At 48.3% G+C, this 70,852-nt stretch overlaps 3 protein-coding genes, 1 long non-coding RNA gene and 1 other non-coding gene across 7 annotated transcripts; 2 read left to right on the plus strand and 3 right to left on the minus strand.

Moving 5' to 3' along the window:
* Positions 1–22,899: 22,899 nt before the first annotated feature.
* On the minus strand, positions 22,900–23,059 carry LOC125511927 (U1 spliceosomal RNA). The gene has a single exon (XR_007285195.2). It is a non-coding gene; the product is annotated as a U1 spliceosomal RNA (small nuclear RNA).
* A 1,438-nt stretch (positions 23,060–24,497) lies between these two features.
* On the minus strand, positions 24,498–31,036 carry LOC147972445 (uncharacterized). Of its 3 annotated transcripts, XR_015602552.1 has the most exons (6): positions 30,647–31,036; positions 29,377–30,562; positions 25,720–25,857; positions 25,335–25,630; positions 25,023–25,247; positions 24,498–24,912 (listed from the first exon to the last, which is right to left on the minus strand). It is a non-coding gene; the product is annotated as an uncharacterized LOC147972445 (long non-coding RNA). The 3 variants fall into 3 exon arrangements; XR_015602551.1 differs by having other exon boundaries at positions 25,335–25,857; XR_015602553.1 differs by lacking the exons at positions 24,498–24,912; positions 25,023–25,247; positions 25,335–25,630; positions 25,720–25,857 and adding an exon at positions 27,872–28,121 and having other exon boundaries at positions 30,647–31,035.
* A 3,253-nt stretch (positions 31,037–34,289) lies between these two features.
* LOC125510179 (UDP-glycosyltransferase TURAN) lies at positions 34,290–39,202 on the minus strand. The gene is made up of 16 exons (XM_087524333.1): positions 39,149–39,202; positions 38,344–38,494; positions 37,825–37,880; positions 37,617–37,751; positions 36,730–36,878; positions 36,548–36,637; positions 36,392–36,458; positions 36,249–36,312; positions 36,051–36,156; positions 35,763–35,929; positions 35,572–35,682; positions 35,442–35,503; positions 35,312–35,364; positions 35,138–35,213; positions 34,843–34,971; positions 34,290–34,761 (listed from the first exon to the last, which is right to left on the minus strand). The coding sequence occupies exons 1-16, from the start codon at positions 39,200–39,202 to the stop codon at positions 34,750–34,752; spliced, it is 1,482 nt and encodes a 493-aa protein (XP_087380459.1). The 3' UTR covers positions 34,290–34,749.
* A 733-nt stretch (positions 39,203–39,935) lies between these two features.
* LOC125507248 (beta-galactosidase 12) lies at positions 39,936–45,579 on the plus strand. The gene is made up of 18 exons (XM_048671891.2): positions 39,936–40,385; positions 40,478–40,590; positions 40,735–40,801; positions 40,905–40,997; positions 41,094–41,237; positions 41,488–41,579; positions 42,059–42,164; positions 42,268–42,352; positions 42,479–42,597; positions 42,717–42,884; positions 42,987–43,168; positions 43,296–43,405; positions 43,512–43,621; positions 43,733–43,840; positions 43,949–44,050; positions 44,145–44,290; positions 44,382–44,727; positions 44,845–45,579. Exons 1-18 carry the CDS (start codon positions 40,089–40,091, stop codon positions 44,974–44,976), a joined length of 2,520 nt encoding a protein of 839 aa, XP_048527848.2. The 5' UTR covers positions 39,936–40,088; the 3' UTR covers positions 44,977–45,579.
* Positions 45,580–48,114: 2,535 nt separating this feature from the next.
* On the plus strand, positions 48,115–51,614 carry MCM10 (minichromosome maintenance 10). Its single transcript, XM_048719204.2, has 9 exons — positions 48,115–48,531; positions 48,621–48,858; positions 48,964–49,088; positions 50,035–50,068; positions 50,155–50,204; positions 50,307–50,441; positions 50,726–50,790; positions 51,021–51,123; positions 51,211–51,614. Exons 1-9 carry the CDS (start codon positions 48,149–48,151, stop codon positions 51,371–51,373), a joined length of 1,296 nt encoding a protein of 431 aa, XP_048575161.2. The 5' UTR covers positions 48,115–48,148; the 3' UTR covers positions 51,374–51,614.
* The last annotated feature ends 19,238 nt before the right edge of the window (positions 51,615–70,852 follow it).

A 70,852-nucleotide genomic window follows, 5' to 3' on the forward strand; every position in this document is an offset into this window, starting at 1 on the left:
TAAAATGCATCAACCGCGTGTGTAACCGTGATGGTCTCTTCTCGGCGGGGTCCGGAAAGTGAACACGGTGTTGGAGTTATGCTTGACGTAGGTTGTTCTAGGATCACTTCTTGATCATAGTTTCTCGACCGTGCTTTGCCTTCTCTTCTCGCTCTCTTTTGCGTATGTTAGCCACCATATATGCTAGTCGCTTGCTGCAGCTCCACCTCATACCTTTACCTTACCCATAAGCTCAAATAGTCTTGACAGCGAGGGTGCGAGATTGCTGAGTCCCCGTGGCTCACAGATACTTCCAAAACCAGTTCGCAGGTGCCGATGTTCCCGAGCAGGTGGCACAACCAAGCTCAAGGAGGAGCTCGATGAAGATCTTGTCCTTTGTGTTGTTTCGTTCTAGTTGATCAGTAGTGGAGCCCAGTCGGGTCGATCGGGGACCTTGTCGCTTTTGGGGTTCTTCTTTTATTTTGGTTCCGTAGTCGGACCTTGATTGTATTTGGATGTTGTAATGCTTTATTCATGTAATTGTGTGAAGTGGCGATTGTAAGCCAACTATGTATCTCTTTCCCTTATGTATTACATGGGTTGTGTGAAGATTACCTCACTTGCGACATTGCTTTCAATGCGGTTATGCCTCTAAGTCGTGCTTCGACACATGGGAGATATAGCCGCATCGAGGGCGTAACAGTACGGGTGCAACATGTCGTTAAGGAACATATATTTGTAAAAAAAGAGTAATGCAAAAATAGACAAAAGCTATGTATTGTTTATTAAAAAGGGCTGCGATCAAAGCAGAACGATACAAATAATGTGATAAGCAAAAGGTTGGACTATTTAACATGTCCGTTCCAGGGGCGGGCTGTGGAATGGTATGCGAAACAGGTATACTGCTCGTGATAGAGACCACCTGGGAGTTCCGTAATGCGGCATGGCTTGTCTGCTTCCCTGGTTCTTGCATCGTTTGTGCGGCAATTGAACTGCCGAACAGGCCTTCCGAAGAATGGAGTCCTGAAAGTAAGAGAAAATTAAAAAATCGGCAGCCCCTGGTGCGGTTTAAGCCGTGTTTCGGGCATGCCGTGATGGTGCCCCTCCCCCTGTACCCATGGTATTTCTAGAGCGTAGTTATGTACGCGAAGCACTGGCGTCGCATTTTTGCGAGGGCTGGGGTTGGGGCCGCATTGCTACGCCTTCTCGGAACGTGCCAGGCGGTCTTGTTGTAGGTTACTCCGGGCGCGCTTGACGGTGTCCAGACGTTTAATGGCCGGACTGGAGAACTGCCTGGAGAGGCTGCTTTGTACTTCCGCTGCAAGGGCCGCCGTGTGCTCCTCTGTTCGGAGGGAGCGTTCGGTGTTTCCATTGACCATAATTACTCCTCGAGGGCCTGGCATCTTGAGCTTAAGGTATGCGTACTGAGGTACCGCGTTGAACCTGGCGAATGCGGTTCGCACGAGCAATGCGTGATAGCCACTGCGGAACGGGACTATGTCGAAGATTAACTCCTCGCTTCGAAAATTATCCGGAGATCCGAAGACCACTTCAGGTGTGACTGAGCCTGTACAGTTGGCCTCTACACCTGGTATTACACCTTTAAAGGTCGTTTTGGTGGGCTTAATCCTCGAGGGATCTCTGCCCATTTTCCGCACTGTATCCTGGTAAAGCAGGTTCAGGCTGCTGCCACCGTCCATAAGGACTCTAGTGAGATGAAATCCGTCAATAATTGGGTCTAGAACCAATGCGGCGAATCCGCCATGACGGGTGCTAGTGGGATGGTCCCTTCGATCAAAGGTGATCGGGCAGGAGGACCATGGGTTGAACTTTGGGGCGACTGGCTCTACCGCGTATACGTCCCTTAACGCGCGCTTCCGCTCCCTCTTGGGGATGTGGGTTGTGTATATCATGTTCACCGTCTACACTTGTGGGGGAAAACCCTTCTGTCCACTGTTGTTCAGCGGCCAGGGCTCTTCGTCGTCATCGCTATGCAGCCCCTTGTCGGTATTTTCGGCATTTAACTTGCCTGCCTGCTTGAACACCCAACAATCCCTGTTGGTGTGATTGGCCAGCTTTTCGGGGGTGCCATGTATCTGGCACAAGCGGTCGAGTATTCGGTCCAAACTGGACGGGCCCCTAGGATTTCTTTTGAATGGCTTTTCCCGCTGACCGGATTTATAGCCTCTGAATCCGGCATTAACTGTCGTATCCTCAGCATTGTCGCCGTTAATGCGGTGCTTCTGCTTGTTGCGACGCGACCTGCCACTATTGTCCCTGGTATCCGAATTACCAGGGTTCTTGGTCATATTGTTGCTACGAGCAAGCCAGCTGTCTTCTCCCACGCAAAAGCGGGTCATGAGTGTCGTGAGTGCTGCCATAGATTTTTGCTTTTCCTGCCCAAGGTGCCGGGCAAGCCACTCGTCACGGATATTGTGCTTGAAGGCTGCTAGGGCCTCTGCGTCCGGACAGTCGACTATTTGATTTTTCTTTGTTAGGAACTGTGTCCAGAATTGCCTGGCCGATTCCTCTGGCTGCTGAATTACGTGGCTTAGGTCATCGGCATCTGGTGGTCGCACATAAGTGCCCTGGAAATTGTCAAGGAATGCGACTTCCAGGTCCTCCCAACAACTGATTGATCCTGCTGGCAAGCTGTTAAGCCAATGCCGAGCTGGTCCTTTAAGCTTGAGTGGGAGGTATTTGATGGCGTGGAGATCATCGCCGCGGGCCATGTGGATATGAAGGAGATAATCCTCGATCCATACCGCAGGATCTGTTGTGCCATCATATGATTCGATGTTTACGGGTTTGAAACCCTCGGGGATTTGACGATCCATTACTTCGTCTGTGAAGCATAGTGGGTGTGCGGCGCCTCTGTACTGGGCTATATCATGACGTAGCTCCAATGAGCTTTGTCTACTATGTTCGGCCCTACCGGATTTGTGTCCGGCGTGACGGTTACCGTCTCGAGTCGTGGGGCGCCCACGCGATCCGTAGATCGATCTTGTTTGCCTTGCCTTGTCCTCCAACATATCTCGCAGGTCAGGCGCATTTTCCCGTGCCTTGGTACGGGGTGCGGCTTGAGTGGAGGGCCGAGAGGCCTCTCTGTCGCGGCCACGAGGTGGCCGGTCGGCCGTATCAAGTGCTGGTGATGTAGGTTTAAGTGCTTCCTCCTCTAATCGGGGTAGCAACCTGCGCTTTGGGTAGCTCTTGGGGGGCGTTCGAGTTTATGCTCTTCAGCTGCAAGGACTTCAGTCCATCTGTCGACTAGCAAATCTTGATCAGCTCTAAGCTGTTGCTGTTTTTTCTTGAGGCTTCTTGCCGTGGCCATAAGCCTGCGTTGAAAACGCTCTTGCTCGACGGGATCCTCTGGCACGACGAATTCGTCATCGTCGAGGCTTGCCTCGTCTTCGGAGGGAGGCATATAATTATCGTCCTCGACCTCTCTGTCTGCCACTCTCTCATGAGGGCTGGCCTCTCCATCCTCCTATGCTGAATCTTGCTGGAGGGGGTTTTCTTCAGCACTCTCCGGAGTATTATTATCTCCCATGCTGGAATCACCGTATTTGCTTTGGCGGGATTTTGAGCGGCGCCACTGACGCCGGCGCTTAGGCTGTTTCTTGGAGGGGTCATCCTCCGCTGTTCCATCGCCATCTCCTTATTTTGGGGTGTCCACCATGTATATGCCATATGACGAGGTGGCTTTCCAGGGCCCAATAGGCGCTGGTTCTTCATCATCTCCTGCATCGGCGTCCATACCGTCGATGTCTTCAGAGTCGAAGTCGAGCATGTCGGTTAAATCATCGACAGTGGCTACAAAGTGGGTGGTGGGTGGGCTTTGAATTTCTTCGTCGTCCGTATCCCAACCTTGCTGACCATAGTCCGGCCAGGGCTCTCCTGATAAAGAGAGAGACTTTAGTGTCTTCAAAATATCGCCGAAAGGTGAGTGCTGAAAGATGTCCGCGGCAGTAAACTCCATGATCGGCGCCCAATCGGATTCGATCGGCAGGGGCGCGGAGGGTTCGGAGTCCGGAGAGGAGTCCGGCTCCTTGGAGTCACGAGTCTCGCGGGGTGCGGGGCTGGTGTTCGGCTCGATCACCGTTGGGATCGCAGCCCCCGAGGCGGCGTCCAACCACCCATCCTCGATCGGCGTAGTTGGCTCCGAATTAAGGGTCGAAGCCGATGCGGGTGCGGCCTCCAGGGCACTGTTCGGCGGCAGAGCTAGATCATGCTCATCGTGACAGTGCGGCGCGCTCGGCAGTGGCTCGAATCCGTCGAAGATCAAGTCCCCGCGGATGTCAGCCATGTAGTTTAAACTTCCAAATCTGACCTGACGGCCAGGGGCATAGCTTTCGATCTACTCCAGATGGCCAAGTGAATTGGCCCGCAGTGCGAAGCCGCCGAAGACGAAGACCTGTCCGGGGAGGAAGGTCTCACCCTGGACTGCATCGCTATTGATGATCGTAGGGGCCATCAAGTCTAACGGTGACGACACAGAGGAACTCTCAATGAAAGCACCAATGTCGGTGTCAAAACCGGCGGATCTCTGGTAGGGGGTCCCGAACTGTGCGTCTAGGCCGGATGGTAACAGGAGGCAAGGGACAAGAAGTTTTACCCAGGTTCGGGCCCTCTTGATGGAGGTAAAACCCTACGTCCTGCTTGATTAATATTGATGATATGGGTAGTACAAGAATAGATCTACCACGATATCGGAGAGGCTAAACCCTAGAAGCTAGCCTATGGTATGATTGTTGTTCTGTATGTTGTCCTACGGACTAAAACCCTCCGGTTTATATAGACACCGGAGAGGGTTAGGGTTACGCAAAGTCAGTTACAATGGTAGGAGATCTATATATCCGTATCGCCAAGCTTGCCTTCCACGCCAAGGAAAGTCCCTTCCGGCCACGGGACGAAGTCTTCAATCTTGTATCTTCATAGTCCAGGAGTCCGGCTGAAGGTATAGTCTGGCCATCCGGACACCCCCTAATCCAGGACTCCCTCACCCACCATTCACTAGATGTTGGACGGCTACCTCTTTGTACGACGTGTACATGGTTGATACACCTAAAGGATCTGGCGACGACAAAGAAGAGCCAGATGCGAATAAAACCTCAGAGACACAGTCCAAGTGTCGGCGGCCCAAACGCCGCCCCAAGCCCCGCCGCTCAAAGGACGGCAACACTGGCACCGGAGAAAATAGTACTCCGGGCGACGCCGAAAACAATGAAGACCCTGTCGGGGCTACATCCGAACAGGAACACGACAACAGGCAAGACAACCCTGACGAACAGGCCATAGAAGATGACTCAGAGGATGATAGTTATCGTCCACCCTCCGAGGAGGATACAAGCCTTGGCAACGAAGACTTTATCGTGCCTGAGGATCCTCTCGAGCAGGAGCGCTTTAAGCTTATGCGCATAGCCACGGCAAGGAGCCTGAAAAAGAAACAACAACAGCTTCAAGCTGAACAAGACCTGCTCATCAACAGATGAACTGATGTACTGACAGCTGAGGAATACGACCTCAACCGCCCAGCCAAGAGCTACCCGAAACGCAGACTGCTACCTCAATTCGACGAGGAGGCGCCGGAGCACATATCTCCCTCGCGTAGTGCGGACCGACCACCACGTGGTCGGGACAAGGCGGCTGAACGGCCACCCCATGGTCGGGATAAAGCGGCAACTCAGGACGAACAGCAGACCGCCCCACCACCCCGCCAAAATAGGGACGGAAGAGTCTGGAGTCATATGTACGACCTCCGACAGACTTTGGACAGTAGAGCAGGACACACAAGATCGATCTACGGATCGCGAGGACGTGCCTCGAACCACGACGATGGCTACCTATTCGGATGTGACAAACCTAACCACACTCGGGCCGAATGCCGCAGACGGACTCCATCAGAGCTCCGCCACGATGCGGCCGGATATAGAGGCACCGCACACCCGCTCTGCTTCACAGATGAAGTACTGGATCATGAATTCCCCGAGGGGTTCAAGCCCATCAATATCAAATCATACGATGGCACAACCGATCCTGCAGTATGGATCGAGGATTTCATTCTCCACATCCACATGGCCCGAGGAGACGACCTCCACGCCATCAAATACCTCCCATTAAAGCTCAAAGGACCAGCTCGGCACTGGTTAAATAGCCTGCCTAAGAACTCCATCGGCAGCTAGGAGGACTTGGAAGAGGCTTTCCTCGACAACTTCCAAGGAACTTATGTCCGGCCACCAGATGCCGATGACCTAAGCCACATAGTTCAACAACCCGGAGAATCAGCCAAAAGATTCTGGACTAGGTTCCTAACCAAAAAGAACCAGATCGTTGACTGTCCGGATGCCGAGGCCCTAGCAGCCTTCAAACACAGCATCCGTGATGAATGGCTAACACGCCACCTCGAACAAGAAAAGCCGAAGTCAATGGCAGCCCTTACGTCACTCATGACCCCTTTTGCGCAGGCGAGGACAGCTGGCTGGCTCATAGCAAAAACACAGCCAGCGAGGCAGGCCCCACCGAGGCCAAGAACAGCACCGGCAAGCTCCGGCGCAATAGACACAAACGCAGAAGCAATGGCGACAACACCGATGACACCATAGTCAACGCCGGATTCAGTGGCTCCAAGTCCGGCCAATGGAAGAAACCCTACAAAAGAAACAACGAAGGACCTTCCAGCCTGGACGGCATACTCGACCATCCGTTCCAAATTCACGGCACCCCGGATAAGCAAGCCAATCATACCAACAGGGATTGTTGGGTTTTAAGCAGGCTGGCAAGTTAAATGCCGAAAACAAAGAAAAGGTGTCTGTGTCAAAACCGGCGGATCTCGGGTAGGGGGTCCCGAACTGTGCGTCTAGGCGGATGGTAACAGGAGGCAGGGGACACGAAGTTTTACCCAGGTTCGGGCCCTCTTGATGGAGGTAAAACCCTACGTCCGACTTGACTAATATTGATGATATGGGTAGTACAAGAGTAGATCTACCACGAGATCAGGGAGGCTAACCCCTAGAAGCTAGCCTATGGTATGATTGTATGTTATTGTTGTGGTGTCCTACGGACTAAAACCCTCCAGTTTATATAGACACTGGAGAGGGTTAGAGTTACACAAGGTCGGTTACAAAGGAGGAGATATACATATCCATATTGCCTAGCTTGCCTTCCACGCCAAGTAGAGTCCCATCCGAACACGAGATGAAGTCTTCAATCTTGTATCTTCATAGTCTAACAATCCGGCCAAAGGTTATAGTCTGGCTGTCCGGAGACCCCCTAATCCAGGACTCCCTCGGTAGCCCCTGAACTAGGCTTTCAATGACGATGAGTCCGTCGCGCAGTATTGTCTTCGGCATTGCAAGGCGGGTTCCTCCTCCGAATACCTCACGGAAGAATTTGAATACAAGGATAGTGTCTGACCCTGCAAAATAAGTTCCACATACCACCGTAGAGAGAATAATACTTCCACAAATCTAATCTACTAACACGTCTTGGCAACACGACATTATGTCATGGCCCGGTGATTATTCGAACTGTCTCCTTTAACTAACCCCACACATAACGCGAGGCAGTTTTTTGACACGTCTTGTCAAAGCAGAGATTGTGTTCCCCTAATTACGGGATTCTCATCAATACGGTCATGGTAACCCAACCGTATCTAGGACTCCTAGATCATAGGCAAGTCCCAAACGGCTACGGAGAGGACGCTTGATATTCACCCTCTTTATAAAGGGACAAGGCTTTTACTCTTTCCCTCCCGTGCTCAATCAAATCCTTCCCCCGCCTCGAGTTCTAACACCCAAAGCCTAGGTCAGGTGCTCCGGACCTTCAACCATGTCCGGATCTAGCCTTCAAGGCCGGTGGATGCCATCCTCCGTTACAGAAGAAGATATCAAGAAGTTGAGGGAGGCCAGATACCTAACCGCCAAGGTTTTGCATCGGCTGCCTGCCCGAGGGCAGGTCGTCCCTACTCCTGAACCCAACGAAGACGTCGTGTTCATCTCCCACTTCCTCCGAGGTCTAGGCCTCACTCTGGATCCCTTCGTTAGGGGGGCTGATGTTTTATTACGGGCTAGATTTCCATGATCTAGCCCCGGACTCCTTTCTCCACATCTCGGCATTTATTGTCGTATGTGAGGCCTTCCTCCGCATTACCCCTCACTTCGGCCTGTGGCTCAAGACCTTTGACGTGAAGCCGAAGACGATCGAGGGGCGGCATGTAGCGTGTGGAGGTGCATTAATAAGCAAGATTTCTGGAGCTCCATGGCCAAAAGGTTCTATTCCAGAGGTGTCCGGATTATGGCAACGGGAGTGGTTTTACATCACAGCTCCCAGAAGTGCCAAGTGGGCGGCTGCCCCTGCTTTTCGCTCAGGCCCTCCACCACAACTGATGTCATGGATTAGCAGAGGGCTGAGTTGGGGCCCAGCCAAGGATGTGCCTGTACTGCAAAGCTGCATTCAAAATCTCTTCGAAGGAAATTTTAGTTTGATTATGGTAATGCAAGTCATGTTGGTTCGACGAATCTAGCCATGCAAACGCTGGCCTCTTCGCATGTGGGAGTTCAACCCAGAAGGACCGCACGCTATTCAGAATTTCCTCGGCCTGACGCACGAGGAGATGTATAGATCATTCTTCAGACCCCAAATAGAGTGTCCGGATACTACTGAGGACGTGGGCCTGAGCAGCAACCGCACCACCGACCAAGTAAGTTATCCTCTAGATAAACACACCGTCTTTCATTTATCATGACATTATTCTGAGAAATCGCTCTTTGACCAGGACTGGATAACAAAGGCGAAGATGATTCAGTGTTCGGCCCCCTTCCTGAGGGTTTGGAAAATCCGGTACTAGAAAAGATGCTCGAACTAGCACCTTGCCCGGAGCCCTCAAAGGAAGACAAAGGGGGGAATAACGAGTGCGAGAGCGGGCCTCCACTGCTACCTATTCCGGCCGAGGGAATGAGCGCCTCCATGAGGGAGGATAACTGAGGGGAGGAATCTGACATTCTCTCACCCCGGGGAAGGAAGAGGACTTCCTCTGAAGATCCGAAAACCAAGGTTTCTAAGCGGGAGAAGAAATCTCCACCAGAGGGTCCTGCCCTGGAGGGTGCTCTTGCCGCACAAAGTTCGCGCGGGGATCAGCCCTCTAACGAGTTGTAAGCAAGTACTTTAATAGTGAAGATATATTACCTTACCTCTGAGGAAAATAACCGAAGTATTTATCTTGCAGTTCGGATCTTAGCCCTTCTCAGCAGAGCTCGTCTTCGGGGGATCTTCTTCCGGAGATGATGGAGAGCGAAACGCCTCCCCCGGACTCCTCCGCTCAAGAGGCGGGCGACCTTGAAGTGTCCTCACGGAGGGCCTCTCCGGATCCGGTGAGGCCAGAAGATAATCCTATAGTCACCCGAAGTCCCCAGCGTCCGGCTCTCGAAGAGAGCAAACAGAAGAGTCCGGCACCGTTTGGTATGCGGTCGGACATACTGAGAGAGCTGTTGGAGCGAGCGGCCATCTCAGAAAAACACCGTACATTAATGGGTACGGTGATGGAAAGGATTTCATCCGCCGAAAGCGGGTTGCATGATGCCTTTATGAGTCTACTGACGGGCTTTGAGGTACGTAAAATGATGTACATTTGTGATGGTACCGCACATTTTTAGGTGTGCCCTGTGTAGATAGTAGCCCCTGAGACTCTGGTTGTCACTGAGAACGGCGGCAAACAGAGGATCGTAGTCCCAGGTAATAACCATACCGCTTTAATGTGTAGGTAGTGGGAGCTCCGGTGGCTAGCCGGACTCATGAGTTTGCCGAACTGAAGTGGCAACTGGATGCGGCGGATGCCGACATCGAGCTTGTTAACAAGAGGCTTGACGAGGCACTGGGTAAGTGGTATTTTCTGGTGAATGCCACATAGTAAGAGCAGCATGATGCCAGTATCTTTAATATGTTGTGACTACAGATGGAGCTGCCATCGTGGAAACCCTGCGGGCGGAACTTGCCCGAGCCAAAGAGCAAGCAAGGATTAGTAATGCGGCTGCTGTGAAGGCGGCCGAAGAGTTGAGAACCGAGAAGGCTGCGCATTGCGAGAGCAAAGAGAAGATGGCCAAGATGGTCGTAAAGTTAAAAGACACTGCCGACCGTTGCCAGTTCCTTGAAAAAGAAAACCGAGCGAAGGCAACGGACCTTGAAAAGGCCACAATGGCGAAAAAAGACACCCGCTCTGCTATGAGAGCGAAGAAGGAGGAGCTGCGTGAAGCCGGGGATATTGCGGCTAGGAAGCCCTTTATGCTGCGGAGGAAGTTCGGAGATCCACGGTATGCCCCTTTGGATCGGCTATGGAGTTCGGCAGACGCATGCATGGACTTGGCGGCGAGCGCTGTCGATGCGGCCAAATACTTCCAAGATCAAATAGATCGTGAAGTGGACAAGCTGTTCTGGTCGCAATTTAACGTTCCAGAGTGTCTGCTTCCATTGACTGATCAGCTAGCCGAATGGGCCGAACTCAATAGATTGTCCAGACTCGCCATGAGGTCTGTCGTGGATCAGCTGTGGCCGGAAAAGCCGAAGCCGAACAGCTATTTTAGCTTAGTGCAGCAGTTCCTTGGTGCGGTGCCGCGCATCAATGCGATGAAGAGGTCGGCGTGCATAGAAGGCTCGCGAATGGCCCTTGCCCGTGTTAAAGCATACTGGGCGGAGATGGATGCTACCATTGTTGCGGCGCAGGGTTCAGCCATAGGCCGAGTGGCTGTCGAGCACTATTTCGAAGAGGTTCTCGAGGGTGCTCGTTTGATAGAGGCCCAGTGCTCGAAGAATATTATGTTTGAGTGACATGTATTCCCATTGTAAACACAATGTTTTTATGAAATTTATTAAGGTTGTGTTTATACTTTTGCCTGAAAGTAATATGATGCCTCCTGTGCGGCCGTTTATATATACATGTGTATAACCTGAAAGATTACAGTCGTCGGCTTTAGCCCCCACGCATATAATGCGGAGGTGTTCGCAGAAGACGTGTGTTCACACTTAACCCAACGTCTTGGTCCTATTAAGGAGGTGATAGCGCAGCGAACGAGGCAACCGGACTATAATGCTTTAACACTTTCACTTAGCCATAGGAGTTTGACGGTGGGGCTACTCTATAGCCCCTGGTGGCTCCGCACTCTCCCGAATTCGGGGTGCGTACATGCCTGGCCGGGAAACGGCCCTTCATTAAGGCGGAGGAATTCTAACATTCCGAGAGGTCATCGAGTGGTTGACCAGTCTCACGCTATATCATGACAGTCAGTTTTCGGCTTTCTCTACTGGGGTGCTCGTCCGGATGACCCAGGGCACAATCGCAGTAGTTCTCCTAGTGCTACCGTAGCCGATAGAGCGGAACGTAAGGTACCAAAACATAGGAGCCGGGCAAACCCAACATTTGACCAAAGACATGATTCGGAGCTGATGCATATAAGGCCAAACTCGCGACGCCGAACACTCCCTAAGGTATTCGGTCTTTATGGTATAAACCGGGCCTAAATAGTGCCCTTTGTAAGAAGCCCCTGGTGTCCAGGTACGTGCATTATTCTGACGTGGCCACATGCCAAGACGCCAGCATCCTTCTCAATCGTACTGAGAATCCGAGGGATGTGTATCAACAAGAGACAGTAAAAAAGGTTGACGCAGGGTCTTAATCTAAAAAGAATCCTTGGGACGAGTCCCTGCTGCACGTCTGCGCCTGTGTCTCCGTTGTGCCGTATCCTGGACGTGTGTAGCACAGTGATCATCTATAAAAGAGAGCAACTTAGGCGAAAAGTTGTCGTGCAAAAAGGTAGGTTTTAAAGAAACCATGTAAATTTCAAAATGAGTAAAAATTGCCACTTGTCTGCGCGCGTTGAGACCCTTGTGTTTATGATAGGGGTGTGGCCATCAAACCTGTACGAATTTCATATAGCTGCGCCGGACTCGTCTAACCATGTCCATGGTCTTGACGACCTATCAAATACTTTAGTTGGTGAGGCCGTTTTAGTGTGCGGCTGCCGCACCCTCCTCGGCACGCAGGGATCGCTCAATATTTCCATTTACTGTAATGATGCCACGTGGACTGGGCATCTTCAGCGTGAGGGAAGTGTAATGCGGTATTGCATTGAAGCGAGCGAAAGCTTCGCGTCCAAGCAGTGCTTGATAGCCACTTTGGAACGGAGCAATGTGGAAGGTTAAATTTTCGCAACGGAAGTTATCGGGGAAGCCGAATATAACTTCTAGTAGCAGGGAGCCCGTGCAATGAGCCCCTGGGCCTGGCGTTACTCCTTTGACGGTAGTATTGCTGAGGAAAATTTTCGTTGGGTCTATCCCCATTTTGCGGATTGTGTCCTGATATATAAGGTTTAGACCGCGGCCATCGTCCATCAGGACTCTTGTGAAGCTGAGTAATCCCGATGGTCAAAAGTGATCGGTTGAAACGACCAGTGGCAGGACTCCGCAGTGATAGGCCCTTGGGCATATTTATCTGGGAGTGCCGCTTTGTTTCTCCCCTTGATCACGTGTAACACGTTTACTATTTTGACTTCTGGTGGAAATTTCTTTTGTTCCCCAGTGTCTTGCTTGAGAGGCTCATCCTCGTCTTCACTTGGTGTATCCTCCCCCTTGTGTACGGCATTGAGCTTGCCGGACTGCTTGAAGACCCAACATTCTCTGTGGGTATGATTAGCGGGTTTACCAGGGGTGTTATGGATCTGACATATTTGGTCCAGAATTTTGTTGAGGTTGTACAGTTCATCTCTGGCGCCTTTAGAGGGCGGCTTTTGCTGACCTGGCTGAGAGCTTCTGAATCCGGTGTTTACCGCCGTGCTCTTCGGGCTTCCTTCTTTATTCTGGCGCTTATTATTTTTGCTGCATCGTGATTTCCCGTTTTCATCTCTAACTTTGGATGTACTTGGGTCGCTGGTGCTGCATCTGGCTAGCCAGCTGTCCTCACCCGCGCAAAAGCGGGTCATGAGGCTTGTTAATGCTTCCATTGTTCTCGGCTTTTCTTGTCCGAGGTGTCTGGCAAGCCATTCGTCGCGGACGCTATGCTTAAAAGCTGCCAAGGCTTTGGCGTCTGGACAGTCGACTATTTGGTTCTTTTTAGTAAGAAACCTGTTCCAAAGCTTTCGGGCTGACTCTCTGGCCTGTTGAGTTATATGACTCAAATCGTCCGCATCCGGAGGTTGGACATAAGTCCCTTGAAAATTTGCCCGAAAAGCATCTTCGAGCTCTTCCCAGCTTCCGATGGAGTTTTTGGGGAGGCTTTTAAGCCAGTGCCGAGCTGGCCCTTTGAGCTTGAGGGGTAAGTACTTGATGGCGTGGAGATCATCTCCTCGAGCCATATGGATATGGAGGATATAGTCCTCGATCCAGACCCTAGGGTCTGTTGTTCCGTCGTATGCCTCTATGTTTACGGGTTTGAATCCCTCTGGAAATTCATGGTCCAGCACCTCATCGGTGAAACATAGGGGGTCTGCGGCACCACTGTATCTGGGTGTACCGCGTTGTTCGGATGTTTGTTGTATTGCATCGTATGCTGGAGCGCGCTTGCGTGGTCCATAGATGGATCTGATTGTGTCATCCTTTTGATGCGAGCCCTCGCGTGGATCGCATGTTGGCTTATGTGCAGCGTTGTTTGCCGTTCTATGTTGGCCGTGAGGTCGTCTATCCGGCCAGGTGGCCGTTTTAATTTTTGGTTGCGGGGGATCTAAGGCCTCCTCATTGAATTCAGGTAGCAACTTCCGCTTCGGGTAGCTCTTGGTGGGGCAATTACCACCGTACTTCGCTGCTATATTGAGTACTTTACTCCATCTGATTTTAAGTGTGTCTTGTGCAGCCTTGAGCCTTTGCTTCTGCTTTTTTAGACTCCTCACGGTGGCAACGAGCCTTTGTCAGGCATTCTGTTGCTCCGGGTGTCTATCCGGTGTGACATCCGGACTGTTATCTTTGACAGAATCGGGTTGTTCGGTTTGATTCTCCGTGTTGCCGTGGTCCGGCGATGGTTCACCCTGCTCTAACGCTGGGTCTGTATGATCGTTGTTTCTTCCGAGGCGGGATTTGGAGCGGCGCTTACGCCGCCGCTTTGACTGCTTCTCGAGGGGACAACCCTTCATTGCGTCCTTCTGTTCCTCGTGGTCGTTTTCTTTTGGTGTGTCCACCATGTATACGGCATGTGATGAAGTGGGTGTCCAGTGCCCTGTGGGCAGTGGTTCCTGTTCGTCTCCTGCATCGTCGTCCATGCCGTCGATGTCTTCGGAGTCGAAGTTGAGCATGTCGGTTAAGTCATTGACAGTGGCTACTAAGTGGGTGGTGGGTGGGCCGCGAATTTCTTCGTCGTCCACATCCCAGTCCTGTCGGACATAGTTCGGCCAGGATCCTCCTGACAAGGAGAGAGACCTTAATGAGTTCAGTATGTCGCCGAAGGGCGAGTGCTGAAAGATATCCGCGGAGGTAAACTCCATGATCGGCGCCCAATCGGATTCGATAGGAACGGGCGCAGGCGGTTCGGAGTCCGTGGCCGGAGAGAGATCCGGCAGTTTGTCAACACGGCTCTCGTGCAGAGTAAGGTCGATGTTCGGCTCGATCGCCGATGAGGGTAAGGCCTCCGTGGCGGGGTCCATCCGCCCGTCCATGGACGGCGCAATTGGCTCCGAATTGAGGGTCGGAGCGGCTGCCGGTGCGATCTCCTGAACACTTTCGGATGGTAGAGCTAAACCGTACTCATCATGAACGTGTGATGCACAAGGCAGAGGCTCGAATCCGTCGAAGATCAAGTCTCCGCGGATATCGGCCGTGTAGTTCAAGCTTCCAAATCTAACCTGATGGCCAGGGGCATAGCTTTCAATCTGCTCCAGATGGCCAAGCGAATTGGCCCGCAGTGCAAAGCCGCCGAGTACAAAAATCTGTCCGGGGAGAAAAGTCTCACCCTGGACTGCATCTCTAACGATGATAGAAGGAGCCATCGAGCCTAACGGCGACAATGCAGAGGAACTCTCAATGAAAGCACCAATGTCAGTGTCAAAACCGGCGGATCTCGGGTAGGGGGTCCCGAACTGTGCGTCTAGGCGGATGGTAATAGGAGGCAGGGGACACGAAGTTTTACCCAGGTTCGGGCCCTCTTGATGGAGGTAAAACCCTATGTCCTGCTTGATTAATATTGATGGTATGGGTAGTACAAGAGTAGATCTACCACGAGATCAGAGAGGCTAAACCCTAGAAGCTAGCCTATGGTATGATTGTATGTTATTGTTGTGGTGTCCTATGGACTAAAACCCTCCGGTTTATATAGACACCAGAGAGGGTTAGGGTTACACAAGGTCGGTTACAAAGGAGGAGATATACATATCTGTATTTCCTAGCTTGCCTTCCACGCCAAGTAGAGTCCCATCCGGACACGACACGAAGTCTTCAATCTTGTATCTTCATAGTCCAACAATCAGGCCAAAGGTTATAGTCCGGCTGTCCGGAGACCCCCTAATCCAGGACTCCCTCAAAAGGGATCACAAAGTGAGGACGAGAATGAAGAGCCCCGGCAGCCGAACACCGCGGGACAGAAGAAATCCCCCCCCCCAAGTCAAAATGGTGAACATGATATACGCCACGCACATCCCAGAAAGGAGCGCAAACGAGCACTCAGGGACGTCTACGCGGTAGAGCCAGTCGCCCCAAAGTTCAATCCATGGTCGTCATTTCCGATCACTTTCGATCGATGAGATCATCCGACTAGTATCCGCCACGGCAGTTCGGCCGCACTGGTCCTTGACCCAATCATCGACGGATTCCACCTAACATGGGTCCTGATGGATGGTGGAAGCAGCCTCAACCTGCTGTACCAGGATACAGTACGGAGGATGGGCATTAATCCCTCACGAATCAAACCAATAAAGACTACATTTAAAGGAGTCATACCAGGTGTAGAGGCCCGTTGTACGGGCTCAATCACGCTGGAGGTGGTCTTCGGTTCTCCGGACAACTTCCAAAGTGAAGAGTTAATCTTCGATATCGTCCCCTTCCGCAGCGGCTACCACGCACTGCTCGGACGAACCGCGTTCGCTAGATTTAACGTAGTGCCATACTATGCTTATCTCAAGCTCAAGATGCCCGGTCCACGCGGCGTCATAACAGTCAATGGCAATACGGATGCTCCCTCCGAACAGAGGAGCAAACCGCCGCCCTAGCAGCAGAAGTACAGAGCGGCCTTCTCAAGAAGCATTATAATCCAGCTGCCGAGCCCCTGGACACCATCAAGAGGGTCCGGACTACACTGCAACAGGACAGCGTGGCTCGTCAAGAGCCAGGGGCGGATCCAGATTGGAGATTACCTGGTGTCCACATAGAAGAATGCATGCCTACATAACAAATAATTCAATGATCTACACACTAAATCAATGGGTTAAATTAAGCGAGTTCAAATTGGACCCGGTGCCGGTGACACCGGCTAGCTCTACATAGCTACGCCCCTGTCAAGAGCTCGACTAGCAATTCGGCCTCCATCCCAGCCCCAATGAGGTAGTGGCATTCGTACCACGCGTACACAATTATGCACTCAAAATTCCATGGACATCGACAGAGGCACGAGATAACCCGGGGTCTACAATTCGGCCAGACCGATCCCGGACACACATACTTTTACTTCTTTTTCTTGTTTCAGGCACCTTTTTCCGCGGGCCTGATGTCAAGTCCTTTAGAAGGACTGAAATACAACGGAGGCAAGCAACACAGGTGTGTAGGGTAAACTTTATACGTTCTTCTTAACGGTATTCATACTTATTTCTCAGGACCCGCACGCTGCGCCCTATTGATTCCGGCATGTTAAATGGTCGGATACTTCTCGCACCATATGTACAAGATAGCCTTGATGTATCCATCCAGTTATAATAAAAATGGTTCATGGCCCAGTTTCTGTGGTTTTCGCTTCTTACTTCATTTTATTTCGAGCTGCCTATTTGTTGCATCGACACTCTTTTACGTTTCATATTCGCCAGGGGCTACTTGCCGCCCCACAATACGGCAGCACAGTCCGAACACTTCTTACATATAAGTTCGGCACCCCGAATTTAGCATTATATGCATTGGCTCCGAATCATGTCTTTGGTCAATAGTTGGGTTGCCCGGATCCTGTGCTTGCTACCCTACGTTCCGCTCCATCGGCTAGGGTAGTAAAGGGAGAACTACTGCGATTGTGCCCTAGCTTTGACCAGACGAGCACCTCATAGAAAGCCAAAAATTGACTGTCATGATGTGGCGAGAGCCGATCAGCTACTCGAGGGTTACAAATCGTTGGAGATTTTTTCCGCGTTACACGGGAGATCAGCACTTCCCGATCAGATGCTGACAGTACTCTGGCTTAAACCAGGGGCTGCGCCCATGCTTTATTATGAAACTCCTATGGCTAAGTGAGGGCATTAAAGCCATAAAGTCTGATTGCCTTGTTTGTTGTGCTAAACAACTCCTTCAAGGACCATGTGATTGGATCAAGATTGTTTAGATTCCATCCCGAACACCTCTGTACTATCTACGTGAGGGCAGAAGCCGACGACTGGCCAACCCTCAGATTACACACAACACGGCCGTACAGGAGGAAACAATTCAAAGCATAATAAAGTTACTTTACAAAAACTGGTTTTGTTCCCATAATACAAGAAAAATGCAACATGAATACATTTATCCAAATACAATGTCATGCGAACATTGCGCCGCTACAAGTCGAGACCCTTCTACGACATCCTCGAAATATCGCTCGGGTGTGCGGTGCTCCTTGCCCTCTGCGGCCCGCTGGCGACTTCAACAGCGTTCATCTTCGCCCTCCACATCTTGCAGCGAACGAAAGCCAACGGGCACCTTCAATATAGACGGAGCGCTTGATAACGTCCAGCCGAGGACAGGTGTTCACCATCCGCCTCACGAGTCCGAAGTAGTTGATAGGCATAGCTTCGGCTGGCCATAGCCGGATTATCAAATCCTTAATGGCTAGTTTGGCCACCCTATGCAGCTCCACTAGCTGTTTCAGCTGATTGGTGAAGGACACGGGATGCTTTGGTGCCGCATACTGCGACCAGAAGAGCCTCTCCAAAGAACCCCCTCCTTCGGCTCGATAGAACTCCACGGCGTCTGATACACTATGTGGCAAATCCGCAAAAGCCCCTGGGGAACTCCGAACCCGGGTTAGTAAAAGGTACTGCTTCTCTGCATACTTGCTTTGCATCTTAAATGCCTTACCTGTCGTGATCTTCTTGGCCTCCTGGATCTCCTGGAGGGTGGCCTGGGCCTCATTCCGTGCGGTCTCCATGCTCTGACAAGTCTTGGCGAGTTCGGTCCCTTGAACCGACGCATCATGCTCCAAGGCCTCGCATTTTTTCGCCCCATCCTGGAGCTCCTAGTGGACTTCTTTAACCCGGGCCTTTAGCTTCTTACGGGCGGCTTGCTGCTGGACAGCCTGCTCCTCGGCCTCGTCCAGGGCCTTCCTCAGGGCCTCGACCTCGGTCGCGGCTTCTGCACATATCACAATACCGCTGTCAATATACAACGCTTATCCTTTCCCGAACATATAGCAAGTCGTTCCTCACATTGCTTCTCCTGGAGCCAAACCTTAACCTCGCTGAGCTCGTTCTCGGTCCGCTCCAGCCTCCACTTCAGCTCGGAGACCTCGGCAGTATGTGAGGTCACGACCAACAGGGACGCCTGCTTATCGATACATATTCAGTCAGCCTCTTATAATTAAGGATTGATCTCCTATCCGGTTCTCCTTGCCGAACACCAGACATCGTCTCAGGGGCTACGGACTATATGGGGTTTTTCTCTTTCTTACCCTGAAACCTGTTAACAGGCTGCTGCAGGCTTCATTCAGTCCGCTCTTGGTGGACTGAACCTTCTCGATCACCGCACCCATAAGGATACGGTGCTCGTCCACGACGGAGGCGCTTCATAGCACCCCCATCAGCTCATCTGGCGCTCCTGGATGGACAGGAGCCACCGGTGGAGGCGACGCACCCCCCTCCTTCAAAGGGGGCTGCTCGCCTGACTCCGGAGCCATATGGGTCTCCGGAATCGTATTTGGTTGAGGGTCGAACTGGATAGGGCCCTCTTTGCCAGTCTCCATGGGGATTGGCTCCCCCATGTGTCCGGCAATAGAGGTCCCGCCTTGTGGCGCCTCCCGAACAACGTCCTGGGCTCCTCCCTTCGGAGCGGTCCTCCGGGATAACACTTCGGTGTCGTCCCTGGCCCCGGGAGAGTAAGCAGGCGGTGGCGACATGCTCGCCATCTCCGACGGAGCCAACGAACCTCCAGATGAGGATCGCTGGATAAGATCACGGGCCGTACTGCAATAGTGTGGATTAACCATGTTAGAATAATAAAAAGAAAGGGCTGGATGTGCGCATAAATAAGCCATGTCACTTACGATGCGGCCTGGGGCCAGTACGGGGGCGACGTTCCGGACTACTGTCAACGTCCCACGCGGTGTTGACCGCTGGGGCGCCCTTCCCCTCTTGGGGCGCTTTCGCCTCCAGATGTGCCGAGGCCACCCTCTTCTTCTTCTCCTCGGGAGGGTTTTCCTCCTCCTCCTCTTCCTCGTCATTGTCCTCAGGGACAGAGGAATGGGCCTCGTCGTCTTCGGACGTCGCGTCCGAAGTGCCCCTGTGACGGGGGCCACTCTTAGCCCCCTTGGCCTTGTTCTTGGCCTTCTTCTTCGGCGCCGTATATGGCGCCGGCACCAGCATCTTCGCCAGGCGCGGGATGACTGGTTCTTCGGGCAACGGAGCCGGACACTGGATCCGCTTCGCCCTCTCCACCCAGTCCTGAGGGAGCAATACTAAGATCTCAGACATCATCCTCGAAACATTTAAGTTGGGAATACGTCAAAAGTAACATACCTCGCTGGCGGGGTGTTTACAATTGTGACCATGGTCTGAGTCTGTGGTCGGTGGCTTCTCATTGCCCTTAAAGAGCAACTTCCAGGCCCCTTCGTGAGAAGTCTCGAAGAGCCTTTTCAGGGTCTGGTGCTTCTTCGAATTGAACTCCCATAAAGGGCGGCTTTGGCGCTGGCACGGAAGAATCCGGCGGACTAGCATCACCTGGATAACGTCAACGAGCTTGACGTCCTTGGTCACCATGCTTTGAACGTGCGTCTGCAGCACTATCAGCTCGTCAGGTGAGCACCAGTCCGGACTCTTCTCGACCCAGGAGGTGAGTCGCATGGGAGCACTGGAGCGGAATACGGCAGCTGCGGCCCAGGTGGTGCCGCGAGGTTCTGTGATGTAGAACCACTGCTTCTGCCATTCCTTTACTGTCTCCACAAAGGTGCCTTTGGGCCAGGAGACGTTGGATAGCTTGCTCACCATGGCCCCTCCGCACTCCGCGTGCTGGCCATCCACCACCTTCGGCTTCACGTTGAAGACTTTGAGCCACAGCTCGAAGTGGGGATGGATGCGGAGGAAGGCATCGCACACGACGATAAACACCGAGATGTTGAGGAAGGAATTCAGGGACAGATCATGGAAATCTATCCCGTAATAGTACATCAGCCCGCAGACGAAAGGGTGGAGTGGAAACCCGAGCCCGCGGAAGAAATGGGGGATGAATACTACCCTCTTTGTGGGCTCCGGCATGGGGACGACTTGTCCCTCGGCTGGCAGACGATGGGCGATCTCCTTCGCCAAATATTCGGCCGCCCGGAGCTTAGTAATGCCCTTCTCCTTGACAGAGGAGAGCATCCACTTGCCCTGACCACCAGATCTGGACATGGTTGCTTGAGTGGAAAGGAGATGAGAACTTGGGCGCTGGAGCTTGAGATCGGAAAGGCGGAAACAGAGAGAGAGCGTGAGGAGAGGAAGAGGGAATCCTTATCCCCTTATAAAGGCAGCAAATATTAAACGCCTCCTCACTCGCCTTAGGATTCGCCTGTTCCCTAGGGCTGTATAAACGGCACGGTTGAGTTACCCGTGCCCGCATTGATGAGAATCCCGCAATAAGGGGACACGATCTCTGTTTCGACAAGACGTGCAAATAGCAACCGCGTCTCGAAGCGTGGAATGGCAGAAGAAAAACGGTTCAAAATTATAACCGGACAGACGCGATGTCGTGTTGGAAAAAAGCTATCAACAGATTAGATTCGTGCAAATATTATATTCTCTCTGCGGTTTTGTATGGTGTGTGTAACAGGCCAGGATATGATCATTGCATCCGAAGACTATCTTGGAGTTCGGAGAAAGGGGAACCCGCCTTACAATGCCGAAGACAATCAGCGCGCCGGACTCCTCGTCATTGAAAGTCAGGTTCAGCGGCTACTGAGGGAGTCCTGGACTAAGGGGTCCTCGGGCGTCCGGCCTGTTATCCATGGGCCGAACTGATGGGCTGTGAAGACATGAAGGCCGAAGACTGCACTGTGTCTGGATTGGACTCTACTTGGCGGGGAAGGCAAGCTTGGCGACCGAAGATTCCTTCTTATATAACCGACTCCATGTAAACCCTAGATCCCCTCGGTGTCTATATAAACCGAAGGGGATAGTCCGAAAAGGACACCACATATACTCATTACCATGTTCACATAGGTTAAACTTCTAGGGTTTAGCCATTACGATCTCGTGGTAGATCAACTCTTGTAATACTCATATTCATCAAGATCAATCAAGCAGGAAGTAGGGTATTACCTCCATAGAGAGGGCCCGAACCTGGGTAAATATCGTGTCCCCCGTCTCCTGTTATTATCGATCCTAGACGCACAGTTCGGGACCACCTACCCGAGATCCGCCGGTTTTGACACCGACAACTGCCACAAACCACCGGTCCTGCTTGCCGATGCCGAGCTCCGAGACGAGCCCCCAAGAGGGAAAACAACACATCAAAGTGCCTCCATCGTCCGATCACAAGATCAAGGGTTTCCCATGGAGAGGCCGCGATGGCAGGAGGGGTGTGGCAGCAAATCAACGACGCCTCCAGGGGAGTCTACGATGGCCATAGCCGCCGCCAACACCGGTCACCGCACAAGACCGAGACAGTGTCTTCACCCCAGCTCCCACACCACATCGTCCGCACATCATTCCGCACCAGCGTCGGCAAGCCCACCAACCGCCACCGCGGTTTTAGCGTGTGTGTTTTTGTGTCCCGTGATATGGTATGGTCAAAGATGTAAATTGATGCTGCTCTTTTCTGTAAAAGACTCCATTTCCAAAATGTTGTGAACAATTCCCTTAGAGAAAGTGTTGTAAATAATTGAACTAAAATAATGTACTAGTATATCAAAACAATTTATCTACACGCTTGCCGCACAGCGCTTGTGCCATCACTTTCCAGGTCTCGAAGTGGACAGCTCACAGCTGCATCCAGAATGCAATATGCAACAACGCAAGGTGCTGCTAGCATAATGAAGTTTTTGCGGTTTCTGCCGTGCCTTTGGATGCCCAAAGTACTCCCTTCGTCTTAAAATTATTGTCTTAGCTTAGTCTAGATATCACGGATCTCTTTAAGCCGGTCTGAGTTCTGATCTGAAGCGTGCCGTTAACGGCCGTCGTCAGGCCAGGTACGTTCTGGGCCAGCTCCTTGCTGCTTCTAGCAATTCAGTTCTGAATGTGAGCGTGCCGTTTACAGTTACAGTAGATACCTTGCTGCCTCTGTACTCTTCGTCTGAATTTATAATCATCATGTTAATGTGAATCATGTTTTCTTAGAAGAAGAAAAAAAAAGATTGTGCCTGCTAGCTGTGCAGATCAGACCAAGGACCTGCATTTTAAGAACAACATTTATGTGCATGCTGGATTTTGGATCAGAACCCTCGAACCATTACTGAAATCTTAATCTCTCTGTTCAGAGAAACACACTAACCGAACGTGAGTTCCCATGACCGTTCAACAGATGAACACTAATCAGGGACTGCAATGGAAAAACAGATGTTATACAACCCAGGGACCAAGATTTAATTTGAAATTTTGGCAGGGGCCGCGCGAACGCGTACCCCCTCTAGCACAAATTATGACGTTCACTCTCCCACTTGGGGAGATGATGGGCCAACGCGCCCACCAAGTGCAATGTGGGCCATTGACCCAGGCCACGGGCCTTCTTGATCGCCCGTCGACCCCGTCCAGGTAAGTATGGAACAACGTCGCACCTCGCGCTCCTCTTATAGCAAGCTCTCCCTCTCGATGCTCCTCGGCTGGGCGAGGTGGGACTAAAAACCGAAGCGCACAGCAGCTGCGGCGCAGCAGCGTGACGGGAGCCGGGAGCCGGTCACGGGAGGTACGCGGTTAGCTTCAGTGGGCTCGCGTTTGAGATGGACCTGGGCCGAAAGAGCCGTAGCAGCTTTGTACCCTTGCTGTGCAATCGTGTTGGTCTCTCTAAAAAAAACAATGAACCATGTCAATTCTTTATTCACTAATAAAGAAAAAAGAAACGGGGTCATGATAAATTGATAATTCAACACAAATACTCAGGAGAATTATAAATAAATTCACTGCACCTAAAATGTTCTTCTTTCCTTTCTTTTGGAAGATTTTCTCTCACTTTTCTGCATGGAAGAGTTTTAGTTGTTTGGGTAAAAAGGATTTTTGGTTGTTAGTGATAGTTTAGGTGTGTGCTGGTGTTTTTCTTCATAGAGCTAAAGCTCCCATGTTCAAACAAGATATATATAGTAAGCACCCCTAAAGAAGCATCTTTATTTCTAATGAAGCAGTTGGTAGTCTCGCTTCCAGGTTTTTTTTTTCGTCCCACCTTCCATGGTTATTTTGGTACCTCCTCCCACCTTCGCTGGTTTTTTTCGTAGATTTTTTTCGTCCCCTCCCCCCACTTCATCGGTTTATTTTCGCGTCATCCTCTCACACAACGAAAGAAATCTGAACAGATCAGAACTTTCCATACTAGCACAAGTTATTTAGTAATGTAGAATCAATCACGAACAATATCTAAAGATCAAATCTAAATTAATTAACCTTGCCTTAAATTACTCAATCACATTAATTAGAAAAGAAATATTTGATTTTCAGAAAAATCGCTCAATCACATTACCCTTACCTTAACTCACGATGGTAATCAAATCTCCAAACAAAGGAAACAATACATCGAGGGAGCAGTAAATAAACTCCATTTCTTATGACATCACTAGTGCAGAACCGGGCAATAGCACCGGTTCGTAAGGCCCTTTAGTGCCGGTTCCATAACCGGCACTAAAGTGTAGGCACTAAAGCCCCCCCCCTTTAGTACCGGTTCAGCGCGAACCGGTGCTAAAGGGAAACCACATGGCACGAGCCAGCTCCGGGGGCCGGGAGCCCTTTAGTACCGGTTGGTAACACCAACCGGTACTAAATGTTTGTGGGTTTTTGTTTTATTTTGTATTTTTCAATTAAATTTGTGTTATCAATTTAATTTAGGATTGTTTTACGTTATAATGAGTTGTAGTCGTCATCATCATCATCATCGCATATTAATAAATAAATAAACTCTAGCTAGCTAAAAATCATCGTAGTCGTCTAATTACCACTATTTAATCATCATAGTCATTACCGCTAGCTATCTAATCATCACCAACACTGGCTAGCTTAAAGAGGAAACATTCATTTTGTAACAGAAGCAAAGATATCATCGAGTTCAACATAATCATCACCAACATCGAAGTTCAGGACACGGACATGAGACACTAATTAAGAGCATGAACTAGTGCTGCTCCCTCTCAGGTAGAATAGCATAGAACATGTATAGCTCTCCTGATTCATTATACTGGAGCATGCAGATGAATCTGTCTCCTAATCTTGGGTTGCGCTTCTCCTTGTTGCCCCCTAGTACTTCTCTGCGATCGTTAACAATTTTGCTCCAATCTTTCACTATTAAGCATTCTTCGCTTTCAGAAATCCTGAATGCACTCATGTGCAATGTAGGATATCTTGGCCGTAAGCTAACCATTGACATGTCACCTTTAGTCTCGATTCATTGAGGCACAACTGTCATCGGAAGTCCCTGTTGAAGAACATCGTATAGTAATTAATATACTAAGCAACGAAAGTTTAGCTTCAAAAATAATGTATGCAAAAGATGCACTAATTAAGGACAAATAGTTAAAATCTTACCATCTTTCGATTATAGATGTGACCGTAGTTCAATACGATCACCATTGGTCACACGTTTTGAGTACTAACATTTCTAAGTTTAGGAAAAAAAAATTGTCTTGACAGTATTAAGATCCTCAAGCCATGAAACATAATGACTTATCTCCTCGCAGTTTAGTTGAGCCCCGGGGCAGTAGTAGGTCCTGTCTACCAAGCACCGGACATGTTTGCTTGAACCGAAATAAGCTGACAATACAAATTAGTTGTCAACTATTTTTGAATAAAATGTATCAAAGACATAAACATATGCATGCATGGTTGAGAAAAACTCACATAATGGTAGAACTGGAGGCGTTTGCACATCGACCCAGATGTCTATATTACCTTCAATATCATCTTCCGGACGAATATCAAAGGTGAAAACCATACCAGGCTCAAATGCATAAGCCTTGCATAGTGCTTTGCCAAGTTTTGCATTCAAAATGGGCGTATGTGTCTCCATTATATAATTTGACGTTGAAAGTATACCCATGCTCCGTCTTTAAGTAAACTCTCTTTACCTCCATATCATCTATAGCACTAAAACCTATCTTATCCAAGACAAAAAAAATTGCATGGCAGGGGATGCGCTAGTAGAATAGTGAAAATTTAAAATTATAAGTTAAAGCAAATGAAGCATAAGTTTTGCATTTAAATAATAATTGACAAAGTGACTTACTGTATCAACTTCGAATGTCTCATCCAGCTTGATGCTGAAGCGCCTACCATCAACAAGGAAATTTCTGTCGCACAGGCCGCGCTGGTCTTCACAGTGTTCGCACATAATGAAATCTTTTTCGTCGTCAGATGACATTTCCTATGTTCATATAGGTGAAACATTAAACACCTATTACTATCTAACATTAATTAATATCTAGCCAAATATATATTCATCTAACATTTAACATTAATATATCTAACTATATTCGACAATTTTCTTACTAAAAATAAACTAGTTATATTAATTATTGAACTAGTTCAAATCTCATATACCTAAATAAACTAGTTCGATAATTTTCTTACTAAAAATAAACTAGTTATATTAATTATTCAACTAGTTCAAATCTCTAGTCCGACAATTTTCTATCTAGCTAATTCATCTAACATTCGACATTAATCAAACATTCGATCATCTAATTAACTTTTCTAAAAAACAGAAAATAAGTAAAAAAATGTGTGTGTGTGTGTATGTGTGTGTGTGTAGTGTGTACGTATATATGTGTGTGTATGTGTGTATGTGCGCGGCCCCGTACGCCGCCGCCCCGTACGTACGAGCGGGGGCGCCGGCGTACGGGGCGGGGGCGGCGGCGTACGTACGGGCGGGGGCGCCGCCGTACGGGCCGGGTGCGACGACGACGGACGGCGGCGCGGCGAGTATACGCGAGAGCGAGAGACGTACGGGACCGCGGCGGGACAACGACGGACGGCGGCACGCGGCGTTCGGGGCGGCGGCGCGAGACGGCGACGACGACAGGCGGCGGCGGGGACAGCGACGACGACGACGGACGACGGGCGGCGAGGACGGGTTCGAGCGGTGCGCGAGAGGTTGGAGACGAAAAAAGTGGGGAGATCTAACTGAATTTTCGTAAGTGTTGTATATATAGGAGAGGCCTTTAGTACCGGTTGAAGCCACCAACCGATACTAAAAGCCAACTTTGGTCAGGCCAAGAGGCGGGAAGAGCAGGCCTTTAGTACCAGTTGGTGGCTCCAACCGGTACTAAAGGGTGGTCTTTAGTACCGGTTGGAGCCACCAACCGGTACTAAAGGCCTCGCGCTGCCACCCCAAAATTTAGTCCCACCTCGCCGGGCGAAGGGCAGTCGCACTGGTTTATAAACCCAACCGCGGCTACCTCTTCGAACTCCTCTATATAGCAGGTTTGTGGGCCTAAACTCTGCGCGCTGCCCTGTGATTTCACGGTCATTTTGTGAACGATTGAAAAATAGCAAATATTTTTTTTCTTTTCTGCTTTATTTTTTTTCTATTTATTTCTGAGTAGTTTTTTCTTTTTTGCTATATTTATTTTCTTCTATTTATTTCTGAGTAGTTTTTTTATATAGTTTTTTCTTTTCAGCTATAGTTTTTTTTCTTTTCTGCTATTTTTTCTTTTCTGCAAAACTTGATGGTCAAAGTCTGGAGTTATAACCAAAGTTAAAAAAAAAGAAATGCCGATGTGCAATTAATTTTTGCCATAACAGAAGAAGTCCGGAGTTGTAATAAGTTATTAAAAATAAAAAAGAGGTGCAATGCTCGTTAATTTGCTTCAAGCCTTTCGGAATAGTGTAAACTGCACTGCGCGTAGCTCCGTGCAATCTACCATATTCCTGAAGGCTTGAAGCTAAGCAACATGAGCATTGAGCCTCTTCTTCATCGTCTCTGCACTCAGGGCTTATAAACCGCTCCTAGTCCCTCTCTCTTGGCGAGGTGGGACTAAAAACAGCTTGCCATAACCTCATTAGTACCGGTTCGTGGTACGAACCAGCACTAAATGGTGATGGTGGGGCCATAGCCTGACCACAGGCTGACACAGCCTCTTTAGTACCGGTTCGTGGCATGAACCGGTACTAAAGGTTCGCCATGAACCGGTGTTATTGATCGCCGCCACGAACCGGTGCTATTGTACACATTAGTGCCGGCTGAAATTCAAACTGGCACTATTGTGCTTCACGTTTGACCATTTTTCTACTAGTGCATGTATATGTGCTACGCCCTCTATGTGGCTATATCTCCCACGTGTCAAAGCACGACTTAGAGGCATAACCGCATTGAAAGCAATGTCGCAAGTGAGGTAATCTTCACACAACCCATGCAATACATAAGGGAAAGAGATACATAGTTGGCTTACAATCGCCACTTCACACAATGCATGAATAAAGCATTACATCATCCAGATACACACAAGGTTTGACTACGGAACCAAAATGAAAGAAGACTACCCCAAATGCTACACAGATCCCCGATCAACCCCAACTGGGCTCCTCTACTGATCAACTAGAAACAGAACAACATAACGAACACGATCTTCATAGAGCTCCTCCTTGAACTTGGTTGCTTCATCTGCACGGTTCAACGGCACCTGCAAGCTGGTTTTGGAAGTATCTGTGAGTCACGGGGACTCAGCAATCTCACACCCTCGCGATCAAGACTATTTAAGCTTATAGGTAGGGTAAAAGGTATGAGGTGGAGCTTCAGCAAGCGACTAGCATATATGGTGGCTAACATACGCAAAAGAGAGCGAGAAGAGAAGGCAAAAGCACGGTCGAAAAACTATGATCAAGAAGTGATCCTAGAACAACCTACGTCAAGCATTACTCCAATACCATGTTCACTTCCCGGACCCCGCCGAGAAGAGACCATCACGGTAACACACGCGGTAGATGTACTTTAATTAAGGTCATCTTCAGGTTTTCTACAAACCGGACATTAACAAATTCCCATCTGCCCATAACCGCGGGCACGGCTTTCGAAAGTTCAAATCCCTGCAGGGGTGTCCCAACTTAGCCCATCACAAGCTCTCACGGTCAACGAAGGATATTCCTTCTCCCAAGACAATCCGATCAGACTCGGCATCCCGGTTACAAGACATCCTCGACAATGGTAAAACAAGTCCAGCAAAGCCGCCCGATGCGCCGACAATCCCGATAGGAGCTGCACATATCTCGTTCTCAGGGCAACACCGGATAGGTCAAGCTACGAGTAAAACCAACCCTCAAGTTTCCCCGAGGTGGCCCCGCAGGCTGCCCGTTTTGGACCAACACTTAGAGAAGCACTGGCCGGGGGGGGGGGGGGGGGTAAAATAAAGATGACCCTTGAGTCTGTGAAACCCAAGGGAAAAGGCTAGGTTGTTAGTGCAAATGGTAAAACCAAGGTTGGGCCTTGCTGGAGGAGTTTTATTCAAAGCGAACTGTCAAGGGGTTCCCATTATAACCCAACCGTGTAAGGAACGCAAAATCCGGGAACATAACACCGATATGACGGAAACTAGGGCGGCAAGAGTGGAACAAAATACCAGGCATAAGGCCGAGCCTTCCACCCTTTACCAAGTATATAGATGCATTAATTAAATATGAGATATTGTGATATCCCAACAAAATATCCATGTTCCAACAAGGAACAAACTCCAATCTTCACCTGCAACTAACAACGCTATGAGAGGGGTTGAGCAAAGCGGTAACATAGCCAAACAATGGTTTGCTAGGACAAGGTGGTTTAGAGGCTTGGCTTAACAATATGGGAGGCATGATAAGCAAGTGGTAGGTATCGTAGCATAGGCATAGCAAAAGAGCGAGCATCTAGCAAGCAAAGGTAGAAGTGATTTCGAGGGTATGGTCATCTTGCCTGAAATCCCGCAAGGAAGAAGAACGAGTCCATGAAGAAGACAAGCAGACGTAGTCGAACGGTTCCTCACAACACGACGTTATCGAAAACAACCCGAAGAAGCAACACCGGAAAGAGGCAAACAACATAGTAAACAACCACCACATGAACATGGCATAATGCACAACCAAGTATGATGCATGTCCAGTTTAATGAGGCATGTCAAAGTGCACAAACAATCCTACAAATTAAGTGGAGCTCAATATGCAACGAAGTTGCATATTGAAGAAAACACCCCATGACTTATTTAGTTCTCTCTCGTTAGGTACTCAACAATATTAAATGTTGGTTAGCATGGCAAGGGGTGAAGCAAAACATAACTACCTATCTAGTCAAGTTCAAATGAGGCCGGAACAACAAACAACAAGTCCGGAAAAATCCCCATGTGCAATTTAAGGATTTGGTACTGTTCTGTCCTAAACCATATTTTAGAGTTGTTAAACATGCAAAGTAAGGCCACCATGTTAAACTAGGCATTTTCCTACCCCATTTACATATAAAGTTTATTAAATTCCGAGTTACGGTTATTTAGTTATGTATTAAATCATTTTAACATGACATAGGAGCAAATTTAATCAACCAGCATTTTTAACATTTTAGACATGGATGAAAATGACATATTATGAAACTAGATGAAAAACTAAGCACATTTCATATATAAATCATTTTAAACCGATGCACGGATGATGAGTTATTAAATGTATGTACATGGAGGGTTTTCCTGCAAAACTGCAGTCTCTGGAAAAAAAGGAAAACGTTCTATGAAAAAAATGGCATGTCGGGCCGGATCCTCTCTCACCATGGGCCTTGCCCAAAACTGTGGAGAGGTGCCAGGAGGGGCGCGCTGGGCTGGCGCGGTCCAGCAGAGGAGCGGCTGGGCCTTGGAGAGGCTGGGCCGGCTGGCCAGGCCGTAGCCCACGCGTCGGCGGTTCCTGTCATCGTCCTTCTCCTCGATCCAGAGGGGATCGAGGGAAGGCAGGGGCGGCATGGTCTTCAAGCTCCATCGAAGCGAGGGGCGCGGCGGCATACGACGGACGGGATCCCTCGGATCCGGCGCGAAGGAGGCCGGAGTGGCCAGATCCGGGGTCGGCGCATCCATGGGTGGTTGACGACGGCTGCGGAAGCTTTATGTGACGGCGGTGGTTCCCTGTGGGGCAAGAGAGAGTGCAAGGTGAGGGAGAGGGATGAGGCCGAAGCAACGAGAAGGGAGAGCAGGCGGAGATGCACTAGCCTGGAGGAGGTCCGGCGACCGGCCGGCGGCTGCACTTGTTGCCGGAGTGAGGAGGAGGTCGGGATCCGGGGTCCTCCCAATCCAGACGAGCGAGGCAGCGGGGAGCTCGGGTGCGCGCGTGTGGACTCGGGCTCAGATCGGCAGCGGCGGGCCAGATGCGGGCCTGCAGGGCAGCGGCGAAGTGGGGCGACGGGGAGCCAGGTGGCGGCCTGCGGTAGGCCGATTCGGCAGCTGGGTGGCAGCGCAGCCACTGGGACGCTGCCAAGTGGCGCCGGTGAGGTGGCTGACGCCGGATTTGGAGGGGGAAGGCGGCTGGTGGCACGGAATTTGAGGAGGGAGGCGGCAGGGAGGTAGGGGAAGGGCTAGGCTGCCAAATTTGGAAGGGGGTTGTCCATATATAGGCAGGGATGGCTAGGGTTTGGGTTTAGGAGGGTTTTAGGAGCGTTTCGGAGCCTCCGATCGCGATCTGACGGTCCGGAACGGAGAGGGGTTTAGGTGGGCTGCAGGTGGGTTGTGAAAAGAGGTTGGGCTGAGATGAGAGGAGAGGAGTGCAGCCCGGCAACTGTTTCCGGAGACCGAAACGTCCGACGTTTTGACCGACTATAATGTTGCTATAGTTATCTGTTGGGGCATCAAACGAACTCCGAATGCGACGAAACTTGGCAGGCGGCCTACCTACAACATAACGACACCGCATGCCAACTTTCAACCCATTCCGAGAACATCTTTCGGCCATTTATAAAATAATATTTCGGACGTGCCGCGGGCGCGTGCAAGTGTGCCCGGGCTCAGAACGGACAACGAACGGAACTGGGGGAACCCGGACGGATGCAGGTTTTGAAAACATGATGATGCAATGCACATGATGACATGATGAAATGCAACACGCAAGCAAATGACATGGCAACAGCAGCGAATAACTCGAAGAACACCTGGCACATCGGTCTCGGGGCGTCACAATATGATCTTCCCTTCCCTCTCCGTTGTCGAGCGTTCTTGATTCTTGAGGCCGATGCTTGGGCTGCGTCACTGGGTCGCGACGGTGCCGGAGGACGAGGACGACGAGGCCGGGTGCCGCGACACCGCGTTGGCCACGGCCGGTGAAGGGGCGAAGAAGGGCGGCTTCCCTGGCCTTGGCCGTGGCCGTGGCCCTGGGAGTTGGTGCGGTGGAAGCGGCACTTAAAGGACCCGACGTGGGTGGCCAGCGCGCATATGCACTTGGAAGCGGGCCCATGGCCTGCCTAGGACGGCGCCGACGCTGACCCGGGCCATATCCTCCGCGTATTCTTGGAGCTGTGGCTGGCCGATTTACATGAAATTAATTTCCTCAGTTGTGGTGGCAAATATAATACACATAATTCATATTGTTATGCACTAGCGTGTGTGTAAAATAGATGGATTATAATCCTGTACCCAATAAGATGGATATGTGTGTGTGTGTTAGAGAGAGAGGGAGAGGGGGAGAGAGAGTGAGGAAGACGGAGGGAAAGAGTGTGTGTGTGAGGATTTGATGGTAAAAAATGTCGTCAATGTCATTTGATATGTATGAGAATATTAATATTGAACTCTTAAAGTTAATGTGGCCCCGTTGCAACGCACAGGCGTTCTTCTAATATATATAGTAAGCCCAAGGTAATTCTATTTTGGGTCAAACATATAATATGACTTACTCGGATGATGTATTCTTTGTTTTTCTGTGAATACACAATTCTTACATATCCTTTCGTTGATAGAAGAAGTTAGAATAGGTACATGAGAGGATACAATACATGGCACGAATGCAAAAAGGCATGAGCATGATGCCCGGAGCAGAGGGCGTGAGATGCTCGGCCCACACAAAGAAAATAACACAACTAAACTCGCCTAGCCCGGATTAAAGCTATGGAAGGTGATGAGCTAGAACTTAGAGAACCTAGATGCCACAACCATCACTAGGCCCTCTGCCGCGCGACCATGAATCTGAAACCGAAAGGATCAACGTACCCCACCTAAACGTCTAAAGATCGGCAAGTGGGCCACAGGACCCCATCGTGTAGAAGGTTGAAGCCATGAAGAAGCACTGAAAAAGTCGTGCAATGCGCCACGGATGCCTGCGCCTAGAGAAGCAACCCGAACCAGACACGATGACCAACATATCCAAATCCAACACCGGAGACGCCGTGATTGAACAAAACAATGCCTTCAACAAGGTGAACGACGCCAAGACATCTTTGACGTCTGATATGTAGAACCGGATATAGGGTTTTCCCTGACGCTCGAAGAGGGTCACATATAAAGGCCATGTCAACGCCTCCGAGAGGGGGAAGAGACTCGCGGGTGTCGCCACTGCCAGCATCGGCAAGCCGAGCGAGGATTTCACCTTGGCCTAAGTTCGAGCAATCCCAAAGCCGCCATATCTGGATCTGGAGAAAAGGAGATCAGATCGCTGGTCAAAAACAACCACAATAGGAAGGGATTCACGCTCCCTATCGAAGGGTGGCATCTAGCGCCGTCGGACACGCGAGCAATAAAATCTGGCGAAAGGACGGGGTCTGGGAGTGGACGAGGTTGTGGAGGCGATAGGGCAGAGACAACCGGCATAGGAGATGTGACGACGGTCGACAACGCAGATGAGTCAGGATCTCGAGGGAACACAGATCCGGGCAGCCGTGGGCGGAGCTGCCAGGATGCTGGCAAGTCGAAGGAGCTGGAGGGACATAACTCCCAAAGCATCGCTGGGGGCGGAGTCACATCTGCAAAAGGACGCGCCGGCCAGCCATGGACAAAGGAGGACCTGCCGCCATGAACACCGCCACTGCCGCTTGTCGCTTTCAGCGCCGCCATGACCACGCCACCAGGACCAAGTCCTATCCAGTCGTCTTTCAACTATTCATGTTTTATTTGTTCATGCCCTTTATCTCAAGAACCATATATCGTATGTTTGATCTTCATGTTTGAACTTTCAACCAATTACAAGATATTGTTTTGTTCGAATTTGACTATGAACGTTGAGTCAAAATGTTAAATTGCATAAGTTGTGGTTTTGAAATTAGTATCAAGTATGTCTATCGGAAATAATATTGTTTGCATTATTTTGTTTATGGTACATACATGTGTTACCCATTTGTATGCTTGTTTATGAGATAATAGAAGAAGAAAACAGAATTCACAGGAAGAGTTTAGGAGAACTGAGAAAAGTAAAGTTGTACTAAATGAAAAACACTTATTCCGGGACGAAGGGATTAGGTGTCAGTTAACTTCCCTTAATTTTTACAGTCATCCCGTAAAAGTGGTTTTACAAGAAGTTTTTAGTGGAGGTCTTGAAGTTGCTCTAACGACATAGCCAGCGATGACTTGGCTGATGATCAACTGGTACCGAACAGCGCATTTGCCTTGGAGGCAAAGCGACGGGGGAGGAACAAGGAAGTAAATGGATCAGAACAGATTCAGAGTGTAAGCTTACCTGACAGGCCTTATGGCAATGCTTACAAGCTAATGGAGAACCTAATAATATGTATCCCAATTTTCCCAGATGTCTGTTGGAGATCTGAGCTCACAAGATGGCAGAGACAATGAAAAAGAAATGGGGCTCCTGGTACAATTTATTTGGGTACATGCACATGTTATGTATCCAAAATATTTCGACAGTTGGTCTCAATGCCAGTGTCACAGTATGCTTGTCAGTGCCTTGTTTTTGTTATGTAACTGGACACACAATTCAGGATCCTTACAACAACAACAACAACAACAACAACAACAACAACAAAAACTGCCGCTAAACTCTAATGGATCAGTAGCTATACATGCTGAAACAACTTGGACATATGCTCAACACCTTCTCATTTAGACAGTTGGAGTTGGTTGGGTAGAGGTCCCTGAGGGTATTGGTGGTAGGTTCTGCTACGACGAACACCTATCTATGCCCTTGGGTGGCAACTGAACGAAGAAGCAACTGGGGCGAGTGAGTAAACTGATATATGCACATGTTTTCTCCTCAACCATCAAATGTACATCTGGTCACTCAAGTGTACAATAAATACACCTATAAACTATGGAATTGGCAGATATTCAGGCCGGCAACAAAACCATCCTTCTGCCCATCTGATCAATATTATTGTGGTGTTTTAGCCAATCACCTGCGAATTGGATATGAAAAAAGTTAATGCCTAGTCTGGTGAGTGCAACGTGCATTTAGCAATCCAGGTTTGAGCTCTCACCTGCTTCACCAAAGGAAGTGCATTAGTTTCCCATTCTGTTGACCATTTGGAAGATGACCCTGTACTCAAGGCACCATCTTTCAGAGATTTCAAGGTGTCACATTCCTCTGGAAATCCCTTAAAGAGCATCTGCATGATTTTTCAATTGCAAGTTAATGTCTCTTCTAATGTTTAAAACAAAGCCATGATGAAAAGTACTCATACTAACTTTTAAAATGCATTGAGACAATGACCCAAGTAGTCATACAATGAAATGAAATAGTAATAAAAGATAAAGACTGAAAGTGGTCCTCACCATAAGTTCGTCTGCAAGCTCCGAAGATGTTGAGAAAAGAAGTCCATTTCTGTTTACTTTCACAAGCTCCTCGATGCTGCACAAAGAAAAAGAAAGACAGAGGCTTATAATATAGAGCGACCAAAAGGCCAATGCCAAAACATGACAATTCAAACATCTAGAAACATGGGTTACCAGGAGAATGAAGCAGCACAAACTGGTAATCCACATCCAAACATATCAACCACCTAAAAAGAAAAAATCAAGTTACAATGCAGAAAATAAAAAATTTCCTACATCCTTGAAGCAGATGATGTGGAGTAACCTTCATAGGTAGATCAAGCCCCGACGAGGATGTATGCAACGATACGCCTAGATCAGCTGATCCTGTATTTGCTCAAACACTCAGCGTCTATGCTACAGCACACAATTATTTTGGCAAACGACTGGCATACCTAGCAATAGAGGATAGTCCTCCGATGCAAGCCACATAGTCCGGAAGGCAACACGTCTCAGTTTTAGCCTTTTTATTTGTTCCTCATATTTCTTTCTATCAGGCCCTTTACCTTCAGTGTCAATATTTATTAAAATCAGAGCAATGATTAAAAATTAGTGATTCAAACAGATATACCAGAACGCACGGTACCTGTGATAATAAAAAGCAATCTTGGGTAATCAAATTGCTTCCCGTTCTTGATATCAATCCAAAGCTTCCCCTCATCCATTGAATCCTCTTCACCTAATGTTGCAGCAACACGTCTATCATACATCAGTGCTGCTTCCAGAAGTATACTGAAATCTTCATCTGGTGTCCTGGAATGCAGGTGGCAAAGGTTTATAAGTTTATCCTCATTGTTAAGTGTCCACTCAATAATCACGTGAGATGAACATAAAGAGTTTCACAATAGAGACCACTCCGTTCAAGAGAACATACCAGCTTGTGCTGCTCACAACAAGCGCAGGTCTATTAGGCTTCAAAGAAACTCCACCATCAATCTTGCTAGTAAGTACAGTAGTGCTCTTGTCTTCCACTTCTTTTCCTTTGTTGTAACAGAAAACCAAATAAAATAAATCAAACTAGAATATGCTTATACCATGCAAACTATTCCAGTTGATTGGAAAATAACATTACCAACAGAGATGCAATCAGCACTGCCCATAGCACTACAAATGGAACTACCCAACCTGCAGAACAACTACTTCACGTGTTAAGGTCACATATACTGATATGCAGTACTGCAAGTAGTGTGGGAAGAACTGACAACAGATGCTCACCTCATGTTTCTGCGCCAAGGAAGCAGGATGGAAAAATTCAGGAGAATGATCATAAAGAACTGTTGCTCTGAAAATTATGGTTATCTAATGTTAGTACAAACTGCAGCATGTGAAACAGCCTTTTTACAAAAAGAAGTTGAAGTTCAATCTGATTACTTGATTCCCCAATTTTGAGAAAGCTCATGTTGCATTGCTTTCGTAACACAAAAGGCACCATCAGTCATCCGCCCAAAGTGCTTCTCGAACCTAGAATACAGGAAAACATCACTAATTAAAACACATGACCAATAAGATATAGAAACAGTCTAGCAGTTATGCAAACATGGTTAGAGCGTTACCAGAAATAGATTTTGACTATTACATGACTTCTGCCATGAGACAACCCAAGCAAAGTATATCCAAAGTTATGCCAATCCACAATAAATTTAGCACCTCTTAGCCAGCTAACCAGTTTTACAGCAGCCAATGTTGGAACGGAGGGTGGATTCTGTTGGACAAAAGATGGTCAAATGACACAAATCAGGTCTCTCATTGTTACTGTGAAATACAATAACTAAATCTTGACATTTTTTATTACCAAAAAAAATTCTTTAAAAATATTAATCAAAAGGGATATTCTGTAACTAAGTAAGGGTCAGAGTAAACAACTTTGTAAATATACTACTCCCTCCGTCTCATAATGCAGTGCATATATTTTTTTTAAAGAGTTAAACTTTACAAACTCTGACCAAGTTTGTAGAAAACAATATTTACATCTAGAATACCAAATACATGTCATTAGATACATCATGAGACATATTTTCATATTGAATATCTTTGATATTGTAGATATAAATAGTTTTCTCTATAAAGGTGGTCAAACTTCACAAGGTTTGATTTTTTTTATAAATCTATATGCACTACATTATGGGTCAGAGGGAGTACAATCAGCATTGCCAAAATGAGCATGGTGTCAACAACAGGTCACTGTACATATTGCATAGCATGAGTTACTATTTAGTATTTACTCCTTAAGCTGCACAATAAGCCAACTATGACTATTCATTTACTCAGTATCAGTATGGTTTTATTCAAAAGATATTGCTTAGCATGGTGGACAATGAATTCTAGATTGTTGAATTCTCTTAAAAAATAACTAAACCTGCTGACAATGGCAGTGATCAGACATACTCTTCATGTAATTCTGAACCACATATGCAAATAAGAAAGTTGTATGTAATTTTACCTGAACAATGAAGACATCAAGGCGAGGAATCTTAAAGCAGAGAAACCAAATCAGCATGATAAACTGGATGGCAGCTTTAAGTAGCAGTGCCAGGGCCCCAGATATCTTTGAAACTCCTGATAACTGCACTGGTTTCTGAAGATACAACCTTGAAGTCAACTGTAGCATGAGAAAATATATATAATAGAATGGCTCAAATAACCAATACCATCTCATGGATGTGAATTGACGGGTTCTCTCTCAGTGATAAATGGGGATCACTTCCTGCTCATAGACATAAAACAGGACACAAGGTCAGATCTCAAAAAGGTAACACTGAAATATGTTGCAATTTTGGCTTGTATGCCGTCGGCCCGTCCCTTAAGGTGTAGGAGCACTGGTATTCAGGGTACAAATAGCTTCATACTACAGTTTGGGAGTAAAATTCAACAGTACATCCGTTTGCAACAATGTCCACTTCCAAACCAGCCTGTTGAGAAAGATAATGAACGAGTAAGTGCAAGATACTAGAACACAATAAACCAAAGTGACTCGCTAGAATTCTTGGCTCCATGCTCTCAACAGCAAGGAACATGCGCAAGCCTAAAGGTACCAGCCAGCTTCCAAAGACTGCTTCCACTTGTTGAAAAGGGAAAAAAAAATACATGGTAAACAGTACGCCCCTCTAATCCAACCCAATCAATCAAAACAAACATGAGACTGCGGATTTGGGAGAGAGGTGCCTTACCTGGCTGGCGAGGGAGAGGGAGTGGTACTGCATCCGGGGACTGCGGCCGATGTCGCCCAGCACAACCACCGCCGCGCGTTTCCTCCTTCCTGCCTCCCCCGCCATCGTCGTCGATCCTGCGCGCGCGCAGAGGGAGGAAGAAATAGCGGCTCTAGGTATGCAGGTGGAGGGGGTGAGGGAGCGGCGGCCGGCGGCGCTGCTCTGTTAACCCAGGGGGCGGAAACGGCGCAAGTCCTGAACTAATGGTCCCACCCAACGGCGAGTCCATTTTTTTTAGCACAGGCTACCTTTTTTTGAGATACAGTACTCAACGGCGAGTTTTTTTTAAATACAAAACAGACGCATAAGCTTATATATACGCGCATACACTTATCTCTATGAACACACGCAGACCCTATCTCTATGAGCATTTTCGAAAGACCGAGTTGACATATCATTTTCAGATTAACGAAGTCACCATAAGCGTCTCGTAGTTGACGGGAACGTCTCCTCCCACTAAATATCCATCGCTGCAAATCCTAAAAAAAATCCAGAAATAATGCGAGCACCAGGACTTAAAACACAGATGGGCTGGGACATCATTCTCCTCCTAACCATCCAATTACAGGTTCGTTCGCACGAGTCTTGCATTTTTAGGGGTAACGACGAGTCTTACTTTGTTTAGAACCAAGCACACTTTTTATTCAACGATATTCACTGGGATACAATGAAGATCTGATGGGTTTAACAGCCACACATGACGCCTATAATGAAGACAGAAAACATGCTTATCGAGGCCATGGGCTTTGAGATTGGTAGCTCTAACCTTAAAGATGAAGGTACAATGGTTAAAAGATTTAGATGTCTCCGTTATCTTCATGACGATGCTCGCATACACACCATCAGTTTACCGATTGATATCATGGACCACACCTTGACAGTCAGAAGCAATGATCACATGTGATAATGATAAGTCCAAAGCAAGTGCAAGTGCCTCTCAACATGCCAATGCCTTCAATGTCGTGGGGTGTGTAATTAATATCTGGTATCTTGATGACAGAGGAGCCAAGAATAGACCTGAAAAGTCTCTACATACCACGCTAAAGAAACCCTCATTATGGTTCCTTGACACGGCATCATCGACTCTGATCTTCGCTACACCAGAAGGCGGTGGAGGAGAAGACCTAGGGACCGGGCAGAAATGAAAAGCAAGCATCTTACGAGGGGCGATGCAAAAATGCCCAACCGGCAGGCATGAGAAATCTTCCGCCGCATGACCCTGTCGACGTGGCTGCCGTCAAAGCACCACGCAGGCATGCAGGCCAGTCGAATTTAAGACATCGGATGAATCACTTAAAAGCATATATAATTTGGATGTGCATTTTGAAGAAACAATGGGAATATAAGTTATTTTCAACACGGAGAAGGGAGAGAATATTTGGTCGAGAAAGTCCTGCGGAGGGAGTGTTTCTTTAGATGGGGAATGGGAATGTGTGGCTTACACTACTAGACGGCAGGAGTGAGAAAACCCGAAAATCACCGGAAAAAGACGAAAAGAGGAAGGAAAAAAGAACGGCCGCGATCCCCGGCCCCCGCAGCCGCTCGCCACCGCTCGCCACCGCCGCAATGCCGGGCGGCCGCTCCCGCGCAACGCCCCCCGGGGCCCCGCCCTTCAAAGCGCGGCCCTCCTCCCGCGGCCCCTCGCTAGTGTCGCCACCCCTACTCCCCGTCCCCACATCCCCCTCCCCCCCACCTCGCTGGCCCACATGACCGCCGCCGCGGCGCTCGTTCTGGCCGTGGCCGTGGCCGCCGCGCTCCACGCGGGCGCGGCGGAGGCGTCCAGGCCCAAGTGGAACTTGACGAAGAAGGGGACGACCGTCACCTACGACAAGTACTCCCTCATGATTGACGGCAGGCGGGAGCTCTTCTTCTCCGGCGCCATCCACTACCCGCGCAGCCCCACGCAGATGTGGCCCAAGCTGCTCAAGACCGCCAAGGAAGGCGGCCTCAACACCATCGAGACCTACGTCTTCTGGAACGCCCACGAGCCCGAGCCCGGCAAGGTACGTACTCTACGCACGCACACCCCGTGGCCCCTGCCGCCGCCGCCGCAAAACAAAACACATGCAGCTCACCCGTTGCACACGCACCGCAGTTCAATTTCGAAGGCAGGAACGACATGATCAAGTTCCTCAAGCTGATCCAGAGCTTCGGCATGTACGCCATCGTGCGCATCGGCCCATTCATCCAGGGAGAATGGAATCACGGGTCTGTTAATCTGCCAAAATATGTTTCACTTTCAGTTTTAATTGTAATAATGTGGCCAGTTTTATGGTCTGCAATGCAATCCTGGTGTGTATGCTCGTCTCATGTGGCTGCTTCTGTTTGTTTGTTTGTTTGTTTTCCCTTCAGTGCATTGCCCTATTGGCTCAGGGAGATTCCACACATAATATTCCGCGCCAACAACGAGCCTTACAAGGTAATGGCAATCAATCACTCACACGGTTGCAAGAGCCTGGTAGGTGTATGTGCATTTGTGCCAAGAGTTTTAGACAGATGACCGCCGGTGTTTTGTAATGCAGAGAGAAATGGAGAAGTTTGTGAGATTCATAGTGCAAATGTTGAAGGATGAGAATTTGTTCGCATCTCAAGGAGGGAACATTATTCTAGCCCAGGTCAGTTAAATTCTACCTGTATATATGATGATGTTATACCTACATCTGTTTATTGCATGCCCGTGATTATATTCATGCGCCGTGCAAATTTCACAGATCGAGAATGAGTACGGAAATATTAAGAAGGATCATATAACTGAAGGTGACAAGTACCTTGAATGGGCTGCTGAAATGGCCATTAGCACCAACATTGGAGTCCCATGGATAATGTGCAAGCAATCTACGGCTCCTGGTGTAGTGGTAACTCTTTTACCAAACATGTGGTGAACATCTTAAGGCATGCTATTATAAATGGTAAAAATACATCAATTTTTTTAATCAAGGCCCCATTTGAGAAGGGAACTGAGATCCTGTAAAAGTTGAACCGCTTTTCTGGAAACCCTGCACCCCAAACAGGCTGTAAATTTGAACAACTATCGTAAATGAGAATGTTTGATCCAGAGTGTATTCCCTTGTCTCCATCTCTTAATATGTGCCTCGCTCTCACTAGATTCCTACCTGCAACGGAAGGCACTGTGGGGACACATGGATAATGAAAGACGAAAATAAACCCCACCTTTGGACTGAGAACTGGACTGCACAGTAAGTTCAAGTTTTTCATACTCAACATTCTACTTGTTCTCCAAAATTGGTATGTCATTGATGCTTATGGAAAGGAAGATGTTGCACCCGTCAACTTTTGATCATCCAAACATATTAACTGCATTTTGCGTACACTTTATGTGAAATTACCATTACAGTGATACCACCATACTGAACATGTGGGGACACATGGTTTAGGCAGGCGTAAGCCCGCCGTTGACGCGTCAAAAAAGAAAAAGAAATTACCATTATAATGTTGGGAGTGGATCACGCAAAATATTTTCAACTTATTCCTCTAAAGATGATACTGCCATACTATGATATCTTATGTGTCATTAACCAAATATTTACAACATATTTCCCTTGCAGTGATACCACCATACTGAACATTTTGGTAGTGGAAATCAGGAGAGACATGCTATCTATCACCAAGTAATTTTTTTACATTAATATTAAGAGCAACTTCTTGGAATACACAGGTTCAGAGCATTTGGTAATGATTTAGCTCAGCGTTCAGCAGAGGACATTGCATATTCCGTGTTACGTTTTTTTGCCAAGGGTGGGACATTGGTAAATTACTACATGGTATGCTTATCCATTTGCATTTTTGCAATGATATGCATTCAAATCGCCACAGCGAAAATACTAGAACTTTTCATGGAGTTGCATGGTCACTTGTTTTGAACAGTATTATGGTGGAACAAATTTTGGAAGGACGGGTGCTTCCTATGTGTTGACTGGATATTACGATGAAGGTCCCATTGATGAATACGGTTAGATTGGCTCAATTGTACATTTCAAGCTTTCCTGGTTCCATCTGTTGCCTCGATTGTGTCTAACAATCAGTTATTCGGTCAATGTACTGTTTTGACTGAAATTCGGTCAATGTACTCATCCAGGTATGCCGAAGGCGCCCAAATATGGGCATCTCAGGGACCTGCACAATGTAATCAAGTCATACAGCAGGGCTTTCCTTGAGGGGAAACAATCATTCGAGCTATTGGGTCAGGGGTATGAGGTTGGGAACAACTGCTTCCATCATTTCTGCACGAAAAAACTTGAGATGTTTTGTGTGACAGTGTTCTGTTATTGAACAGTCAATTTTCTTCTGGTCTGATTAGTTTCCTGCACGTGCAGGCACGCAACTTCGAGATTCCTGAGGAAAAGCTATGCTTGGCTTTCATCTCCAACAACAATACAGGGGAGGACGGAACTGTGATTTTCCGAGGGGACAAGTACTACATTCCGAGCCGCTCAGTTTCCATCCTTGCAGACTGCAAGCATGTGGTGTACAACACAAAGAGAGTATGTGCACCGTATGCATTTGCGTCTAATTAGTAAGGACATTGCTTCAGTGGTAATAAAGAGCATACATTCCTGACTTGTGTTATGCATATGTTATGCTAGGTGTTTGTTCAACATAGTGAAAGGTCATTCCATAAAGCCGAAAAGGCGACCAAGAACAATGTTTGGGAGATGTTCTCAGAGCTGATTCCGAGGTATAAACAAACTACTATCAGGAACAAGGAACCCTTGGAGCAGTATAACCAGACCAAAGACCAAAGTGACTATTTGTGGTACACCACAAGGTGTTGTTTCTTAATTTCATCACACCTTCATTTCAGCTCAGTATTATGAGCATTTATACTTTATATTTTCCCACAGGTAGCAAAATGGTGAATTCACTATTTGTGTTTGTTTACAACAACCGTGCAGCTTTCGCTTGGAGGCAGATGATTTGCCCATCAGGGGTGACATCCGGCCTGTGATTGCGGTCAAAAGCACTGCACATGCAATGGTAGGATTTGTCAATGATGCCTTTGCAGGTAACATGTCCAACTCTGTAATAATCTTGTTTATCCAAAAGCAGATACCAATTGCAAGCACTAACAATTGTACTAAAAAGAGACCTCATAACCACCATCAATGCAGGGAATGGTCATGGAAGCAAGAAAGAGAAGTTTTTCACGTTTGAAACACCCATTAGTCTAAGATTAGGTGTCAACCATCTCGCGCTGCTGTCATCATCCATGGGAATGAAGGTAATATATAAGTGTTTCAGGCTCTAGCTGGCTAGTTGGTGGTTGCACACAATTTATGATGGAATCCTGACCAGTCATAGGTCAATTTGCACATTTTGCTGTTGTTTGCAGGACAGTGGTGGTGAACTCGTTGAACTAAAGGGTGGCATTCAGGATTGCACAATACAGGGACTCAACACGGGAACCTTAGATTTGCAAATCAATGGCTGGGGCCATAAGGTACATGCTATTGCGCTTGGTATTTGAGAAAAGGATACACTTTCGCTCCTCAAGGCATAATGCACTGATATACTAAGAAATGATCACCTCCATGCTTATTTTAACCAGGCCAAATTGGAGGGTGAGGTGAAGGAGATTTACACGGAGAAAGGCATGGGCGCTGTTAAGTGGGTACCGGCCGTGAGTGGACAGGCTGTCACCTGGTACAAGGTAAGCCGGGCCACGAAAAGGATCATCATACATTCAGTCTCTTCAATCTTTGTTTCTAACTCTCAATGTCACTGTCTGTTTCATGTCATGTCAGAGATACTTTGACGAGCCAGACGGGGATGATCCTGTTGTCCTTGACATGACTTCTATGTGCAAGGGTATGATATTCGTGAACGGCGAAGGCATGGGTCGCTACTGGACGTCATACAAAACTCCTGGCAAAGTCGCTTCCCAGGCAGTGTATGGAAGTTCTGCGCTGCTCAACAACCCATTCTTCCTTTATTGGCCTACAATGTATTTTCACTCTTGAACTTATTAATTTTCCTTTCAGGTACCATATTCCACGGACATTCTTGAAATCCAAGAACAACCTATTGGTTGTATTTGAGGAGGAGCTTGGCAAGCCAGAAGGCATACTCATCCAGACAGTGAGGAGAGATGACATCTGCGTGTTCATCTCGGAGCACAACCCTGCACAGATAAAGCCATGGGACGAGCATGGAGGCCAGATCAAGCTCATAGCCGAAGACCACAACACTCGGGGATTCTTGAACTGCCCCCCGAAGAAGATCATCCAGGAGGTAGTCTTTGCCAGCTTTGGCAACCCGGTGGGGTCATGCGCCAACTTCACTGTAGGCACCTGCCACACTCCCAATGCGAAGGAAATCGTCGCGAAGGTACAGACATTCCCCCCTTAACAATGCGTCTCATCTGTAATACTGTAGCTTATCCTGGATCACATTTTGCTTGTTCCTGCCTATGGTTGCCGGTTGATCTCTGGAGTATATGCACAGGAATGCCTCGGCAAGAAGGGGTGCGTGCTACCAGTACTGCACACGTTTTACGGTGCGGACATCAACTGCCCCACGACGACGGCCACACTGGCGGTGCAAGTGAGGTGCCACAAAAAGGGCGATCCAGAATAAATAGAGGGATCGACACCTTCTCTGGGCTCCTGCACTCACTGTCTCTTCATCCCGTTTGGTTTCGAACTCGCGTCGATGCATTGTGTGTCGCTTGTTGTGATTATAGCTTCGTTGAGGCGTGCGTGCTTGATCTGGATCGTAGGGAATCGATACGTAAATGTGAATGAAACTGCTGAGCGCTGATCGGCTCGAAGATGTATTTTCCTTTCCTCACCTCTTTCTTCTTTTGTTGTGTTGTGTGCTGTTTCATGTTAACCATCACAGTAGGTGCTGAATAACCACGAGGGATAGTTTAGCGAACTCCAAATTTGGTGCAAAAGAACCGTTGTGCTGACCGAGTGGATAGAATAATTCAATGACCATGTCCTGTAAATGTTTTATCATGTTTGTGGGGCATCCTCAAGCCTTCTGCTGCTTGATTTGTACATCTCATCTTGACAAGTTTATATTGCCAAATTTCTGATACAGCTGTATGTAAGTGTTGTATTTGTTAAACAATTTGTAATGCATATCTCTTGTTCCATTATCACAATGATAGTGGTCGCCGATCCTCTTTTGGACCGTATGGACATTTTTGTAATGCAAATTCGTCTACATTCTATACTCGAGTGCAATTTCAAGCTCAAACTTGATGTATTTGTGAGTTATGAAAACAACAACAGATTCAAACATGGATAGTGGTTTTTCTGGTTCTATCGTTTATTTTCCTGTTAGATTGTTTTTCATGCTCATGAATATGATTGATTAGCATTTGTAGAAATCAACTTCTCAACGTATTGATTTTTTTAGTATCATCTGAAACTTTCTGAATTTGGTTTTTCAGTTTTCAGTGTTTTCGCCATGAGTGTGGTTTTCAACGAATATTTTCCAGCTGATTGAACATTCAAAATTCCCTACGAAGCCTACAGATTCTAGAACTTCCATTGCATAAACCTTTCTGTTTTGAACTCCCCCTGCTTGATGTAAATATTACGCAGTTGTAAGTCCATGTGGCTCTTCCCAATGGCAGCTGAAAGCCTGAAACTCTAGCTTGTTTTGAAGCAATGGTTTAGGGCATCTCCAAGGTGGACCCGCAAACCACCCGCATCCGTCCGGACCGCGCTGTTCGTACCGCGAAAGCCATCCAACGCGGGCTTGTATCGGTCTGCAGAGTGGTCCGGACGTGATTTCTTCCGCAAACTGAAGACAAAATGTGGGTGGGAGGGGGGCTTTGCGGAAGTGCGGACTGATCCACGCCCGCTTCTGACCGCCCTGGCCCACCAAAACCCCCTCCCCTCTCCCGCGTGTTTTTGGGCAGCGCCACTCCAGAGCGTCGGCAACTGTATTCATACCCGGCTAGAGCGGACGCGACCGCTCACTGGCGACGACATTGAAGCGGCGCACAAGCCGAGAGCGCCGCCCGCACAGCTTCGTGGTGCAGGCGACTGCCGTGCACTCAAAAGACACGACGGCCACCCGCCGTCTGTCCGTCTGCCACCCACATTGATGGCACGCGGTTGCCAAGGCGTCTCCTCCGGTGCCAGCCGTCCGTTCCTCTCCCGCCCACCATTGCTATAAAAATCGGTGCCCTGGCCATAGCCCCAGTCATCCACCTTCGATCCCTCTCCGCAACACTCCCACCATGGATTCTTCCCCCGCCCAAGCTCTCTGGGACGGGCTGACGTCGGACCAGAAGAAGGAGATGGTCGCCATTGCTGCTGGCAGGCAGGCAGCCGGAGGACGACGACGTCCCAATGTAGGACGCTGCGGTCGACGAACCGGCGCTCCCTCGCGCGGTGCATTACACCATGACCATCGGCGAGGTTCGTGCCCATTACATGGACATGGTGCGGGAGAGGAGTGGGAGGAGCAATTCCAGGAGGCACAAGCCGATGCCGCCTACAACAACCACCTCCTGCAGGAGCACTCGCATGCGGAGGAGCAGCTCGCTGCTCGCACGATTGTCGCGCCGGACACGGACCTGACGGAGCAGGAGGCGCTACTCGAGTTCTACTGCTCCGCCCGCGAGATCCGCCTCGCCCGATGGCGGTACCGCTAGTGGGTGGCGGAGGTGGCGGCCGCCTACAAGAAAAGTGATGACGCGGGCGAGGCGGTGTTCGGCGATACCGACGACGAGGCGAAGGACATCGCCGAGTCCGCGCCCCGCCGCGACGACCACGAAGCCGGCACGTCCACGGGTGCCCCGGCAGCGAGGTCGCAGCCACTCAGGTCGCAGGAAGGCCACCGCTCCTCCCATCCCATCGACGCCAAGCTTGGTAGGCTGAACATCGTCGGCCGATTAGCCGCTTGGCGTCGACGGAGAGGCGGGCAGCTTCGCTTCCGTGGCTCAGGAGGCCGAGATTACAGAGGCAGAGCTGGAGAGCGCCGGGGCGGAGCTGGAAAAGGCGAAACTTCAGTTTTCTTGGTTCATGGCCGGACATGTGGAACAGGCGCCGACGACCATTTAGACTTAGCCGGACGAGCTCCGCTTAGTTGATGTAAATGTAATGAAATCCGCCCGTGTTTATATCAATTCGCCCGATTTCATCGAATTTCGGCTGGTTGGTTCGAATTGTTGTCAAAATGTATGCGGTTAGTGTTGGATGGCGTCCTCACGCATCCGTGTCGGCGGACTGGCCCCCCTGTCCATGGACGGACGCAGGAGGTAATTTGCGGGTTACCGTTGGAGATGCCCTTAGGTAAGCAACTTGTCGCACTGATGCCTAAGAAAGAGAAAAGGAGTTCAAGAGTATTTCCTTCCACATATAATTTATTTTGAGATATTTTGTAATTTATTGACGGTTTTTTTTGTTTAATTTCCCACCGATGGTCGCGTTTGTCAAAATTTAAATTGCAAATGCTTTGGTTCTTGTATTTCAACCTGACGCAATGGAAGGCAAAGGCAAAAAAAAGGGATTGATTATTTTTCAGAAAAATGGGGCGTTGTGAGAATCGAACTCGCGACCTCTCGCACCCAAAGCGAGAATCATACCACTAGACCAAACGCCCTTCGATGCCAACTTCGGCATAACAAACCTTATATTGCGAATACGCATTGCCATTTGCTTTTCCCTCCAAAACTTCTCCCCAAATTCTTAGGTTTCCCGCCTCCCTCGCCGCCGGTAAATCGCGTTTCTCTCTCTCTCTCTGCGGCACACAGATTCCAATTGTTCCACTCCACCTCGCCGCAGTCATGGCGGACGCCGGCGACGACCTGGACCTGCTCCTGTCGCTGGACGAGGATGGCGACCAGGCCGTCCTCGAGACCCCTCCGTCCTCCCCCTCGCGCCCCGCCGCCGCCGCCGCCGCTGGCTACGGCGCCTTCACGCCCCCGAGGGCCGTGGCGCGCCCGGGCGGCACCGACATGTCCGTCTTCCGCGACGCCGTCAAGGACTACATCGAGGCCGTCCCGGCCTCCACCTCCGGCCCGGGCCCCAGCCGCCACAAGCTCCCCAAATCCAGCCAAACCCTCGTCGACACCTACTCCGGCCTCCGCATCAAGCACATGGCCGTCTCGCCACTCGACATCGCCAACCGATTCGCCGACATCCGATTCGTCCGCATCTCCGCGTTCAAGTACGGACCCCCCCCCCCCCCCCCCCCCCCCTTTCTCTCTCGTAGAAATGGACATTTGTACTCGGGAACTCATCGATTTGAGGGGGCAGGAGCCTGGCCGGCGGGGACTTCTTCTCCGGCTGCTGGGTGACCGCCGGCGTGGTGCTGGACAAGGGCACGAAGCGGGTGAGCGCGCAGGGGAAGGACTACAGCATCTGGAAGATGGGCGCGCTGGACGACTCCGAGGTGTCGGTGTTCCTCTTCGGGGACGCCCACACCCACTACTCCGGCGGCGCCGTCGGCGATGTCTTCGCGCTGTTCAACGGCAACGTCCGCATGGACAAGGGGGTACTATGCTTGCTCACATTTTTCTTTCCTATCTTGGCTGGATCAACTGATGCCTTGAGGGTGTATGCTGAATTGATTCATTGTTGGTGGACGATCTTCTTGCAGGGGCAAGGGTTCTCGGTGAGCGTTGGCTCGGTGGGGCAGATGATGAAGATGGGCGTCTCGGCGGATTTCAGCATCTGCAAAGGGACGAGGAAAGATGGGATGGCCTGCACCATGGCCACAAACAAGTATGTACTTCTTCCTGAATGATGAGATTGTCTCTGAAAAACTGTCGTTGCACACTGCCAATAATAAGATCCAGGAAGATGTAAAACTAGAAACTACCGAGTACTGTCTGTACTTGGACACTGAGGAAATCCTGCGGTCATCTCCTCTGAGATATTAACACTTGTCTGGAGTGCGATATGTGCTAAGACTGAAAAAAAGAAATGAAGCCCATTTAGACACACCGTTGCCTCCTATGGACTGATGCTCAGACCCTGGTCAAGGTGTGAGGGTCATGGCAGCCATATCATAGATTAGTGGTGTGCACATTGTCTCTGAAAAACTGTAGTTGCACATTGCCAATAAGATCCAGGAATATGTAGAAATTAGAAACTACTGAATACTGACTCTACTTGAACACTCAGGAAATTCTGTGGTCATCTCCTCTGAGATATCAAACACTTATCTGGAGTGTGATATGTGCTGAGACTGAAAAAAAATGAAGCCCATTTTGACACTGTTGCCTCCTACGGACTAATGCTCTGACCCTGGTCAAGGTGTGAGGTTCATGGAAACCATATCATAGATTAGCGGTATGCACATTGTCTTTCTGGTTGATGACCATGATCAATTCGCGCCAATCAAGGGTTCAGCAGGTTATTTGTATGGATTTTCCGATATGATTATCTAAGACTTGAATTGTGACTTGGTAATTAGGTTTAGCCTTGAAATAACCAGATTATTCAACCTCAGTCGCATTGTTGTTGTTGTTCTTGCATGATGAGTGTTGCTTTTTTTATATGAAATTTTCAACAGTGGAAGCAAATTGTAATCGAATTCACATGGTGCTATGCTTTTTTGGAGAGCCAATTTCACAGCATTTCATTTACATTATGGCTAGGCCAAAAGAGCAGATGTGGTTTAGATAAATGCTGTTTCTGACCCTGAACATGGCCTGTTCCTTTTCAGGCGTAAGGGACCATACTGCAAATATCATTCATCGGTATGAGATATTAATAACTCCCTATTTTGCATCTGAGGCAGATAGGCATGCAATGTTGATTAATTATGTGTGTTTCCTATTGGCAGAGCACATCATCACAGAAGTACTCTACTGGCAGAGTGGAGCTTAAGGGTGGGTAAGTGAATCCCAAAAAGAACAATCATAGCTTCTCCTGTGTTCCCGAATGGTTCCTCATCCACCATTCCACATGATTCTTTACATTTTTTTTATTCTTCAGAAACTTCCAGTTTGCTTCCAAACTTCGTTCCAATGGAATTTACATGGTCAAGCCTCCCTCAGAACGATCCGATCCGAGAAATCCATCACGACCACTGAAAGTAATGTCGGTCGATGGTTTAAAAAGGGCTTTAAGGTATTTGAAGTACTTACATTTGTTCACCTTTTCAGTTTATATCCTCCGATGAACATAAACTTCTATACCGTGAACAAAATGATGGCGTGGACTGTGAAATAAGCAAATAATAGTGTTAGTTAGTTCTGTATACCATTGTACTGTCCAAATGTGAGGTCAAAAGGATCCTCTGGCATATGTTGACAGACTAACGACTGAAAGTGTATCAGCCCTTGTTATAGCATGAAGTGAAGGTGCTTGTCATGCTAAACTGTTTATTTCCTAATTTTGACTCTGTCTTGCAGTAATGCGGATAAAGTGACCACTAAGAACAACTCTCAGGGTATAAGGTTCCTCTCCCATGTCACAGGTAAAAAATACATTCCCACATTTCATTTGTTGCCGTAGTAGTTTGATGCAAGTTTCACCTACACACTGCGACTGCCTTAGATCAACTTTAATAAATGGCTGTGTGCGTCACATTGATGCAGAGGCCGGGGGTTCCAACCTCCCTTTCGAAAAAGAAAAAAAAACTACACACTGCAAAATTTGCCGCTGTCACCTCGCAATGGCAACTGATCTACCTTCTGCATTGACCAGGCGGCACGGAACCGAATCTCGTGAGCAACAGTACTTCGACAGTTGTACAGAAGCCGATGTCAACCTGGAGCACCCTCTCGGAGAAGCTGAGCTCAGACAGAAGGTGAGCCGCAGCATGCCCCTGGGTTTGTAGCCTTCACCGCTCCATGGAGCAATTCTTTTCAACCAAACGACCTTGATTTACGTGCAGGCCGGCATCTTCTGGCGCCAAGGTAGGAGCGCCCAAACTGGGCTCGCAGAAGCAGGAACAAGAAGCCAAGAGGAGAAAGGTGAACAACCCTTCGGGGAACACAATCGAGTTGGACCTAGGCAGCTCGGACGACGACGAGATCAACATAGTGCTGCGGCGTTGATGGCTGGGCTAGCTCCATGGTCAAGCGGCTCGCTGCTTTCTTTTCCAGAGGTTGTATATGTAGAATATCAGAAGGAGCACACATGGGAAGATAGGTCAACAGGATTGTGGCCGCCCTTCCACAGTCGAGGCTGATTCCTTCTTTTAAGAATCGGGAATCTGAAATACCAGGGAGAATGTTTTCTGTTGCCTGTATTTCAATCTGGAACGAGATTTTGAGATTCATTCAGCTTTAGTTCGTAGTGCCTTGTGTGACATTGTCAAAAGGCTGACGAACGAACGCTGAGATAGCCAAAGGCTTTAGTTACTACTAGTACATTTCATTTCTGAAAGAGTCATTATTGCTGTATGTACTAAAAGTGTGGCAAACTTCATTACAGTACTAGGCGCGATGCCAAAGCCATAGCAATTCAGCGTGTAACGATTTTGCTAAAGCACATCTAGATGTGCCCTAAGTATTGTACATATAAATTCTATGCCATTGATTCTACGTGAAGATTCGTGCAAGAATTTTCATTAGTCTTTTTTTTTCTAGTTTGATTGAGTCACTTAGATGTGCAATAACTAAAGCACACTTAGATGTGCCCTAGACAGACCTGCGTGTAAAAGGCAGGTAGCAGAGTTGCAGATTTAATTTAGAAATGCGCCCTCACAATGAAAAAGAAGTATTGCAGAAACACTCTAAACTTTGCGACATCTTTACTGAGAATGAGAAACCAACATCAACATACATGTGCTGTGGCACATCAATGGTGGATCATACGATGACACCTAAAGAATGTATGCATGACTTGAATTACTTCGTTTACTTTTTCAGTGTTTGAGGTAACCGAAAAAGTCGGTTTAGGACACATCTAGATGTGACATAATTATATCACATCTAATCTTGTGTTCATTATGTTTATGGTCTATTTTATTTTTGTCATAAGTTTAGATGTGACATCCTTAGAAACCGTCTAGATACGAATTAGACAAACTGTAACCGAAATATGTGCGTGACGGCTACTACGAATCAACCGCCGCCTAGCCAGCCGTCTGATGTGGTCCTGGTGGCCGTTGGATCACAACAACACAGCCCCACCCTTACTTCTTCCTCCTCAGATCCCATTCCACCAGAGCAACGCAGCACCCGCTGTGGCACAGGCATCCTGTGACCTCGCGGCACCAGAGCCGTTGATGAGTGCTGCAACGCAACTCCAAGAGCCGTCGGTGACCGCTGCATCACGAGCGGCGCTTCTGGAGCACCGGCGTGCTGCTCCATGGCAACACCAAGCGCAGCAAAAATAATACCAACGCAACACCGACGACGCCTTCGGCGAAACTTCATTCAGCTCCGATGATGCTCCATTGCAACCTCATGCGGCGCTCCATTGCAACTCTGATGACGTGACAAAAGCTCCAACACAACACCAATGGCGAGCAACCCAACTTCTTCCTGCATGCTGCAACGCAACACCGGCAGCAAGCGGCGCCCGCCTCCGGCCTTCACGCTGCGTTGCAACACCGGCGGCGAGCAACACCGCACCTTGGCCTTTGTGCTGCGTTGTAACACCTGCGGTGGTGCCCGATCACAATGTTGCCTCCCTGGCCCGCCGCAGCTCCCACCGCCCTTGCAGCAGCGTCCACCGGCCAGCCATGGAGGAAGCACATCTCCTCTCCCCACCATAGCTTGGGGAAGGCCAGACCATCGACTTAGGTAGGAGCACTTGGGACACATCCATGGTGGTTACTACTGTTAGACTGTATATAGTAGTCTTGTATATGCCTTGTATTGTACCTCTTGGTACGTCTATATAATGAGATAGCCACACCCCGTTTAGGGTGTCGAGCCAGTTTCCCAAACCCTATGTTTTACATGGTATCAGTTTAGGTTACGATGTCTTCCGCTGCACCACCTCCCGCCGCCGCCGCCGCTGCCGCGCCGATCTCGACCGCCGCCGCTGCTGCACCGGCCCTAGCCCCGATGTCGCCCTTCCTGGCCTCCTGGCCACTCGCGGCGGCGTACGGCGCCAACCTGCCGCCGCCCGCTTCCCTGCAGGCGCCGGGCTTCGGGGACGATCTGGCTGCCCCGCCCGACGCTGCGGTGCTGCCGGCTACAGGCGGCCCTCCTCCGCCGAGCTACCCGTGGCACGGCGCCTACGGTGCCCCCCCGCCACCGTCGTCTCTCTGGCCGGGATCGGCCCCCGCTGCGCCGTCGCCGCACCACTACTATTCCGCGCTGCCGCCGCGGCCCTATGGGGGTGCGGCTGCCTCGCCGCATGGTGCCCTCGTGGCTCCCGGGAACGGTGACTCGGCCCCTGCAGCGCCGGGCGCCCTGGCTGCTCCCTCGTCCGGCTACCCCTACGCGATGATCCCTCGTCCAGAGATGGCTCCGTCCATGGATCCCTATGCATCACTGGCGCAGGCGTACACTGCTCAAACCGCGGCGCCGCCGCCGTTTTATTTTTCGCACCTGCTACCAGTGAAGCTCGGGCCGGACAACTACCTTTCATGGCATGCGCAGGTTTTGCCTCTCCTCCGCAGCCGCTACTTGGAGGGCTACGTTGATGGGTCCATCCCGTGCCCACCTCCTCACCATCCGGCATATCACACATGGGTGGCGTAGGATCAGGCCATTCTCTCTGCCATCCAGTCCTCGCTCACGCCAAGTGTCTCGTCGATGGTCATCTTCGCCGCTATGTCCAGGGAGGCGTGGGCGGCCCTCCACACCAGTTTCGCCTCTCAGTCTCAGGCGTGTGCGCACTCTATACGCACCGAGCTGGGTGAGACCAAACTTGGCGATCTCAGCATCACGGAGTACTTCAACAAGATGACGAGCCTCGCTGACACCCTGGCCTCTGTTGGTCAGCCACTTCTGGACGCGGACTTCACCACCTTTGTGCTTAACGGGCTCGATGATGATTATGATAATCTCATTGAGAACGTCCATGGTCGAGATGATACACTCCCGCGTCGTGAGCTCTATGCGCGCCTCCTTGGGCGTGAGCAGCGCATCAAGGCGCGCCGTGTTTCCCCCAGCTTCGTCTCCGCCAACGCCGCCACACGCGGCAAACCTCAGAAGCTGGCCCCATCAGGTGGCAAACCACCGGCCTCCTCGTCGCAGGCCTCGCGGGGCAACGCGCCGACTATCACAGGAGGGAGTCGCCCAATTGCTTGCTGTTCCAGTTGCGGTGCTCCTCAGGCTTGTCAGCTTTGTGGCATAGATCGTCACCTCGTCTCTCGCTGCCACAGACGCTACAAGCAAGACTTCCTTGGCCTTGGCAATAATGGAAAAGGGAATGATAAGCAGGCTGCAGCTGCGGTGACAGGGCACGACCACGGGCGCACCTAGTCATACTCCCTTGGTCCGGCGTGGTACATGGATACAGGCGCGACGAATCACCTCACCGGCGAGATGGGCAAGCTCTCCGTTCAGGAACCGTATCGTGGACATGATCAGGTGCACACCGCCAACGGAGCAGGTATGCGCATCACCCATGTTGGTCAGGCATCACTTCTTGCACACAATTTTCGCAAACTGCATCTTTCTAACGTCCTTCGAGTTCCCTCTGCTACGCGTAGTTTGTTGTTTATTCCTCAACTTACTCGTGATAATAATGTCCTTGCTGAGTTTCACCCTTTTCGTTTCTTTATCAAGGATCGGGACACGAGGGCCGTTCTGCTTAGTGGTCGTCTTCGCCATGGCTTATATGCACTTGACGCACCGTCTGCATCTCCTACGCCGTCTTCTCCTCAGGTGTTCAGTGGTGTTCGTGTGTCGCCTACGCACTGGCATGCGCGCTTTGGACATCCTGCTGCTCCTATAGTTAGTCATGTGTTGCATCGCCATGAACTACCAGTTGTGTCCACTAAGAGTGCTGAAACTATTTGTGATGCCTGTCAGCAGGGCAAGAGTCACCAACTACCTTTTTCAGAGTCTAGTCGTGTTGTGAAACATCCTCTTGAGCTTGTGTTTTCTGATGTATGGGGTCATGCCCAAACATCTGTCAGTGGTCACAATTACTATGTCAGTTTCATTGATGCTTACAGTCGGTTTACTTGGCTATATCTTATCAAGCGTAAATCCGATGTGTTTGACGTTTTCATTCAGTTCCAGGCACACGTTGAGCGTCTCCTTAAGCATAAGATTATTCATGTTCAATCTGATTGAGGGGGTGAATATCACAACCTCAACTCGTTTTTTAATAAGCTTGGGATTTCGCATCGCGTGTCTTGTCCTCATACACATCAGCAAAACGGCACCGCTGAACGTAAGCATCGTCATCTTGTAGAGACTGGACTTACTTTACTAGCTCATGCCTCCGTCCCGTTTCGGTTCTGGAGTGATGCCTTATCCACCGCCTGTTTTTTGATAAATAGGCTTCCCTCACGACTACTGAAAATGAAAACCCCTCTTGAACTCTTGCTCGGTGATATTCCAGACCACACATTTCTCAAAGTGTTTGGGTGCGCATGTTGGCCGCACTTGCGGCCTTACAACAAGCGTAAATTAGAGTTTCGGTCTAAGAAGTGTGTTTTTCTTGGGTACAGTTCTCTTCACAAAGGGTACAAGTGTCTTCATGTTCCCACCAATCGTGTCTACATTTCTCGTGACGTCGTGTTTGATGAGAATGTGTTCCCGTTTCGTGCTCTTCCGAACCACTCTACCACTAGTTTACCACCTGTGCACTCCAATACACCTTCGCCTGACCAATTTGTGGATGTTGCAAATGCTCCTGTGTTGCTTCCTAACCATGCTGCAGGTATTGGACGCGGTGTCCGCCTTGAACTCCTGGATGATGAGGTTATGGACGACACTCATGATGGCCACGTCGATCCTATGCATGGCCCATGCATGGCAGGTCATGCCCGTCAGCCCGATGCATCCACGGCCGCCCCACGGGCGTCGACAGTGCCCGCGGCTGCACCTGCCTTGGCCGCCCAGTCGGCCGGCTCACCCGCTCCAGCGCTCGGGTCGCCCGCTCCGTCGATCGGGTCGCACGGCCCAGCGCCCGGCTCGCCTGGCTCGCCCGCCAGGCCACAGGCGCTGCCCTCGCCGGGCCCAGTGGCAGGAGGCCCATCAGCAGGCGGCCCAGCAGCCCCGGCAGCTGCGCCGGCCAGCCCCGCCTCGGCTACATCGTCGCCTGGATTTGGCAGGCCTGTCCTGGCAACGTCGCCTGGTGCTGAGTCTGCTGACTCTGGCTCCTCCAGCCCCGTCTCGGCCACGACGCCTTCGTCGCCTGTGGCAAGCCCCGTGGTGCCAGCACCGCCCACTGTGGTTCATCATCGACCACACACGCGCAGTCGGTCTGGTGTTTTTTTCCCTAAGGAACGCAAAGACGGGACGGTGGCGTGGCTTGCTGCATGTGTGGCTCATGCTGCTGCGGATCCCACGGCAGAGCCACGTCATTTTCAGGCTGCACTGGGTATTCCTCACTGGCGTGCTGCAATGGAGCAGGAATTTCAGGCCTTGCTGAAAAATGGTACTTGGCAGCTTGTTCCTCCGGTCTCTGGCGTCAACATCATTGACTCCAAGTGGGTGTTTAAGGTCAAACGGCATGCAGATGGTTCTATTGAGCGTTACAAGGCACGGCTGGTTGCCAAGGGTTTCAAGCAGAGGTACGGTCTTGATTATGAAGACACATTCAGTCCAGTTATCAAGCCTACTACTATTCGTATACTGCTGTCTCTTGCTGTTACTCGTGGTTGGTCGCTTCGTCAGCTTGATGTGCAGAATGCTTTCCTCCATGGAGTTCTTGAGGAAGAGGTTTATATGCGTCAACCACCTGGTTTTGTTGATCCTACGCGTCCGCGTCATCTCTGTCGTCTGGTCAAGGCGTTGTATGGACTTAAACAGGCGCCTCGTGCATGGCATGCTCGTCTTGGGTCTGCTCTTCGGGCTCTTGGGTTTATTCCTTCAACTGTTGACACGTCACTGTTTCTCCTTCAGCGCCCTGAGGTGACGATGTATCTCTTGGTGTATGTTGATGATATCATCCTTGTCAGTTCCTCCCATACTGCTGCCGATCGCCTTGTGTCTGCATTAGGTGAGGAATTTGCTGTCAAGGATTTGGGTGCTCTGCATTATTTTCTTGGGTTGGAGGTGTCACGGTCCTCTACTGGGTTGACTTTGAGTCAGAAGAAGTACTCCATGGATCTGTTGGGCCGTGCTGGGATGCTCCAATGCAAACATGCTGCCACTCTGATGTCTGCCACTGATCGGTTTTCTACCCTTGATGGAGACCTTCTTTCCACTGATGACGCCACTGAGTATCGCAGTCTTGTTGGTGGTCTGCAATATCTCACTATCACCAGACCTGATGTCTCTTATGCAGTCAATCGTGTGTGCCAGTATCTGCATGCACCTCGTACCACTCATCTCTCGGCAGTTAAGCGCATCTTGCGTTATGTTTCTTCTACTGCTTCGTATGGTCTGCTCCTTCAGTCTGCACCGTCTTGTGAACTTTCGGCTTTCTCTGATGCGGATTGGGCTGGAAGTCCTGATGATCGGCGATCCACGGGGGGATATGCAGTGTTCTTTGGTCCTAACCTGATCGCTTGGAATGCACGCAAGCAAGCCACCGTGTCTCGTAGCAGTACTGAAGCTGAGTATAAAGCTGTGGCTGATGTTACAACTGAGATCATATGGGTACAGTCTTTGTTGCGGGAGCTGAGAGTCTCTCCAGGTCATCCTCCAGTTCCGTGGTGTGATAACATCGGCGCTACGTACCTCTCATCTAATCCGGTGTTTCATGCTAGGACGAAACACATCGAGGTTGACTATCACTTTGTTCGGGAACGTGTTGCACAAAGACTGCTCTGTATCAAGTTCATCTCCTCCAAAGATCAACTTGCTGACATCTTCACGAAGCCTCTTCCACAACCACAGTTTGTAGGCTGTAGGCGCAATCTTAACTTACTTTGTACTTCAGGCTATAGTTAAGATTGAGGGAGGGTGTTAGACTGTATATACGTAGTCTTGTATATGCCTTGTATTGTACCTCTTGATACGTCTATATAATGAGATAGCCACACCCCGTTTAGGGTGTCGAGCCAGTTTCCCAAACCCTATGTTTTACAACTACAAGAGAGGAGAGGAATTGGAGAAATCATTGGAGGTGCGGTCTGACGGAGGAAAAGGAATCAGAGGGACGGGGATTCAGGGAAGACGATGGGTGGTCGACGGGAAGAGATAAGGTTGTGGAAGAAGGGGCTCAGCGGTGTGTGGGGGCCATGCGAGGCGGTTAATGCACTGGGTGTTATCATCCAGTAGATTTCAAGCATTTCTCTATGTGCATACATGTATAATTAACATGTGCCCTTGCAAAACAGAACAATACGGAAAGAAACGGTCTTACTAAATCTCAGTTGACCGAGACATTGTCGATCTTATATTTATGAGACCTTATATTAAGATTCATGTAAAATTGTATTTTTAGGTCTTTCTTTTTTATATGTTATGTCCACTTTAGTGAGAGAATGCCATACCCGGAAACAAAATGCTGATCTATGAAAGCGACTTGATGGTCATCGCAAAATAAATAAATACATAAGAGCAACTCCAATGGGCGACCTATTTCGTTCGCCGCCGTCCATTTGAGTCGGTGCGGACACAAAAGGCGCCCAAACGCGCCGACCCAAACGGATGCGCGTCCGCTTTTCGTCCGCGGGCGACCCATTCCCGGCCCATTTTTGAGCCGGATTTGCATCGGCACGGACACGCGACGGATGCGCGCACGCTCGCCTTCTCCTCTCCCCGGGCCCGCTGGTCAGTGACACATTGACCTTGAAGGAAATATGCCCTAGAGGCAATAATAAAGTTATTATTTATTTCCTTATTCCATGATAAATGTTTATTATTCATGCTAGAATTGTATTAACCGGAAACATAATACATGTGTGAATACATAGACAAACAGAGTGTCACTAGTATGCCTCTACTTGACTAGCTCGTTGATCAAAGATGGTTATGTTTCCTAACCATAGACATGAGTTGTCATTTGATAAACGGGATCACATCATTAGGAGAATGATGTGATTGACTTTACCCATTCCGTTAGCTTAGCACTTGATCGTTTTAGTTTACTGTTATTGCTTTCTTCATGACTTATACATGTTCCTATGACTATGAGATTATGCAACTCTCGATTACCGGAGGAACACTTTGTGTGCTACCAAACGTCACAATGTAACTGAGTGATTATAAAGGTGCTCTACGGGTGTCTGCGATGGTACTTGTTGAGTTGGCATAAATCGAGATTAGGATTTGTCACTTCGATTGTCGGAGAGGTATCTCCAGGCCCTCTCGGTAATGCACATCACTATAAGCCTTGCAAGCAATGCAACTAATGAGTTAGTTGCGGGATGATGCATTACAGAACGAGTAAAGGGACTTGTCGGTAACGAGATTGAGCTAGGTATTGATATACAAACAATCGAATCTCGGGCAAGTAACATACCGATGACAAAGGGAACAACGTATGTTGTTATGCGGTTCGACCGATAAAGATCTTCGTAGAATATGTAGGAGCCAATATGAGCATCCATGTTTCGCTATTGGTTATTAACCAGAGACGTGTCTCGGTCATGTCTACATAGTTCTCAAAACCCGCAGGGTCCGCACGCTTAACGTTCGGTGACGATCGATAATATGAGTTTATGTGTTTTGATGTACCGAAGGTAGTTCAGAGTCCCGGATGAGATCGGGGACATGACGAGGAGTCTCAAAATGGCCGAGATGTAAATATCGATATATTGGACGACTATATTTGGACATCAGAAAGGTTCCGAGTGATTCGGGTATTTTTCGGAGTACCAGAGAGTTACGGGAATTCGCCGGGGAGTATATGGGCCTTATTGGGCTTTAGGGGAAAGAGTGAGGGGAGGCTGCGCCCCCCCCAAGGCTTAGTCTGAATTGGACTAAGGGAAGGGGCTGCGCCCCCTCCTTCCTTCTCTTTTCTTTTCCCTTTCCTTCTCTCCTACTCCTACTACATGGAAGGGAGGGAATCCTACTCCCGGTGGGAGTAGGACTCCCCAGGGCGTGCCATAGTAGAGGGCCGACACTCCCCCTCCTCCACTCCTTTATATACGGGGGAGGGGGGCACCCTAGGACACACAAGTTGATTGTTCCAAGCCGTGTGCGGTGCCATCCTCCATCATAATCCACCTCGATCATATCGTAGCAGTGCTTAGGTGAAGCCTTGCATCAGTAGCAACATCATCACCGTCATCACCCCGTCGTGCTGACAGAACTCTCCCCTGAAGCTCTGCTGGATCGGAGTTCGTGGAACGTTATCGAGCTGAACGTGTGCTGAACTCGGAGGTACCGTGCGTTCGGTACTTGGATCGGTCGAATCGTGAAGACGTTCGACTACATCAACCACATTCTCATAATGCGCCCGCTTACGGTCTACGAGGGTACGTGGACGATACTCTTCCCTCTCGTTGCGGTGCATCACCATGATCTTGCGTGTGCGTAAGATTTTTTTTGAAATTACTATGTTCCCCAACAGTGGTATCGGAGCCAGGTTTATGCATAGATGTTATATGCACGAGTAGAACAAGTGAGTTGTGGGCGATACAAATCATACTGCTTACCAGCATGTCATACTTTGATTCGGCAATATTGTTGGATGAAGCGGCCCAGACCGACATTACGCGTACGCTTACGCGAGACTGGTTCTACCGACGTACTTCGCACACAGGTGGCTAGCGGGTGTCAGTTTCTCCAACTTTAGTTGAACCGAGTGTGACTACACCCGGTCCTTGTTGAAGGTTAAAACAACACTAACTTGATGAAATATCATTGTGGTTTTGATGTGTAGGTAAGAACGGTTCTTGCTCAACCCGTAACAGCCACGTAAAACTTGCAACAACAAAGTAGAGGACATTTAACTTGTTTTTGTAGGGCATGTTGTGATGTGATATGGTCAACATGTGATAAGATATAAGTTGTTGTATAAGATGATCATGTTTTGTTGAAGTTATCGGCAACTGGCAGAAGCCTTATTGTCGTGGAATTGTCACGGCAGATGTCCTTAGTGTCAGGACTTAGTCGCGAGGCCAACACATCTATGTGGTAGCTTGAGAGGGGTTGAGCGGGACGAGAGACGCGATGTTTTACCCAGGTTCGGCCCCTCACGGTGGAGGTAAAAGCCTACATCCTGCTTCATTGATATTGATGATGATGATCACCGTTACAAGAGTGCTCTATCTCGAGAGCTATTGTCTAAACCTAACTTGTCCAACTTGTGGAACTTGTGAATCTTGTCCTCCCCTTTTGGGGAGCCCTGCCCCTCCTTATATATGTTGGAGGGGCGGGTTACATGTAGAGTCCTATTAGGATTAGGACTAGTCTATCTCTAATACAAACCGGATATAAGTCCAGGTCTTAACTCCTTATAGGACAAATATTCCTCATGCCTTTCCTCTTAAACCGGCCCATCGTTAAACGTGAACCGGCCTTCTGGGCCTTGGGCCTTGTCATCCGTCTGTCCCGCATGCCGGATCACCATTGAGTCATAATGATCAGGTGGGTTACTGGTAAACCGCCAGGTTAGGGCGGGTCGCCAGTAACTCGCCAAGTGTCAGCGGGGTCTTCAGATAAACCGCCAAGTCCGGCCGGGTTAACTTCCGGCCGGTTTACACCGCGGGGTATATCCCCGACATTAGCCCCCAAGTTTAGCTTGGATTTATTCATGGTAAACTTATACTGCAAAATAAACAGAAGAACAAATTTGACAGGTTATGCTCCGGGTTAAGAATTTTTGTAAACCGGTACCTGATCATCCTTAAGTCCTTGTTATTTCCTCCTTCTGGGAAATCCGGGTCAACAGACCAGCTTCATAATCAATTTGCCGACATTGGTTTGTCACCGAGAAATATTGTGAAGAATAACTCCTTTGACTCAGCTCCCAAAGCGTCGGTTTAAGAAATATGGGTCTGAAAATACTTATCTGATATTCAGCTGGTTTGAAGATGTAAAACTTGCCGGTTTAATATTACCAAAATAGCTGGTTTATAAATATTGATGGTGCCGGGTCATAATTGTTGTCGACAGCGGGTCATGTAATTGATCTTCCTGATTTGCTCAAAACTGATAAAATGAAGATGTTCCTCCTTTATATGCATAATACCTGTAGCCCCCAAGTCTTAAGAGGAGAACATAGTGATAACTTAAGACTTGCTCCAATAAGTGTTTCAACCTTGAAGAAATCCGGTTTGTTCATCTCAATTATATAAACTGAATACTCCATATATGTAGCCCCCAAGTGCCGGGTTGTCATGCTTGCAGCAACCTGGGACTTGTAATTGCTTATAAAAACTTCAATCAGTGTAGGCCCCAAGGGCCGGTTCAGTAAGATAATATTGAGCTGGGACTTTATATATACTTCATTGAAAATAACATCATATGATGTAACTCCCATCATGGGGCTTGAACCCACGTCCACAAGGTTAAGAGCTTTGTGCTTTACCAACTGAGGAGTGAACCCTTCAATATAATGGATAAAAACTTGTGTACCTTGAATTGTTGACAGGAGCAATTGGTAGCCCCCAAGGGCCGGCTCATTACAATGTGATGAGTCGGGTCTTCAATAAAGTGAGCAAAAAATGACTTTGCATTAGCCCCCAAGTGTCATGGTGCATGCTTGCAGCGACATGAGACTTGCATATTTGATGAAATCTCAACATGAATAATGTAGCCCCCAAGTGTCGAGTCGTAAGCCTGCAGCGACTCGGGACTATTCCTTCAATTGTAGAATAAATCATATCCATTGATAATATAATAGCCATTGCGCTAAAGCGACTTTGAAAACCTTAATCATAATACTGGTTACTGATAACCATAATAAAATCCAGCCATGTTGGCTATTTGAAGATTTGAATAATATAATCCAATGATTTATGAGCACATGATTCCAATGACGCAATCCAAATATATACTGGCGACTTATAGTCAAAAACCAGGCCGGTTTAATAAACACCGGATAATTTATCATCATATACTGGCGACTTATTGTCTTAAAGCCAGGCCGGTTTAACAAACCTGTTTCTGCATACAGCAAGTTTAAAGTGTCCTGTGACATTGAATCACATCGTTGGTTTACCAACTTTTTGTAGTAGAGGTAATAACCCAAATTTTGAGTACTGATAACTCCTTCCATATTGTGCCGGTTTATGATAAAACCGTACCGGGTTGTGATAAACACCAGATTAACCATATATAATACTGGCGACTTGTAGTCAAACCAGACCGGGCTGATAGTCTCCGGATTATAACTTGATCATGTACTGACAACTTGTAGTTGAAAGCCGAGCCGGGTTGATAAACACCGGTTTACTCCATAATAGGATGGTAACAGAAAATCAAACCGGGCAGATAGCCTCCGGATTAAGATTTGACCATGTTCCGTCAACTTGTAATTTGACAGTCGAACCAGTTTAAGAATTGTCAGTTTAAAAAACGCAATAAAAAGAAAGAAATATCTTTCAAAGAAAAATGTGAAGCAAAGGCAATGACAAAACCGTTTGCAAAAAGAGGCTTATTTGAGCTGATCAGATGGCGTTACCATGGTCGGATACGACGAAGCTCCCGATAGGTGTAGCTATGGTTCAAGTCAGCCAGGTCCCCAAATGAAACCGTGGCATTTATACCGACCAAGTGGCATGGCAATGGTTCGGGTTCGACCAAGCCCCCAAGTGATTCTGTGGCCTTAGGCCGATCAAGAGGCATGACTGGTTCAGACGTGACCAAGTCCCCAAGTGATCTGGTGGCTCTCGCCTATCAAGAGGTATTGCATTGGTTCGGACACGACCAAGCCCCCAAGTGATATAACATGATGCTTTTGAAAAGCTAACTCAAGGGGTAAACCGGAGGCCGCTTTAGAACAACTCCGTGTAACCACACATGATGTAAAAGAACAGAGACCCCGCTTTATGAAGCAAACGCCCCCATGTGATCAATAATATGTCAGGCCAGTAAGGCGGGATACCCATGTTTGAACCGCGCATCATGGCAGCAGGTCCTCTTCGGCAATTTTTAACTTTTTGCAAGAGATAAATTCTTCTTTGAACCGGGATCTTGAACCGGATATTGAGAGCTTCAAAGCTTTGTGGGAGACATCTTTCCCTTAACCGGATTTTAAACCGGAATCTTCATTTTTAGCCGGAAATTTTCTGACGGCCTTTAAACTCGAACTTGCGAGAAGTTAATTCCTTTTTGAACCGGACATTGTTAAACCGGATTTGAGCGCTTCAAAGCTTTGTGGGAGAACAGATTTCCCTTGAACCGGACTATAAACCGGATATTTGAGAGCTGCAGTCATACTGACTTCCCTTGAGCCGGATTTTAAACCGGAATCATTTCTGATGACCCGGATCTTCTTCATTGAGCCGGGATTTTGTAACTGTTATATACTTTCTAAACCGGAAATTTTCTGACGGCCTTTAAATTTTCACCAATATAACAGTAGCCTCCAGGACTGGGTTATCTTTCCCTCCATCGTCCTGGGGTTCTTAAACCGGCTGAAACTGGCAAGATTTGCTGAGTCATGTCATCGTAGCCCCCGAGTCTCAAAGGTGCCTCGAGGAGTTGGCTTGAGACTCTCCATATTTGACCGTGATATAAACCGGCATAACTTGTATATCATTGATGTTGATAGAACGATGTGAATCCACAGAAGGTTGAGGTGACTGCGGTGGGTTATAAATGATCCCGTATGATCCGTGTCAGCAACTCGGCCAATGGTTCCTTCCAACTGGCTCCTTGAAATTTAACCAAACTGTAGTGGCAGCGACTTGTGTGCATGTCCATTGAACCATCCAGTGCAGACGACGGCTGATAATACATAATAATTGCCTCCAAATTGTTGAAAGAAAACCAGGCTACCCAAGCTGTGACTTGTTCATACTCAATAAACAGCTCATGTAGACAGGTGTGGCCCGGTATGTTGATGTAGACCGGGTCCACAGAGGCTGTGGCTTTGTGCACGTCCATTGAACAGCGAGAAAAAACGATCCCGGCAAGTCGATGTAAACCGGGTCCGCAGAGGCGGCGTCGGACGGCAAGTCAATCGCGAGCACGGTCCCGGCAAGTCGATGTAGATCGGGCCGCAAGGGCGGCGACTTGTGCGCATCCATTCAATGGGTAATACGTCACGGACTATCGCCGGGCGGAACATTATCAGCCCGTGCTCCATACCGTGGTATAAACCACATTTGTAGTGAATAATTGTCCTGCATATCAAAATATACGGTCGAAAGCAATCGTTCCCTTTATAAAAACAATATATGTCAACAAAATAACTTAGATAAACATCACGTGACTTGTCCGGACGATGGATAATCCATATATATAGCGCCCCTGAATAATCCATGGCAGTTTCACGGTGCTTTAACCACTCTCTCGAAGAGATCTTAAACCAGGGCGACTCTTATTTCAGGAGACCTTAAACCGGGGCGGCGGCGGTGGGTTACGACAGCAGGTCAACAGAGGAGTCCGAGCCCGTGGAGAATCTGCTTCCGGGTCGTGGCCCTCCGTTTTTTTCTCATCCTTGCGCGCAGGAGTTGCCGCTGCCTGTGATTTGCTTTGTCTCTTTTGGTTGCCACAATCCACGCTTCCACTACGGGATACTTCTCCTTCAACCATGTGGAAATATATACATTTTTAGTTCAGCTAGTCTGCCTTGGACCGTGACTTCCCTTGCCTAGACTGCCAGCGGCTTGGAGTCAAATAAGGAGCAAGGCAAGTTACGGATCCTAGGTGGCTCTCCCTCGAGGTCGGGGCCTTTTCCTTTTTTTTGCAACGAACAGGAATCGGCCGGTGGCTGCACCAGAGGCCACATGGGGGTACCGCCGTGATTATCCTCGGGATCCAGAGTCCATCATATCGCGTCCATTATCTAGGTCTTCACGCTGTAGAGGAAAAATCAACTTCCAAACTTGATCCAGACTCGGATGATGGAGTCGTTAAATCCTGTCAGTGTCAGCGATTTTGAACCTTTTTTCGGATTGATCTCGTGCGTGCTTTCGATATGAGGCAGCGGCGGTGCCGTACTCGACGCACCCTAATTTCTTTTAAACCTTAAATCCCAGGTCTTAAACCTGGACTGATCAACTTGAAGCTGATACAAATCCTTCTGAACCGGCTTTCTTCATCCGGAAAACTGCAAAACTTCTCGATCCCTGGGAGAGATCCCTTCAAGAACTCAACACCATCATGCGCAAGCCCCACGGTGGGCGCCAACTGTCGTGGAATTGTCACGGCAGATGTCCTTAGTGTCAGGACTTAGTCGCGAGGCCAACGCATCTATGTGGTAGCTTGAGAGGGGTTGAGCGGGACGAGAGACGCGATGTTTTACCCAGGTTCGGCCCCTCACGGTGGAGGTAAAAGCCTACATCCTGCTTCATTGATATTGATGATGATGATCACCATTACAAGAGTGCTCTATCTCGAGAGCTATTGTCTAAACCTAACTTGTCCAACTTGTGGAACTTGTGAATCTTGTCCTCCCCTTTTGGGGAGCCCTGCCCCTCCTTATATATGTTGGAGGGGCGGGTTACATGTAGAGTCCTATTAGGATTAGGACTAGTCTATCTCTAATACAAACCGGATATAAGTCCGGGTCTTAACTCCTTGTAGGACAAATATTCCTCATGCCTTTCCTCTTAAACCGGCCCACCGTTAAACGTGAACCAACCTTCTGGGCCTTGGGCCTTGTCATCCGTCTGTCCCGCACGCCGGATCACTAGTGAGTCATAATGATCAGGTGGGTTACTGGTAAACAAGTCAGGGCGGGTCACCAGTAACTAGCCAAGTGTCAGTGGGGTCTTCAGATAAACCGCCAAGTCTGGCCGGGTTAACTTCCGGCCGGTTTACACCGCGGGGTATATCCCCGACACTCATGGTTGTCTCTTTATTGCATAAGATGCAAGTGCCAAATAATTACTTTACTTTATCGCTATGCGATAGCAATAGTTGCAAAAGCAATAGCTGGTGAGGCGACCATGTGACGACACGTTGATAAAAGATCAAGATGATGGAGATCATGGTGTCATGCCGGTAACAATGGAGATCATAACAGTACTTTGGAGAGATCAAAGGCACAAGATGATGATGGCCATATCATGTCACATATTTTTGATTGCATGTGATGCTTATCTTTTATACATCTTATTTTGCTTAGTTCGGCAATAGCTTTATAAGATGACCCCTTACTATAAATTTCAAGGTACAAGTGTACTCCCTGAGTATGCACCGTTGCCGAAGTTCGTCGTGCCAAGGCACCACGTGATGATCGGGTGTGATAAGCTCTACGTTCACATACAACGGGTGCAAACCAGTTTTGCACACGCAGAAATACTCGGGTTAAACTTGATGAGCCTAGCATATGCAGATATGGCCTCGGAACACTGGAGACCGAAAGGTCGAGTGTGAATCATATAGTAGATATGATCAACATAATGATGTTCACCATTGAAAACTACTCCATCTCACGTGATGATTGGACATGGTTTAGTTGATTTGGATCATGTGATCATTTAGATGACTAGAGGGATGTCTATCTAAGTGGGAGTTCTTAAGTAATATGATTAATTGAACTTAAATTTATCATGAACTTAGTCCTGATAGTATTTGCATATCTATGTTGTAGATCAATAGCTCGCACATAGCTTCCCGTTTTATTTTTGATATGTTCCTAGAGAAAAATAAATTGAAAGATGTTAGTAGCAATGATGGGGATTGGATCCGTGATCTGAGGATTATCCTCATTTCTGCACAGAAGAATTATGTCCTTGATGCGCCGCTAGGTGATGGACCTATTGCAGGAGCATATGCAGACGTTATGAACATTTGGCAAAGCTCGGTATGATGACTACTTGATAGTTTAGTGCACCATGCTTTACGGCTTAGAACGGGGACTTCAAAAATGTTTTGAACGCCACAGATCATATAAGATGTTCCAAGAGTTGAAATTAGTATTTCAGACTCATGCCCATGTCGAAAGGTATGAGACCTTTGACAAGTACTTTGCCTACAAAATGGAGGAGAATAGCTCAACTAGTGAGCATGTGCTCAGAATGTCTGAGTGCTACAATCACTTGAATCAAGTGGGAGTTAATCTTCCAGATAAGATAGTGATTGATAGAATTCTCTAGTCATTATCACCAAGTTACTAGAACTTCGTGATGAACTATAATATGCAAGGGATAACGAAAACGATTTCCAAGCTCTTCGTGATACGGAAATCGACGAAGGTAGAAATCAAGAAAAGCATCAAGTATTGATGGTTGACAAGACCACTAGTTTCAAGAAAAGGGCAAGGCGAAGAAGGGGAACTTCAAGAAGAACGACAATCAGGTTGTTGCTCAAGTGAAGAAGCCCAAGTCTAGACCTAAGCCTGAGACTAAGTGCTTCTACTTCAAAGGGACCGGTCACTGGAAGCAGAACTGCCCCAAGTATTTGGCGTATAAGAAGAATGGCAAAGTGAACAAAGGTATATTTGATATAAACCCCTCAGTATTTGATACTAGTTCAGTTGCTAAGATTAGTAACTTGAAACGGGAGTTGCAGAATGAACAGAGACTAGTTAAGGGTGAAGTGACGATGTGTGTTGGAAGTGGTTTCAAAATTGATATGATCATCATCGCACACTCCCTATACTTTCGGGATTAGTGTTGAACCTAAAATAAATGTTATTTGGTGTTTGCGTTAAGCATGAATATGATTGGATCATGTTTATTATAATACAGTTATTCATTTAAGTCAAAGAATAATTGTTGTTCTATTTACATGAATAAAACCTTCTATGGTCATACACTCAATATAAATGGTTTATTGAATCTCGATCGTAGTGATACACATATTCATAATATTGAAGCCAAAAGATGCATTGTTAATAATGATAGTGCAACTTATTTGTGGCACTGCCGTTTAGGTCATATTGGTGTAAAGCGCATGAAGAAACTCCATGCTGATGGGTTTTTGGAATCACTTGATGCTTGCGAGCCATGCCTCATGGGCAAGATGACTAAGACTCCATTCTCCGGAACAATGGAGCGAGCAACTGATTTATTGGAAATAATACATACTGATGTATCCGGTCCGATGAGTGTTGAGGCTCAAGGTGGGTATCGTTATTTTCTGATCTTCACAGATGATTTGAGCAGATATGGATATATCTACTTGATGAAATATAAGTCTGAAACATTTGAAAAGTTCAAAGAATTTCAGAGTGAAGTGGAAAATCATCGTAACAAGAATATAAAATTTCTGCGATCTGATCGTGGAGGAGAATATTTGAATTATGAATTTGGTCTTCATTTGAAACAATGCGGAATAGTTTCACAACTCACGCCACCTAGAACACCACAGCGTAATGGTGTGTCCGAACATCATAACCGTACTTTATTAGATATGGTGCGATCTATGATGTCTCTTACCGATTTATCACTATCATGTTGGGGTTATGCATTAGAGATAGCTACATTCCGTTAAATAGAGCACCATCTAAATCCGTTGAGACGACACCATATGAACTGTGGTTTGGCTAGAAACCTAAGCTGTTGTTTCTTAAAGTTTGGGGCTGCGATGCTTATGTGAAAAAGTTTCAACCTGATAAGCTCGAACCCAAATCGGAGAAATGTGTCTTCATAGAATACCCAAAGGAAACTGTTGGGTACACCTTCTATCACAGATCCAAAGGCAAGATCTTTATTGCTAAAAGTGGATCCTTTCTAGAGAAGGAGTTTCTTTCGAAAGAAGTGAATGGGAGGAATCTAGAACTTGATGAGGTAATTGTACCTTCTCCCGAATTGGAAAGTAGTTCATCATAGAAATCAGTTCTAGTGATCTCTACACCAATTAGTGAGGAAGCTAATGATGATGATCATGAAACTTCAGATCAAGTTACTACCGAACCTCGTAGGACAACCAGAGTATGGTCCGCACCAGTGCGGTACGGCAATCCTTTCTGGAAGTCATGTTACTAGACCATGACGAACCTACGAACTATGAGGAAGCGATGATGAGCCCAGATTCCGTGAAATGGCTTGAGGCCATGAAATCTGAGATTGGATCCATGTATGAGAACAAAGTATGGACTTTGATTGACTTGTCCGATGATTGGTGAGTCATTAAGAATAAATGGATCTTCAAGAGGAAGACGGACGCTGATAGTAGTGTTACTATCTACAAAGCTCGAATTGTCGCAAAATGTTTTCGACAAGTTCAAGGTGTTGACTACGATGAGATTTTCTCACTCGTATCGATGCTTAAAAGTCTGTCCGAATCATGTTAGCAGTTTCCGCATTTTATGAAATCTGACAAATGGATGTCAAAACTGTATTCCTTAAAGGATTTCTTAAAGAAGAGTTGTATATGATGCAACCAGAAGGTTTTGTCGATCCTAAAGGTGCTAACAAAGTGAGCAAGCTCCAGCAATCCATCTATGGACTGGTGCAAGCATCTCGGAGTTGGAATATATACTTTGATAAAGTGATC

The sequence above is a fragment of the Triticum urartu genome, chromosome 5A (genome assembly GCF_056163025.1).
Source record: "Triticum urartu cultivar PI428250 chromosome 5A, HENAU_Tu73, whole genome shotgun sequence".
Classification (NCBI taxonomy): Eukaryota; Viridiplantae; Streptophyta; class Magnoliopsida; order Poales; family Poaceae; genus Triticum; species Triticum urartu.

Coding starts and splice junctions, on each gene's coding strand:
- LOC125510179 (XM_087524333.1), bottom strand. CDS start 39,202: ATGAAGATAACGGAGACATCTAAATCTTTTAACCATTGTACCTTCATC. Junction 36,879..37,616: donor TTGATGTCTTCATTGTTCAG/GTAAAATTACAT, acceptor TTTGTCCAACAG/AATCCACCCTCCGTTCCAAC. Junction 35,214..35,311: donor TGTGCTGCTTCATTCTCCTG/GTAACCCATGTT, acceptor TTCTTTGTGCAG/CATCGAGGAGCTTGTGAAAG.
- LOC125507248 (XM_048671891.2), top strand. CDS start 40,089: ATGACCGCCGCCGCGGCGCTCGTTCTGGCCGTGGCCGTGGCCGCCGCG. Junction 41,238..41,487: donor CTACGGCTCCTGGTGTAGTG/GTAACTCTTTTA, acceptor CGCTCTCACTAG/ATTCCTACCTGCAACGGAAG. Junction 42,885..42,986: donor TGGTGTACAACACAAAGAGA/GTATGTGCACCG, acceptor ATGTTATGCTAG/GTGTTTGTTCAACATAGTGA.
- MCM10 (XM_048719204.2), top strand. CDS start 48,149: ATGGCGGACGCCGGCGACGACCTGGACCTGCTCCTGTCGCTGGACGAG. Junction 48,859..48,963: donor ACGTCCGCATGGACAAGGGG/GTACTATGCTTG, acceptor ATCTTCTTGCAG/GGGCAAGGGTTCTCGGTGAG. Junction 50,791..51,020: donor GTTCCTCTCCCATGTCACAG/GTAAAAAATACA, acceptor TGCATTGACCAG/GCGGCACGGAACCGAATCTC.